Source organism: Oryctolagus cuniculus, chromosome 1 (genome assembly GCF_964237555.1).
Source record: "Oryctolagus cuniculus chromosome 1, mOryCun1.1, whole genome shotgun sequence".
Classification (NCBI taxonomy): Eukaryota; Metazoa; Chordata; class Mammalia; order Lagomorpha; family Leporidae; genus Oryctolagus; species Oryctolagus cuniculus.
In genome coordinates this window covers 221,578,313-221,639,767 of record NC_091432.1, presented here as the reverse complement: position 1 = coordinate 221,639,767, position 61,455 = coordinate 221,578,313, and the positions used below count along the sequence as shown (strand labels likewise).

The 61,455-nt window shown below is 37.8% G+C and overlaps 1 long non-coding RNA gene across 1 annotated transcript; it reads left to right on the top strand.

Moving 5' to 3' along the window:
* Positions 1-19,646: 19,646 nt before the first annotated feature.
* LOC127490284 (uncharacterized) lies at positions 19,647-44,224 on the top strand. The gene is made up of 3 exons (XR_007918172.2): positions 19,647-20,902; positions 31,704-31,832; positions 31,967-44,224. It is a non-coding gene; the product is annotated as an uncharacterized lncRNA (long non-coding RNA).
* The last annotated feature ends 17,231 nt before the right edge of the window (positions 44,225-61,455 follow it).

The window sequence follows — 61,455 nt, the reverse complement described above, 5'->3', positions numbered from 1 at the left end:
GCACTGCAGGTGGAGGCTTTAACCTGCTGCACCACAGCGCCAGCCCCAGGCACAAAAATTTTTCATAAATCGACACAGTTATTATTACTCAAATAGCAATCATAGTTTTGTACCTTCTTTTACTAGGTGATCTCGACTAGTTTCCCCATAGTCTCTAAATTCACAGGCGGCAGACAAGATAAAGTAGACAGTCAGCAATCCTTAAACACATGAAATGGAGCATTTCATATGCACAGAAGTTGTGTTTTTTTTTTTCCTAATTCATGGAGGCATTTCTGATTGCCATGAAGACAACATGCTACTGGTCTTGAGCAGGGTGCAAAGATAAATAAAGGATGCTAAATGTTGAGCCATCTTCAGACCTGAACAACAGACTGCTCCTGCCCAAAATGCAAAAGCATCTCATTGTAACATACTAGATCAAATATTGCTAAGTTCCTTTCAAGACTTAATATACTACTGTACCAATTTTTGCCTTTTATTAAGATGCAATTGCCAGCCAAAGGATTTAGCCTTTATCACTTGCTAAAAGTTTAGCTTAGCAATATCCAATTACCCAGTACTTAAAACACAGGGTTATGTATTTACAATTAATATGGATTAGATATTATTTTCCATGCATTTTGGAAGACAAGTCAATTTGGAGAGTCACACAGCTGCTCAATAATGCAAATGATGCCTATTTAAATTAGTGTATTACCTCACTTGTTTAAAGTGTGGAAAACAACATGGCATAGTTGGAAAAGCTCAGCGTAGGAGCAGAGAAATCCATTTTTTCAGTCCCAGATCTGTCAATTGCTAGCAATGTAAACTCAGGCATATAATTTAAACTTTGTGGGTTCTTGTATCTTCAAACAGGGTTCAGGGACAACAATATATGTTTCAAAGGATGTTGTAAGAATTAGAGTGACTTTATTTAGAAATACTGCACATATTGGTGGCTCTATAAATGGCGGCACATTCATTTTTATTATTCTTTTCATCATGCAGAAGACATTTATTTGTTCCTCCCACCATGCTAAAAGAGGAAATGCAATTTTGGATCAGGGCCTTGGAAGATAATTAAGTTTTGGTCTGGTGGATAAGTGGGCAACTTTATAGCCACAGAATATAATGGTCCTAATGCTCATTTTCATTCTTTCCACAAATATTTATTGAGTTGCTGTTACGTGTTGGGTATCCATTATATACCATGTGCTGTGGTAGAAATTGAACAAAAACAGATACTTTCCCATGTATCAAGGAGCGTATAGTCTAATGGAGAGAACCGTTGTGTTAATATGCAAGTATAATATGTCAGATATAATAAGTACATATTAGGAGTGTTTTAAAGAGGACAGAATTATTGCCTGGTTGTGATGTGGGTTACCTTTATTAATTAGTTTAATGTTAACATCTTGAGGCTCCTTGCCATCTTTTCAGATAAGAATTCTGAATATCAGCTCAAATAAAACAGGTGACATGATAAAGTTTTAGCATTCATTTAGTGAGAGCAGTACAAAGGAAGTTAAGGGCTTAATTTAAGGGAGAAAGGAATCTAGAAGCGTAATCTGGGTCCATATGAGGCAGAGAGCAGACTGAGAGCCTTGTAGGAGAAATCCACAGGCCACAACCACACAGAGCAAAGCTTAAGGATAGGAGTAGCCACAGGTAGCCTAACAGGTGGACAGGAAAGCAGAGAGGGGCCGGCCAGAAGGTCGCATGCCTGGAGATGAGGGACAGCAAGGAGCGGGTCAAGTGTGCTCCATATCTTTTATCAGCTTCCAAAAGTTGAGTGGTTATGTAGTGGACATATACAGATAAGAGTGTGAGATCATGAAAGGGGACAGGAGTGTGATTTTCCAGCTCATGAATTTAATTAATTTAATCCTATCTGCCTTCCCATGTCAGCTGAAAGAAAATTGGGGGAAACTTCTTAAGCCCCAGCAATGGGCTTCATTCCAATTGAGTGGATGCAAGTCAAACCAAATTGCTTCTACCTGAGGCTTAGAAAGAATAAAAAGAACATCAATAACAACAACTGCAGTAAGTCAGGACACTTGAACTTAGCCATTTCCCTTCGTTTCCAAGAGAGAGCAGAAGAGCCTATGTAAGAAATTGTACTTTGGGGAAAATGAGTCATCTACATTAAGAAATGTCTACTGATACGCTTTGAATTTCACCTCCAAAGAACTAGCAATGGAAAACAAATCCTTACTCTAAGTCATCATCTGCATCTGAAGACTATCTAACTCAGTTTCCAGCAATGCTGATCACCAAATTTCTTCTGTTAAACCCAATTCATGAAAACCTTTTACTGAAAAACATAATGATGCCATTTGTGTTGATAGTGTGAAGAGTCAGGAGGGTTAATAGGTAGTCTGGGATCCCAGTGGAATTTGGGATGTAAAATATGTGCTTCCTTCCCCAAACATTATCTTTAGCAAGAACAAACAGGACACCCCCCTCCCTTCAAAATCTCCAAATTTACCATGAGAATAGCAAGGGAGCTCTTCCTGAGCTCACAGCTTATTGAGAAAACAAGTTACCTATCCCACCCATCTGTAAGGATTTTTGTTTTAGCAGGCCAGACAGGATGGAGAATTGTATATCAGGCCTTCTGATGGGTTTTTGTCCCCACCTGGTAACTGAATGCCAATCTGTCAAATTTTGTTTTGTCTTTTTCCTTCCAAATTGTACATAAAAAAAAACAAATGCTACAGGACCTTTTGAGTTCTTTGCTCTCTTGGAAGACCCCTTCCTGCCACTCCAGCTGAAGGTCCTTGATTCTAATAAACACTTTTAAATCTCTCTGCTGTCCGTTTGGAAATTCTTCTTCCTTGTGAGACAAAGAACCAAGGTAACAATAATTTCTCCACTGCCATTTTCTTGTAACAATAGTAGTGTTAGGTTTCAGGATTTTTAATGTTCAAAGAAGGCAAGGAGGTTGGCAGTCACAGTAGAAGAGAATTTATTTTAGAGAGGACAGAAGGAGGAGTAAAGAAAGTGGGTGTTTGTCCTGCCTGGACAGTGGGCAGGGTATTTGAAATCAGGTTTCAATCCGTTTTAGCAGCAGGCACAGTCCCTTCTTAAACTGCTTGTTGGGCAAAGTTTAGGAGGCCATATGGATCCAGATACGGTGGGTGAGGAACCTACAGAAAGGCTCCGTGGTAAAGTTTACACTGCATTGTCTTGGCAGTTTGAAATGTCCCAGGTTAGGGACTTTCCTAAGCAATAAAGATTCTACTATCCTTTAGATTATCTATCTATGCCTAGTTTCATTGGGCCTGGGATTTCAGGCCCCAGAGGCCCAACAGGTTCCAACAGGTAGTACTTCCCAATATTTTGTAATGTTTATATTCTAGTATTTAAATTGCAGCAAAAGCATGTTCATGGATTTATACACTCTATTTTTTTTCTTACTCAGAGTACTATGGGTAAGAGTTAGTAAGTAACCCTCAGTCACATAACTAATAAGTAGTGGAGTCAAGGTATGTTTCTAGCCACTTGACTGAAGTTTGGTGTTTTGTTCTTTTTTTCAGGTTATTATGTCTAAACATTGAACTGCCAAAATAATATTATGAATATCTTGTGACTTAGGGCCAGAAAGTTCTGTGAACTAAAAGAACTAAAACTAATAGTTCTTAAACTACTGTTATGGAGAAGATGACATCAAACTTTTCTCAGCCAACCTGTCTATCAGTCTAATAAACTCATCATGGTTTAATAGTGTTTTAATTTACAATAATAGTAAGTTATATAACTCATTTAACTGACTAGATCATGAGTCTTTAGTGTTGGGAGCCAGCTCAAGGATGTGCTATAAATCCATTTCTTCCTTAGCCACTAGGTAAGCATATTGGAAATTAAGTGAGTGAAAAACATTGCATAACTTCAATGTAAATAATAATGAAAAGTAATATACTGCAAATTTTTGCTTCTTAATTATTACTGTTAAGTCACAATAGATCAATACCATCTTGGATATCACAGTACTTTCATTTACAGGATCAATTTATTCATTCACTACATAATATCTGCATCTTTAGCCTCATTAAAATACACCTTTAAATATTAACTAATTACTTAAGCTCTTGCTTTCACTCAATCTCATTTGAAATTCCTAAAACAAATATTGAAAATAATTTTGTACTGTTATGATGTTTTAGAATTTACCAAGTATTCTCAACTGGTTATATATGACTGTAAATTTGTGATATGTTCAACATGTCCCATGTTACAGATGAAGAAGTTAATATTCATAAAGGAGATTGGGGGGATATAAAAAATGTATTGGGCCAGCATTGTGGCACAGTAGGTTAAGCCACTGCTTATGATACTGGTATCCCATGTTGGAGTATTATTCAAGTTCCAATCCAGCTTCCTGCTAATGCACCAGGGAAAGCAGCAGAAGATGGTCCAAGTACTTGGACCCCTGCCACTCACAATGGTAGACCTCATGTGGTTCAAGCTTCTGGCTTTGCATGGCCCAACCTAAGCTGTTATGGCCATCCAGGCTGTGAATCAGCAGAAGGAAGATTCTCTCTCTCTCTCTCTCTGACTCTCTCTCTCTTTTTTTCTTGAATCAGCAGATTGAAGATCTCTCTCTCTCTCCCTCCCTCTCTCTGTTGATCTGACTTTCAAATTAACAATGAATCTTTCTTTAAAAAAAAGGAAAAATTATGTTTATTGACAATTTCATAATTCTAAGTTTAGAAGGTCTATAGTAGAAAACAAAGGCCAAAACACTCAAATCCAGGTATAATTACCTCAGCAGTTGAATCTGAAGAATTAGCATTAACATAGGATTCTTAATTCTGGGTATTTTTGGCATCAATATAGTTAGAATAACTCCAAATTAACTTTTGTAAGCATAGAAGTATCAGCAGGTCTCTTCTTGTCCTCCCACTAAGCAAAGGGCTTTAAATTATTATTATGCATGCTAATCCCTAACTTGCAGGTGGAAATATTGGCACCTAAATGCCTAAAATCACTCTGAGCCTGAAGGTCAACAGTTACACAGTGGTTTGTTTTGGTTTCCTGATGGTCATTTTACAACATGGCTTAATGATCACCATAGTATCTTCCTTCCAAAGTGAATTATAACCTGAACTTCATCTCTGTATTGTTACTTAAACATGTGGTAGTTGGAGAACAGATATTCAGCTATATGTTCCTAAGGGAGCAAAGAAAGCCCAGGGAAGTTAAGTGGCTTGCTAAGGATCAATCACACAGAAAATTTAACTACTTGGGGATCCTCTCAGATTGGTATGAACTTTGGAGGGAGCTGATTAATCTATTTTTTCTTGCTTTCTGAGTGCCTCCTCTCTCCCCTTATAATTCTGCACTCCATGACAGTCATGGGGATGGTGGAAAATGCATGGCTTCACTAGCAGCAAATGCAATCTGTAAATAAGACTGCAATTACTGGCTGAGAAGACTAAGACTCACTACTGAAGTGTTTTATCTGCTGGGTGGGCAATCCATTAAAACAGATATCTAGTGTTTTAATCACTCTGCCAAATCACCATCTGTTTTCATCCTAGCCTCCTCCCAACCCTAAACATGCCCCTATACCTCCTGCCACAGTCCTGATAAGGCTTTGGTATAGGAGTGGACAGCTTGCAAGTGGAATGTCGGGGGCCTATGCAATAACTCATCTTTTAGGCATGACAGAACAAGCTGTCGGATGCTGTGAATATGCATAGCAGGTCTTGCTGGGCAAAATCTTGGATCAGAAAAAAGGATGGCTCCCACTTGGTGGAAACAAATGCTGTCTCCTTCTCCTCACATCCTACTCAAAATAGTTAGTAAATCCTTTAGAAAGTCAGAGAAATATTTCAGAGTCTAAGAACAAGCCTCCTGACTTAGATCTGAATTCTAATACTCAGTAGATGACTCACGACCAATGATGTCACCTTAGTATCAATAGCATGAGTATCATTTAATAGGTTCCTACTATAAGTTAGCAGTATGCCAAACATTTTATATACACTATAATTTCAATTCCTAAAATAAACTTTCTGTTAGTAGCAAGCTTCTTCAAAAGATATTTTATGTCACAAATTTTATTCTCTACTTTTTATTCTTATTACAATTAATGAAGTTTTGGGTTATTTTGCTTTTAAATGCTCCTTTTTAATAAAATAACAAAAACCAACATAACAAATTATTTTCTCCAAAAATCACTCAGTAATGTGGGTTTTTTGTTACCCTAGCCTAAATTTGTTTTCTAAACAATATTTAACTGTTCTTACCTGTCTTACACCTTGATAAGTTCAGCAATTCTTCTCTAATTGTCGGTGTTCAGTCCACGTCTCTCCCTCTTTCCCTAATTTGCAGCAACTCAGTGCACACATTCATGTCTAGCAGTGCACTGGAGACATTTCATAATTGCTCAAATTCTGGCTTCAGTGAGGTCAAATTGTGAGGTTAGCTGGTCTAAGGACATAATTTTAGGCCCAATTCAAAAATAAATCTGGCCTTTGTTTCAGAACTAGTAAGAATTTCGATACAATGACAAGGGGTCACTATACCAAGCATGGGGTCCCAAGCAACTACACAGGTTGCATGTACATGAAGTCAGTTCTGATTTTCTACCCATCACAACCTAATTCTCCAGAAACTATAAACACAAGAGTGGAAAGAATGTGAAACTGGGAAACCATAGCCTCAGAACTTTGTTAAAGTTGTGCAGGTAGCTGGCTATGCGACTTTAAGCTAGTAATTTAACTTTTGATGCTTAGCATTCTCAAAAACTCAGATTGAACTAGGTGATTTCTAAAGTCTATCCAATTTTCCCTGGTCTACAACTCTTAGCCCATCAAGTCAAGTCCCTCACTCTAACTTAACTTCATGGACATTCTAAGTGTTCCTTTCTACCAGTGTCTCTAAAACTAACCAGGTCCCATAGCACCTACACCGCAATGGAGCATAGTCTTCACACCACAGAGCCTCATCACTGTGCTGGTGATCATCACTCCTCACATGTCAATGCTGAAGTCACCATTGCCCACGTCCTACCTTCCAAATGTCTACCCTGTGCCATAAGAGAGTGTCATTTTAGGGCTATTTGGGATAAAAACAAACAACCGTTTTTAGTTTCTCAACTCCATAATAGTGAGGGAATTAGTGGGAAATTTCACCTGGAGGGAAACAACTGATTCAAAGCATATATTTCTTGGTTTTTGTAGCAATGATTTCTGTATCATGAAGATAAGAAAAAGCATATCAAAATTGCTTATTTAGGTATACTGTAAAGTCATTTTTCAAACCAGAAACTCTACCCTATGAAAAATTACAGTGATACTAAAATAGCATATTTTTCTCCATCTCTAATGTTTCTCTCTTTATCATATCTATGAAAAACAAAATCTCTTCTGCTTTGATCTCACTACATTTTCTGAATTTAGGCGGAATAACCCATTTCTTCCTTTAAAACTCTTCTTGAATCTTCTAATTATCTTTTATCCCTACCACCACCAATAACAACATCACCTCCTGCCCAAGAGCTTTAATACCTTTAATTGCTCTCTGCTTTAGGGAGCATACCTCTTTACCTCCATATCTCCATATTAAAAAAAAAAAAAACTGTTTTTCCTTTGTTTTGACTTTTGTGTCTGTATGAACCAATTTGCTGAGATTTTTAAGTCTTGCTATATTCTCCTTCAAAGATGAGTTCAGATTATATTCTGGAATAAACTTCCCTGATTTCTACCAACCAATATATTAACATATAATTATTCATTGTATTCATAATTTTTCTCTTTCTTTACGATCAGTAGCGATGTACCCAGTTTTATTTCTGGTTTTAGTAAGTTGACTCTTTCTTTTTTAAGATTTTATTTATTTATTCAAGAGGTAGATTTACAGACAGAGGGAGAGATAGAGAGAAAGTCTTCCTTCCGCTGGTTCATTCCAGAAATGGCCACAATGGCCAGAGCTGCACCAATCCAAAGGCAGGAGCCAGGAGCTTCTTCCAGGTCTCCCATGTGGGTGCAGGGGCCCAAGATCTTGGGCCATCTTCTACTGCTTTCCCATACCATAGCTGAGAGTGAGATTAGAAGACAAGCACCTGGGACTCGAACTGGCACCCATATGGGATGCCAGCACTGCAGGTGGAGGATTAATCCACTGAGCCATAGTGATGGCCCCAAGTAAGTTGACTGTTTTCTCTCTTTTTTTCTCATTAGTCCTTCTGAGCTAGAGGTGGTCACTTTGTTAATTATTTTCAAAGGATCAACTTCAGTTTTGTTAATTTCTTTTATTTTTGTTTTTCCTTATTTCATTTATCTCTGCTACAATTTATTTTCTATTTTAGCTTTGAGTTTAGTTTGTTCTTTTTCTAAGTCCGTAAGCTGTAACATTATGCTGTTCTTTTGGTATTTTTAATGTAAAAATCTGTAGCTATAAATTTTCCAGTTTTATGTCATTGTTGACATCTATTTTCATATTATTGTGTTCAGAAAACATACTTTATATGGTATCATCTTTTAAAAATCTATTGTTACTTATCAATGTCCTAACATGATTTATTTAGAAATGTTCCCTATACATTTAAGAAAATATGATTGTTATTGGTTGGATTTTTCTATATGTATCTGTAAGAATTAGTTGATTTTTTAAGGATTTATTTATTTTACTTTTGAAAAGCAGAGTTACAGATAGACAGAGGCAGAGAGAGAGAGAGAGAGAGCGAGAGAGAGAGAGAGCTCTTCCACCTGCTTGTTTACTCCCCAAATGGCTGCAATGGCTAAAGCCGAGCCAATCCGAAGCCAGGAGATTCTTCCAGGTCTCCCACCCAGGTACAGGGCCCATCTTCTACTGCCTTCCCAGGGAATAGATCTAGATGGGAAGTGGAGCAGCCGGGACATGAACAGGCAACCATATGGGATGCCAGCACTGGAGGCAGCGGCTTTATCCGCTACACCACAGCACTGGCCCCTAGATTTAGTTGATTTATGTTTTGATTAATCCCTTCATTTGCTTACATGTTTTCTGTCTGTTTTTCCTATCCATTATTGAGGATGTATTGAAACCTCCAACTATTATTTTAGAACTGTATATTTTTCCATCATTCCATCCATGTTTGCCTCATGTATTTTGATGGTCTCTTAAGTAGTGTATAAATTGTTATAGTTATTAACTCTCATTTTGTGACTTAAGTATGGCCTAATGGTCGCATAGCCACTATTGCTCTCTTGTGGTTACTATTCATATGGAATACCTTTTTCTATCCCTTCACTTTCAGTTTATTTATTGATATGGATCTAGAGTGAGTCTATTCTGGGCTGTATATAGTCTTAATACATATTATTTTACCCTATGTCAATCTCTGTCTTTTGTTTGGAGAGTTTAATATATTTACACTTAAAGTTATTGCCGAGAGAAAGGATTTTTCCCATCAATTTACTTTCGGCTTCTATATATTTCTTACATAATTTATGGTCCTCATTGCTGTCTTCTTTTATGTTTAATTGACTTTTTGGGGAAATATTTCAATTTCTTTCTAATTTTCTTTTTTGTATATTCTACTTCTGTACATTAGGCATTATATATGTACACCATGTATTTTCTTTGTGGCTAGTATAGTGATTATAATTAACATCATAAAATTACAAGATTCTAATTAGAATTTATACTATGTTAACTTCAGTAACATAAAAACTGCTTCTTTATAGCTGTGCTCCCAACTTCAGCTCTTTATGGCAAAAAAAATTACAGCTTTATACACTCCGTTCCCAAAACCATAATCCAGTAATTCTTTTAAATGCATTAAGTCCCTAAATGATATAGAAAACAAAATATGGGGTTACAAATCAAAGTTTCAATAATATAGGTTTAGATTAATATTTTAAAAATTATTAATGTATTAAATCACAGAGAAAACAAAACTGAAACTACGAATCATTATTACAATAATATTAGCCTTTGTAATTCCTTGATGTTACCTTTATTTCTTCATGTTGCTTTGAATTACTGTCTACTAACTAGTGTCCTTTCATTTCAGATTATAAGACCTAAGTGTTTCTTGTACATCCAATGGTAATGAACTCCAGTTTTTCTCTGGTAAAATGTTAATTTATCCTTCACTTTTTATTTATTTGAAAGGCAAACACAGAAGGAGAGAGGGAGAGACAGCAAAAGAGGTCTTCCATCTGCTGGTTCACTCCCCAAATGGTTGCAACAGCTGGAGCTGGGCCAGTCTGAACCCAGGAACCAGGAGTCTCTTCTGGTTCTCTCACAAAAATGCAGGGGGCAAATACCTGAGCCATCCTCCACTGTTTTCCCAGGCACATTAGAAGGGAATGGATCAGAACTGGAGCAGCTGGGCTTCAAATTGGTGCCCATATGGGATGCCTGCATCCCAGTGGTGGCTTTACTTGCTATGCCACAGTGCTAGTCCCTATCCTTAACTTTTTTTTTTTAAGATGTATTTACTTTTTTAAAAATGCAGAGATTCACAGAGAGAGAAGGAGGAGGAGAGAGAAAGAGAGAGAGAGAGAGAATGAGATCTTGCATCCACTGGTTCACCGTCCAAAAGACTACAGGGGCCAGGGCTGCACCAGGCTGAAGCCAGGAGCCATGATCTTCATCTGGGTCTCCCATGTGGGTACAGGGTCCCAAGCCCTGGCCATCTTCTGCTGCTTTCCCAGGCCATTAGCAGGAAGCTGGATCTGAAATGGAACAGCCAGTCCTCTGACTGGCACCCATATGGGATGCCGGCACTGCAGGCAGGGGCTTACTCTACTATACCACAGCGCTAGCCCCTGTCCTGTACTTTTCAAAAACAGTTTTGCTAAATATAGGATTCTTGTTTGACAATGCAACATTTTATAGCTCTCTGAATCTGTTGTTCTGCTACATTCTGGTCTCCTAACTTCTAATTAGAAGCCTGCTGCCTGCTGATAAACTTAGGATGCCTTGCATGTAGCAAGTTTCTTCTCTTCTATTTTGAGGATTCTCTATGACACTGTTTAAAATTTTTTTATTTATTTATTTGAAACGCAGAGATACAGAGAAGCAGAGGAACAGAGAGAGAGAGAGAGAGATGCAGGTCTTCCATCTGCTGGTTCACTCCCCGGATGCCTGCAATGGCAGGAGCTGAGCCAATCTGAAGACAGAAGACAGCAGCTTTTTCAGGGTCTCCCATGCAGATGCAGGGGCCCAAGGACTTGGGCCATCTTCCACTGCTTTCTCAGGCCATAGCAGAGAGCTGAATCAGAAAGGAAGCAGCCAGGACTTGAACCAGCACCCATATGGGATGCCAGCCCTGCAGGTGACAGCTTTACCCGCTACACCACATGTTGGGACTGACACTCTCCTTTGAAAATTGGCTACATGGCTTGATGTTGATCTCTGTTCATCTTATATGCAGATCCTTGAACTACTTGAATGCTGATAATAACGTCTCAGATTTCGAATATTTTGAATCCCTGTCACCCATAATTTCTTTAAATGTTCTCTCTTCCCTTTTTTTTCTCTTTTTCCATTTTCTGGGGCTACCACAAAGCATATGTTTATCTCCTTGATGATGCCTATACGTTACTTTCATTGTGTTCACTTCAGTTTTTTCTGTTCTTCAAACATAATAATTCCTATTTTTCTATTTGAAAGCTCACTGATCTCTTTGTTCAAATCTGTCGTTGTATCATTCTAATAGTTTTGGTTTCATTTGCAATACTGTAATTTCCCATTCCATCCTGACTTTTGCTTCATTTTTAGGTTTTCTATCTTTTTATTGATATTTATATTTTATATATGCATGTTTTTTATTTTCTCCACATCTTAGTTACTTGAGACTTTTAATATTTATTTTTTGTTTATTTGAAAGACAGAGTAACAAACACACACATACAGAGGGAGAGAGAGAGAGAGGAGAAAGAGAGGAGAGAGATTTTTATCTGCTTGTTCAATCCCCAGATGGCTCCAATAGCTAGGTCTAGGATGAGCCAGACCAAAGCCAGAAACCAGGAACCCCATCCTGGCCTCTCACATGGCTGGCAGAGACTCTAGCACTTGAGGCATCTTTTGCTGCCTTCCAAGATACATTATCAGGAATCTGATCAGAAGCAGAGTAGCCAGGACTCAAAATGACACAAAAGTAGGGGATGCTGGCGTGGCAAGCAGCAGCTTAACCCACTGTGCCACAATACAAGCCACTTGAGCAATTTTAAAATGATTGTTTCAAAGTGTTTTTTTAATCTTTACTAGTAGATCTAATATGAGGCTTCTCAGTGGTAGTTTCTGTTCATTTATTATTTATTTACATTAGTTGGCTGTATTTTCCTATATCTTTATATACCTGTGAATTTTTTATGAAAAGTGGATGCTTGAATCTTTTAGAAACTCTAAAAATCAGATTTTTCCCCTCTCTCCAGGATTTTCTGGGGTTTTATGTTATTTACTTATTTTTATTTTATATACAGTCTCTGTACTGAGAGTCAGTGTGAGATGAAAATTCAAGATTTTCTTAAGTTTTTCTGAGCTTTCATTTTTCCCCAGAATGCCTGGTCACTTCCCAAATTTTTCAGTATAATCAATTGTGTTTTAATATCCTAGATGTTAATGTCTGGCTCTTTGTGGGGAGCAACTCGGACTAGACTAAGTTACTGGAATTAAGACTTATTCTATGCATCTGCTCTCCCACAATATGGTGCTGAGAAGGGAGAAACAGCTTCTACACAGCTGCCTCCAGTTCAACCAATAAACTGTAGGACCTACTCCTGATTGGAGGAGGGCAGCGTACTCGGCGTGTGGGTAGCAGAGTTGAGATTGGTGGAAGAGGACTATAAAGGAGGAGAGAGACAACATGCACCAAGGAACATCTATCTGAAGGAACACCTGTGCAGCCCCCGAGAGAGCCGGCCAGCGGTGTGCCGCTCCCCCGCGGAAGTGGGGAAAGTGGCTAGGGGGAAACCGCCCTTCCATGGAGGTGGAAGGGTCGGTAGCCAACCCGGGAAGAACCAGCAGCAAACCCGGGGAGGGCCGAGCAGACGAAAGAACAGCGCAGGGTCCTGTGTCATTCCTCCACGAAGAGGGGGAGCGACACTCTTAAAATTGGAAGGAAAAAAAAATTGGAAGGAAAAAAAAAGAACAGAGAAATATGATGGAGGAAGGGCAGAGTCTTCAAATTCCCTGAAATTCACATCTGCTTAATGAGAGACTTACCACAGGTGCAGGGAGGGGGGGTTAAAATGGATGCAAACTGCACAGATTTGTCTGTTCATTGGTGATCAGAACCAACAACCTGCATGTGTCCCTGATATTTGTGGAACAGGTCCCTTTTGGTGACTCTGGCTTTCTCAGACTTCATGCAGTTGCTAAAGCTGTCTGCTTTGAGGTTTTTGTAGAGGATGGATGACTGTTTCTGCAATAAGTATGGTTATCTTCTTAGTATTGTACCTATAAAATACATGAAATCAGTTCTCTTTATATTAATAAAAATGTTTATAGTGTTACAATTCAAATTAACCACAATTTTCCATCACTATCGTCACCTAGAAGCCTTCAATTAATTTCATAGCTCCCTAGTAGTTATGTTACACTGATTCTGACATTGAAACCATTGTCTATGTGAAGAGAGAGATCCTTGGGACTTCGTATTCCATCATCTTCTCGTAATACACTCGGCGCCGTTTACAATATGTAAGATATGTAAGGACATGCTTCATCTTTCCCACCAGCTTGTATCCAGTTTGGAGAAAAGAAACAGGCTTTCTGTGTGCCTTGGTTAGATTAGGGTCGTGGAAGTGTTTGTTGAGTAAATGATTCTACATTATCAGGATGGCATGTTAAACAAAAACAGCTGGGTTTGTTTTATCTCAGCTGACCTCTGACCTCTTCTCAATGTTCTTTGTTCATGTTTCTCAACTTCAGAGTCTGTCAAAGCCAAGTAAAGCCTTTTTCCCTGTGATCATTTATCTGTCCTGCTAATTTGTGTTAAGTGGTCATTTGTCAGAGCCAAGCTTTTAAGTCCATTAAAAGTCTTACAGCTTGCCTCAAAGCTGGAAACACCATAAAAGACAACATCAATCCTGTGCCTCTGCCTCGTGCTCAGAACAAGTTGATGCTTTCAGACCAGGACTCCAGAGGAGCCTCCAGGACCTTGCCCATTGGCTCTCTAGAGTGCGAGCAAAGTGGGTCCTGAGCCCCAGAATCTCTTGTAGACATAGCTGCGGAAGAAGCGAACATAAGGCTATTATTCTCAAATACTCTCATATAACACATTCGAATTTTTTAAAAAAGCAACAAGTTTGACAGGTCAGACACAGCTCACTAACCCAGGAAATTTGCTTTAAAAATACTCATTCACACATACCATCTGTAGAGACTTGCTTTGGTGAAACTCAAAAATTGCATAATTTTACAAACCTCCCATGTGATTCTGATTTTCGGGTTATAGTGGGGAAACAAGGCAATTCAACATTGTTTATGATTTCACTTTGCCTTCACAGAAATAGCTAACAATGTTATACCCATCTTAGAAATGAGAAAACTGAGGTTCCTGGGAGTATGATTACTTGCCTGGAGCAACTCAAATTCAGATCTTCTGACCCTTAGTCCAAGGCCTATCACCTGGTCATTTCTGAAGCCTGGCAAATGTAGTCACTAACACATTAGTACTAACCAGCTCACCATATGGCACTTAGCGCTTCAAAGGATAAGAAAACCAGCACAGCACATTTTAATCAGAGAGCTATATGAGCAAGAGATATCGTGAGTAACTGCTTTTTTTTTTAATTTTTTATTTTTTGACAGGTAGAGTGGACAGTGAGAGAGAGAGACAGAGAGAAAGGTCTTCCTTTTGCCGTTGGTTCACCCTCCAATGGCTGCCACGGCTGGCGCGCTGCGGCCGGCGCACCACGCTGATCCGATGGCAGGAGCCAGGTGCTTCTCCTGGTCTCCCATGGGGTGCAGCAGAGAGCTGGCCTGGAAGAGGGGCAACCGGGACAGAATCCAGCGCCCCTACCAGGACTAGAACCCGGTGTGCTGGCGCCGCAGGCGGAGGATTAGCCTAGTGAGCCGCGGCGCCGGCTGAGTAACTGCTTTTAAAAACTTTGGGATCTGGGGACTAAAGTGGATAAAGACCCACTCAGACATAGATGCAGAGACTTTCTTTCATTTCTTTTTAATGTTATTATTTGTATCACAATTTTTTTTTTCTTTCTTTCCTCTCTGCCAATGCCTTAGATCCATTAGCAGTACAAAATATGTTATATTACATAGCACTGGCTAAACAAAATGGAGAGGATGTGATGAAGTGTGTATGCATGTTTCAGGGTTGTAGATTCTAAACCATTCCTGATAGAGAACCACATTGCCCATCACTTCAGATTTGATACATCAGTGCATTCAAAGATCATCACCTCACTAAAGAGAGGAATCAGTGATGATCTGTTTAATCAGAGTGCAGACTTTTTTTGAAAAAAAAAAAAAACAGACTTTTATTAAGATTTATTTATTTATTTGAAAGTCAGTTACACAGAGAGAGGAGAGGCAGAGAGAGAGAGAGAGAGAGAGAGGTCTTCCATCCGATGGTTCACTCCCCAGATGGCTGCAACGGCTGGAGCTGCGCCGATCCAAAGCCAGGAACCAGGAGCTTCCTCTGGGTCTCCCACATGAGTGCAGGGGCCCAAGGACTTGAGCCATCCTCCACTGCTTTCCCAGACCACAGCAGTGAGCTGGATAGGAAGAGGAGCAGCTGGGACCAGAACCGGCACCCATATGGGATGCTGGCACTTCAGGCCAGGGCATCAACCCGCTGAGCCACAGCACCAGCCTCCAGAGTGCAGACTTTTTCTGGGTCATATTTTACTTATGGATTAAGCTACTCTTTCCCAGAACTAACATATTTGTATAGTAGTACATCATCTTTTGTCACTTCTTAATATAATTTCCACTAATAAGGACATTACAACAATTTTCTCTTTTCTCTTTCTTTGAAGATCTATGAATTAATGTTTTGGTATAAATAGTTGACCTAAGCCACTGACTCACCTGAAAAGGATGGAAATATTTTTGCTCACTCCATTCATGATTACAGTGTAGGTGTTAATCTCAGTAATAAATTCAAAGAAGTGATTAGAAGCATAAGGATTGGAAAAATGATCAAGAAACCTCTACAAATGGAATATCATTATACTCTCAGAAATGTATCTATGAACTATATTTATCCGGTTAAAACCTAAAAAATTTTAAAAATAATTAAATTTTAAACAATGAAAACCTATGATTATATATAAAAGTGTTTGGACCTATAAATAAGTAAATTTAAATTTTACAAGCATTTTTCAAAGTTGATGAATGTAGGAATTATTTAGAAAGGTATTTGTTTCAAAACTTCTATTAGAAAACACATAGATAGAAGACACTCTATATCTTGTAAGAGAAGGTTTAAAACATATTCCTTGAAAAATTGTAACAAAAACATTGAAAATTTCATTGGGATAAGAAAAATCAAGAAAGTTTTGAGGAAAATATTATCCTTCTAGATTTCAGGGCATATTATAAAGTAGGAATATATAAAACAATATTTAAAATAGAGGCTAGCCAGCGCTGCGGCTCACTAGGCTAATCCTCCGCCTAGCGTCATTATAAAATTATAAATAATTTGACCCTTTCTCATCTCATCACTGTACTTCTCCATCTTACTTCATGCTCCAACTCCACTATAATCATAATGTGCAAGACTTCCACATATTTAGAATTCAAAAATTATCCATGAAAGATAAATTGATCAAGGTACATATTAATACCATGGTTTTGGCCGGCGCCGCGGCTCACTAGGCTAATCCTCCGCCTAGCGGCGCCGGCACACTGGGTTCTAGTCCCGGTTGGGGCGCCGGATTCTGTCCCGGTTGCCCCTCTTCCAGGCCAGCTCTCTGCTGTGGCCAGGGAGTGCAGTGGAGGATGGCCCAAGTGCTTGGGCCCTGCACCCCATGGGAGACCAGGAGAAGTACCTGGCTCCTGCCATCGGATCAGCGCGGTGCACCGGCCGCAGCGCGCCAGCCATAGCAGCCATTGGAGGGTGAACCAACGGCAAAGGAAGACCTTTCTCTCTGTCTCTCTCTCTCACTGTCCACTCGGCCTGTCAAAAAAAAAAAAAAAAAAAAAAAAAAAAAAAAAAAAAGAGAGGGGGAGAGAGAGAGAGAGAGAGGCTAATTTAGCAATAGAACAGATTGTCCATCCTGAAACATTCATAAATATATAGAACTTCAGTGTGTGAATGGAGTGTCAGATCACTGGAGGAAGGAAGGATGATACCCCACATGGAAGTTAATAAAGTAGTTAGTTGTGTACAAAATAACAAAATTGGACTTGTGATTCACTTCCTATAGAAATATCAAGTCAAGACAGATTAAGTACTCAGGCTTGAAAATAAAATTTTCAAACATTTAGAAAGGTCACATATGATTATCTTTTGGACTATAGTCTAGTGATTTCATAAATTAGCAGTTATAAAAAGTAGCAACTACTTAAGAGAATACTAACACTTAGACTCCAATAAAATAAATAATTTTCCTTATTATCAATAGAAACCATGAAGCAAATGAAGGCATTGGGAATTTTGTAGAAGACATTTACAATATATACAGCTAATCAAGGATTAGTTGCCAGAATATTTTTTTAAAAACCCCTAATTATGAAGAGGACAAATCTAATAGATAAAAGAGTAGGACACAAGTGGACAGTTCACAGCAGAGAAAATAAATATGATCAATGTGAAATAACACACAAAGAGATATACAAGATTATGGCCAAATTTAATTGGATAAGAACTCTTTTTATTCAGAAAATAATCGATGATATTATCATTGTGGTGGTAAGTTTTGCTTTGTCCTTGACTTTACTATTTTGACCAAACCCCTCTCCATGCCACTTGCCCAAGATAGACCCATAGAGTAAGCAATAACTTACATAATCAACCTTTTATTTAAGCCATGTGAACCTTCTTTTTAGTGGAGAACAATTCTGCATATGCCCAATGGTAGTAAAAAGAAGTAAAAGACGAAGGAAACAGCATTGAGGGATGGGTAATAATAAAATTAGTGGATTCTAACACTAGGCAAAATAGATACTAAATATGTATATTTGTGGTCATAGAAGACTTCCAAATTATCAATTTTATAATTGATATCTACAATAAGAGTAAATGTTTTTTAACTTTTATTTAATAAATACAAATTTCCAAAGCACAACTTTTGGATTATCACGGCTTTTTCCCCCCATAACCACCCTCCCACCCACAACCATCTCATCTCCCGTTCCCTCTCTCATCCCATTCTTCACCAAGATTCATTTTTAATTATCTTTTTTTTACCATTTTTTTCATTTATTTAATGAATATAAATTTCCAAAGCACAGCTGTTGGATTACAATGGCTTTTCCCCCCCATAACTTCCCTCCCACCCACAATCCTCTGTCGCTCCCCGTCTTCGTGGAGGAACGACACAGGACCCTGCGTTGTTCTTTCGTCTGCTCGGCCCTCCCCGGGTTTGCTGCTGGTTCTTCCAGGGTTGGCTACTGACCCTTCCACCTCCGTGGAAGGGCGGTTCCCCCTGCCACATTCCCCACTTCCACAGGGGAGCGGCACACCGCCGGCCGGCTCTCTCAGGGGCTGCACAGGTGTTCCCCTTAGATGTTCCCCTTAGATGTTCCTCATGCATCTTGTCTCTCTCCTCCTTTATAGTCCTCTTCCACCAATCCCAACTCTGCTACCCACATGCCGAGTACGCTGCTCTCCTCCAATCAGGAGCAGGTCCTGCAGCTTGTCAAGTTGGTGAGAGGCAGCTGGGTAGAAGCTGCTGCTCCTCTCCCAGCGCCATATTGTGGGAGAGCAGATGCATAGAATAAGTCTTAATTCCAATAACTTAGTCTAGTCCGAGTTGCTCCCCACAATCCTCCCATCTCCTGCTCCCTCTCCCATTCCATTCACATCAAGATTCATTTTCAATTCTCTTTATATATAGGAGATCAATTTAGTATATATTAAGTAGATATTTCAACAGTTTGCACCCACACAGAAACATAAAGTGTACAATACTGTTTGAGTACTAGTTATAGCATTACTTCACATTGAACAACACATTAAGGACAAAGATCCTACATGGGGAGTAAGTGCACAGTGACTCCTGTTGTTGACTTAACAAATTGACACTCTTGTTTATGGTGTCAGTATTAGAATAAGAGTAAATTTAAAAAAAATTATGAGGGGCCGGCGCCGCGGCTCGCTAGGCTAATCCTCCGCCTAGCGGCGCCGGCACACCGGATTCTAGTCCCGGTCGGGGCGCCGGATTCTGTCCCGGTTGCCCCTCCTCCAGGCCAGCTCTCTGCTGTGGCCAGGGAGTGCAGTGGAGGATGGCCCAGGTCCTTGGGCCCTGCACCCCATGGGAGACCAGGAGAAGCACCTGGCTCCTGCCATTGGATCAGCGCGGTGCGCCGGCCTCGGCAGCCATTGGAGGGTGAACCAACAGCAAAAGGAAGACCTTTCTCTCTGTCTCTCTCTCTCACTGTCCACTCTGCCTGTCAAAAAAATAAAAAAATAAATAAATAAAATAAAAAAAATTATGAGGTTTAAAAAAATTATGAGGTAATAGAAAACCTAGGCTATTATTGAAGGAATACCAAATTCGCTAGGAGTGCAATGAATGATGAGAAGGGATATATGAGACAAGACCAGAAATATTGTCTGTTTCAAATTCAAAGATGACTTTTATGGGTCAAGATAAGATTTTTAAATTTTGTTGCTAATTATTACTTAAACTACTAAAGAGTTTTGAGCTGCTGTAATCTGGATTATTTTTTAAAAGGACCACTAAAGTTGCTATGTTGAAATTAGAGATTAGGATCAAGGTGAAATCATGAAGACCATTTGGGATCATTTCAGATAGTAGTGAACAAACTTTATAGAAATAGATGGATTCTGGATAATTGGAGAGTAGAACTTAGAATTTGGTGAATGCTTTGACACAGGGAAGATAAAAGACAAAAGAAAAATGAATCAAGCGTGATGTAAGATTTGAGATGTGAGCAAGTAAAATAGTGGAGTAATTTCTTGAAATTATAAATGTAGAGAAGCAGATTAGGAGAGATATTCAACAATTTCAGTTCAATTATGCTAATTTTGAGATAGCTAGCTGTTATTCAAATGTGTATACAAAAAGGCTATTGAATATCCATGAGAGTTAGAGAGTTCATGAAACATTAGCATTCGATGTAAACATTTTGAAGTTGACAGCATATAGAAGGCATTTGAAACCATAAGTAATAAAATACAATTATCTATATATTTATGTTTAAAAAATAAGAGAAGGGCAGGTATTTGGAAAAGCAGTTAAGATACTGCCTGGGAGGTCTTCATCACAGATTGGAGTGTCAGAGTCAAGTTCTGATTCTAGATTCTTGCTATTGTACACCCTGGGGAGCAGCAAGGGATGATGACTTAAAGTAAGTCCCTGCCACTCACGATGGAGACTCAGATGAAGTCTCTGCTCTGGCTTAAATCAAGTCCCATCACAATTGTTGCAGGAATTTGGGAAATGAACTAACAGATGGAAGATTTTTCTCCCTATAGCTTTCCCTATATCCTATACCACTTACAAAAATATAACTAATTAACTAACTAACTAAATAAATATATATATTTTTTTTTTAGTAGAGGAAAGGTCTTAGGTCTGAGCCTTGGGGAAATTCCAATATTTACTGAACATAACAAAGAAGAGGATCCAGTATAGAAAACTAAAAAAGAAATTAACAGTGAGTATATTTAACAAATGATAAAGAAAGCAATTTTTCAGGATCCAAAGGAAGAAAGTATATCAAGAAAAATATTCAGCTAATAGTACAAAATAGAGGCAAGTTTTTGTGAATAAAATTCGAATGGAGTGTTTGACGAAGATTGTGAAGATAGGAGGTCAGGAAGGTAAGTGTAGATGACTCTTTTGAGGAAGGCATTTTTGGTTTGTTTTGCTTTTAGGGGAATTAGAAAATATAACTAGGAATGGAGAGTATTAATGACAAAGAAATTTTGTGGTTGCTGTTGTTATAAAAAATGAAATCATATATAGCACGTCTGAATGATGAAATATATAGCCCAGGAGACAGGAAAAAATGACAGTAAGGAAATGATACCCTTGCACGTATAAAATGGGAAAGTTTGGCTTATGAAGGAAACATCAAAGACTATACTTTCAGGATAATTTTCTATAGCTTGCTATTAGACAGTAATATGTATTATAACTGAAAATGAACATTGTGTGGGTGTAGAAGCAGATATGTTAGTAGATTTGAGGAGAGAAATGTTGCCTTATATTATTCCTTGCATTTCCAGACCTCAAAGTCATAATTCCCAAATGATATCATGTAATTGACTAAAAATAAATTACTGTGAGAGTGATTATCTAATGCCACTCATAAAATCAGAGGCACATTTAGGACCAGAAACTCAGTATTTTGATGACTATTTTCCTGATGTTCAGTTCATTCATTATCCATTAAATAAAAAGTTAATGAACCACATTGGCCAGGAACCACTCCAGACACTGGGATTAAGTAGTAAATAATTTGATTTCTGTTTTCTAATTTATCTTAATCTAGAAAATGAAATAGGCATAGAGTGTATAACTAACTTACGCGTGTAAATTGCCATAGGTTCTACAAAACAAGATCCATTTTGAGTAAGTACAAAATATGAGGACTGATTAGATAGATTGAAAACATAAATAATTGATAAGCCATGACCTGAAAAATGAATAGGACTTGAATATGTTAATTGAAGTGTAGGTAACATGGGCAAGAACATCACATGAAGCAGGAGTATTATACTCAAAGATCTCCAGATATAAACAGTGTCTGGCCCTTTGACAACAAGGCAAGGGGAAGGTAGGTAGAAGTATAAGTTGGAGGAACAAGTTTGGACTGTATCACAGGGCCATAATTTAGAGCTGAGGGACTGGCACTGTGGTGTAGTGGGTAAAACTGCCACCTGCAGTGCCAGTATCCCATAAGGGTGCTGGTTCCAGTCGCTACTGCTCCACTGCTGATCCAGCTCTCTACTATGGCCTGGGAAAGCATTGGCAGGTGGCCCAAGTCTGTGGTCCTAGGAACCCACATAGGAGACCCAGAAAAAGCTCATAGTTCCTGGCTCCTGGCTTTGTATCGGACCAGCTCTGGCCGTTGCAGCCAGTTGAAGAGTGAACCAATGGATGGAAGACCTCTCTCTCTCTCTCTCTCCTCCCTCCCCCGTCCCCCACCTCTCTGTAACTCTGCCTTTCAAAAAATAAAAGTTGAGATTTTTTTTATGAAAAATGTAGGGAAGAAATTGAAGCATATTTACACCATTGTACCACTAGAGCAAATCTGAATTATGTAAGGCAAATTCTGATTGCTATATAAAAAAAGGAACTGAAGAAATTAAATACATATGTAGAGGAACTATGGAATACTATCATTATTGCACAAGTGTGAAATGATGGCTGTAAGGACTAAGCTGATATATGGAAAGATTCAGAGAAGTAAATGGATTTGAGAGATATTGAGGAATATAGCAATATAGGATATACTAACAGATGGTTGGTAAGAGAGAAAGATAATTTTAAAGGATAACTTCCAGGATTTGGGCTTCAATAAATAAGTTGATGATGATGGCCTGTTGGAAAAGTTTTGGGGATTGAAAAAGGAATGAGCTTAATCCTGGATAAAGTGTGAGATCTTCATTGAAGATGACAAATATAACAACATAACCAATGCTGGGTTCTGTGGATACAGATGTAAATATAAGCTGTGTTCTACACCCAGAATTTCATTATTTCCCAGCTCACACTCCTCTGTTTTGCCACACTGGCTTCCTCAATCTGCATCTGCCACTGCTTCTGAAATTTAAACTTCGCCTAGCGAGAGCTGGAAAGAAGAAGGACAATATTCCAAGTTGGTATCCTCTAGCTAGGCAACAGTCACTCCATAAAGAGATCAGAATGTGATGTGAAATATGCTAATAATATTTATGCAAATAATGGTTCACTGTATTAACTACAAGATCAAAGGATAACTGCAAGTAATTTGGTAATGGGCTGTAATTACCCTTCCATCTGCAGCATGGGGGATGAGAGTGGCACATGGATCAAATACTGTAACTAAATATTTTCACTTTTTATCAGTGTCTTCTCTCTAAGATTGTGTTGAATGTACCTGAAATGTCACCACAAAATAAACAAGTCATAGTGAACATCAAGTTAAAAAGTAGAGAGATAGTCCCTCCATGCTTCCAAATCTTCTTTCTCCTTCCCTTCCTTTCTTTCAGTTTGGTAATGTATGAGAGTGAAGTGGTTGTTCTAAAAGTATTAATAAATAGGATTTTTTTAAAAATTTTTTGACAGGCAGAGTGGACAGTGAGAGAGAGAGACAGAGAGAAAGGTCTTCCTTTTGCTGTTGGTTCACCCTCCAATGGCCGCCGCGGCCAGCGCGCTGTGGCCAGCGCACCGCACTGATCCGATGGCAGGAGCCAGGTACTTCTCCTGGTCTCCCATGGGGTGCAGGGCCCAAGGACTTGGGCCATCCTCCACTGCACTCCTTGGCCACAGCAGAGAGCTAGCCTGGAAGAGGGGCAACCGGGACAGAATCCGGCGCCCTGACCGGGACTAGAACCTGGTGTGCCGGCGCCACAAGGCGGAGGATTAGCCTAGTGAGCTGTAGCACCGGCCTAGTAAATAGGATTTTAATTCCAGTTCTGCCAAGGACTAAGTATGTGAATATATATAAATTCTTTTCCCTCAGTTTCCCCCTTTTTAAATAGAGATATTAACACTTTTATTGACCTCTTCAAAAAGGGAAATAGCTGCTTTTGAATTAAAATGGTTGTTTTCCTTTGTCTTTTGACATAATTTGAAACTCAGAAAAAACTCATAAGAATAGCACAAAAGATCCTTTTATCAACTGGGTAATTTAGAAGTAAGATGTAATTCACATATTACCCATTGCCCTTGTACACTTCCACCTTCCATCTTATAAACAAGGTTATTTTCCTATGTAGCAATGGGATGGTCATGATAATTAGAAAATTAAACTGATATTCTCTACTGTCTAATTCACAGAACATATGCAGTTTCTGCTAGTTGCCCAAATGACATTCTTTGTAGCAAAATTATTCAATCTGTGAATATTTGCCCTATAACGAGTGCACGCTCCTTTAGTCTCCTTAACTTTGGAAAAGTTTTTCAGTCTTCATTGGACTTCGATAACTTTGATATTTTTGAAGATTAAATCAAACTGCTTTATGGAATAGCTCCCAGTTTGTATTTATCTGATATTTCCTCGCAATTGGACTCAAATTATGCCTTTTGGGGAGCAAAATATGACAGAAGTGATTTTTTCCTTATTGCATCCTATTGAGTGATACACAATTTCAATTTGAACCATCACTAAATAATGTCAATGGTAACATTTTTACAAAGGAGATATCTACCAGATTTCCTCTTATACAGAATTATTGTTTTTCCCTTTGAAATTATCAAGGATCTGGTGCTGAGATATTTTGATGTATATAAATGTCACATTCACCTCCAAGCATTCATCCATTAGTTTAAGCATCTATTGATTTTTCTTGTCTGGTTTAATTTTTATTCTGGTTGTTGGAAATGGTACCTTTTAAATAAAATTTCATCATTTGTTTCAAATGTATTGTTTGACATTTTACTGTAGTGAGACTGTCTTATTGTATTTTTTAAATTTAAGTTACATAGTATGGGGGTGGCACGTGTTTGGCTTGTCAGTTAAAATGCCAGTTGAGATGTGGGCATCCCATATCAGAATGCCAGTGTTTGAGTTCTGGCCTTGCCCCAAGTCCTACTAATGTGCACCCCATGGGGCAGAAGCTAATGGCTGAAGTAATTGGGTCCCTGATACCTTCATGATAGTCCCAGATTGAGTTCCAAGCACCCAACTTCTGTCTCACCCAAATTCAGCCATTCTGGGCATTTGGGTAGCGAACCTCAAATGGAACCATTTTCTCTAACTCACTCATTTAGTCTCCCTCTCCCTCTCCCTCTCTCTCTCCCTCTCCCTCTCTCCCTCTTTCACATAAATAAATAAGCAAAGAAAATTTTAGAGGAAAAAATCTACACGATCTTTAAAAAGCTTGCAGATTCTATTTTATTCAGTGTTATATACTCTATCATTATTAATTAAACTATTTCAGATTTGACTAGTAGGCTCTCCTCAAAGCTAATTTTCCTTACTTTCTCAAATCCTCCTCCCAATCTGAGTCCCTCTTTACTGTAGATATAACAAGATGTCCTGAGTTCATCTTGGACTTCACCATTGGAATCAGTTTTTAAAAAAGCCCTAATTCCTTTTACTGGAGGATGGCACTTTAACACCAAGTGTTGGAACAAAAACACGCCCAATGTAGTGGGCATGATATACACTGCCCAAATCTCAGCTGCTCAGAACTCTGCCCTCAAATGGTCAAACACACAGATATCCCATCATATGAAATGTTATCTTGGCCAAGATCATGTCCCCTATTAGAGATAGCACCACAAAGATGAGCTGGTTATTAAAACCAGCTTAGCTGGGCTGCTTTGCTCTACTTCAGGAAGTCATCATTTTGATCCCAGTTTCAAAACTTTCTGTGGAGTCAGCTGAAGACTTCAATGAGTCTGCTAAAGAGCTGAACTACTCCTTTTGCCCTATCCTTCTTCATCCCCTCCTTCAACTCTCTGGTTCCCAAAACAATAACTAAGAAACATCTAGTCTCAAAATCTGTTTTCTGGAAATACAACCCTAGGAGATGCTGGGTGTTCTGTGCCAAAACCACCTCAATGGATAAAGTTAAGAAATACATGTATGTGATTACTTCTATTTGTACCTCTGTATACATTTCTATATGTTTAATAGCATAGTATGGTAGGAAGAATTATGTTCTCCCCAAAATGTCTACACCCTTGAGCCTATAAAAATACTAATTGTATGGCAAAGGAAAATTATGTTTGCCAATACAATTAAGGTTGCTAATTGGCTGACTTTGAGATAATGAGGTTAACTTGGATTATGTGGGTGGATGTAATGTAATAAAAAGGAGCATTAATGATGGAAGATGGAGGCAGAAATAACATAGAAGTAATGTGACTACTGAATATATTCAAGGTGATGCAATGTGAAGGCTTTATCACAGTTGTTGCTGTTTAAGATGGAGGAAAGGGACCACAAGTCAAAGAATATTGGTGGCATCCAGGCATTGGGAAAAGACAAGGGAAGCTACCAATGAAAGAAGCAGGTTTTAGCATCAGTAAGGTACACATTACCAAAGACTACTTTCCCTCTTCTCTCTTGACCTGGAAGGGGTCAAATACCATCAATGGGAAGAAGAAGGGATAAAAGGAGAAAGAGAATTAGTTGACCACCATCTTCTCTCAATTTGGTCAGTTAGGCTAACAGCCATATCAATTTTCAGGAGAACAAGCTCTAAATTAGCTAAAACTGACAGCTTGTAGGTGATTGAACTGGACTGGAGATTTTAATGACAGAAATAAGATTATTTCTGAAACTGAAAATGATCAAAGAATTTATTTTTTTTTTCTCAAAAAAAGTGGGAGAAAAAATATGATACCTAGCTGAAATTTCATGCAATTTGAGGGGATAGGAATGTCCATATCTTTTGCTTGAATGGGTTTTGAAGGAGAAATAAAACTGTCTTATATTTATTCTCTTGGGTTAATACCTGCCAAAAATGGTTCCCTTGTTATCAAACACAGTATTGCAAGAGTTGTAGATCTTGAATTACTAATATCTGTGAATTGCCTACTAGAAAATCCCTTAGAAGTTTCTTTTCTTTTCTTTTTAATTTTGCATGTATGTGGGCAAGTTAGATCAACTCTAAATTCTTCAACCAGCTGTAACATTATGCAGTACTAAAAGCTGCTACTCAAGTCCTTAAATGCCCTATAGGATGTTTTAAGGAGAGGGATTGAGTAAGGTGTTATTTCTGGAAATTTGAGGGCTAATTGTATGTACATTAGCCTCAAGATATTTTAGTTAAATTATTTTGTTTTCTTCACATGAAATCCACTTAAATACTTTTAAAGTTTCTGGAATTGATTTTCTTTTCCTTACTCAAATTTACTTACTTGCTAATGGCCAAGGCATTTCTAAGTGCACTGCTCCTGTCTACTCGCCTTCTCAAATACTCCAAGATCAAGTTATATTTCATAGTATGGAAAAATGGAGATTATTAAGAGGAAAAGCAATTGATATAAGAGCTCTGAAAGTCATCAAAAATATAAATGTCTTTAAACTTTTATTTTATTTTATTGAAAGTCAGAGTGACGGAAGAGATGAGGAGACAGAAAAAGAAAGAGATCTTCCATCCTCTGGTTCACTCCACAAGTAGCTGCAGTAGCCAGGGCTGGGCTCTGTCAAAGCCAAGAGCCAGGAACTCCATTCAAGCCTCTCACATGGCTTTCAGATATCTAAGCACTTGAGCCATCATCTGCTGCTTTCTCAGGTCATTAGTAGGGAGCTGGATGAGAAGCCAAGCAACCAAACTCAAATTGGTGCTCCAATATGAGAGGCCAGTGTTGCAGGTGGTGACTTAATCTGTAGCATCACAATGCAAGCCATGAATATTGAAAAAAATCTTTTTGAAGGATCTTTTTAGTAAGTCCTCTGCTTTTAGGCTTAGTTGCCTTAAATATACCTTAAAGTATAAGATCTAGTCATTGAATCAGTAAATGTTAACAGAGAATTTATTTTGAATGAGATGCTGAGCTAGAGACTTTTAGAATGTCTTTTCTATTGAAATATTCCCCACTATCATCTACATCATAATTACCATTATTAAAAGTCGATTTTGGCAGGCGCTCAATAGGCTAATCCTCTGCCTAGCGGCGGTGGCACACCGGGTTCTAGTCCCTGGTCCGGGCGCCGAATTCTGTCCCGGTCGCTCCTCTTCCAGGCCAGCTCTCTGCTGTGGCTCAGGAGTGCAGTGGAGGATGGCCCAAGTCCTTGGGCTCTGCTCCCCATGGGAGACCAGGAGAAGCACCTGGCTCCTGCCATCGGATCAGCGTGGTGTGCCGGCCGCAGCACACCAGCCATGGCGGCCATTGGAGGGTGAACCAACAGCAAAAGGAAGACCTTTCTCTCTGTCTCTCTCTCTCACTATCCACTCTGCCTGTCAAAAAAAAAAAAAAAGTAGATTTCACAAAAGATGTCATGTTCCTTGCACAGTCTGACAACTCTTATCGTTAATAACTCATTTATAGGTACAAGTATTATGCTTCAATCTTGGATTCATGGGGCATTGTTGTTAACTACCAAAAGGCACTAATACATAGCCTTGAAAAATGTGTGCATACATGTTTACATTTTTATACAAAAGCAGACATGTAAAACTAAAGGCATAAACATACACAGTTTTTCATATGGAAAGTACTACGAAGTATGGGGAAGAGACAGAGGTCAAGGTACTCCAAAAAAAAAAAAAAAAAGATATTCTGAAATACAATTTACTTTACAAGGGAATATTTGAAGAAATAGTTGGCATATGTAACTATTTTGGAAGTACAGAGGCTAATTCCCAGAATTTGGTACGTTAGACTGGCCTGCACCCATGTGAGAGACAGAAGAAATTTCTGACTCCTAGCTTCAATGTGGTCTAGTCCTGACTATTGAGGTCATTGGAGAGGGAACCAACAGATTGAAGACCTTTATCTCTGCCTCTCCATCTCTCTACCAGTCTGCCTTTCAAATAAAGAAATAAAACATTAACAAAAAAGAATTTTTGGTAAGTGGAGAAACAGGTTACAGGTCACCATGTGTGTATATTCATGAATAAACTAAGTCTTTATTGAACCAATGGCTAAATATCAAGCATTGGCCCAATATGATCAAATTTGTGCTGCACGTATATTGTGTGTTTATGTGTTACACACACAGGAGGAAAGAAATTGAGAGGGTCATTTATCTATTAATAAAAATAATATTTGAGAATAACTTTAACTTTTATACCATTTTCTTGTCAGAAATTTTTACATTTCAAAAATAATAAGCACATAGTTTTGAAGGATTATAAAAGTCATATTCATTTCAAGAAAAGGTGAAAGAACCTCCCACATGCACATGGCCTTTTGCTGTGATGGTTGTGTCTCAGCAAGCCCAGGAAGGAAGTCAAGGAATAAAGATGTCATTGATGCTCTAATTTCCAAAGAAATGAGAAGACAAAGGCCCCTCATGGTACTCTGAGGGGAGTTAATTTTTTTTTTTTTTTATGCGCAGAGAGAGGAAAAAACTTCCTCAGGCAATGCACTCTGAGTGCCTCAAGTCCTCTGAGTCAAAGAGGCAGCTGACTAATTACAGCTAATGAAGTACGCCAAGTGAAGCCAGAGGTGAGCTGTGTCAACAGCTATCCCCAGGCCTCAAATCCACTTCATCATGCTGGACTTTGGCTAAAGCTAAGGTATGCTCATCCGATCCCTGCAAAACACAGTGCATTTGGGTTCACCTATTGTAAAGAGCACACATTCACATGAATGAGACCATCACCCAGCATCTACTGACTCTCACTCCTGGATTTGGTGTCATCTGGGAGGAGTTCTTCAGAAAACATCAATGTATGAATGAAACACTTCTGTGATTCAATTGATCCATTTTTGATCTGCATATGAGCATAGTTTTAAGATCATTAGAGGAGTCTCAACAGACAGCCAACAATTGAAAACAATTAGCCCAGGACTGATGCTGTGGCCTGCAGTGCCAGCATCCCATAAGGGTGCCAGTTGGAGACCCGGCTGCTCCACTTGCAATCCATCTCTGCTATGGCCTGGGAAAGCAGTACAAGATGGCCTAAATCCTTGGACCCATGCACCCCTGTGGGAGACCCAGAAGAAGCTCCTGGCTTCTGGCTTCGGATCGGCGCAGCTCTGGCCGTTGCTGTCAATTGGGAGTGGACCATTGGATGGGAGACCTTTCTCTCTCTCTCTCTCTGCCTCTCCTCTCTGTATAACTCTGACTTTCAAATAAATAAATAAATCTTTAAAAAAAAAAACAATTAGCCTTAGAGAAAGAACCCCTGTGTTCTCCTGGTTTTAATTCATACATTTATCACATTTTCTCCCAAGCTCTGTCCAAATACATTACCTCCATCAAGGTCAATAAACCACAGTACTGTTTTATAATATGGGAGGTGTGAGCTGACTATAAAAATCACCTGGCCACTTACTAAAAATATAGATTAAAAATAAATGGCCAGCGCCACGGCTCAATAGGCTAATCCTCCACCTGTGGTGCCAGCACACCAGGTTCTAGTCCTAGTCGGGGCGCTGGATTCTGTCCCGGTCACTCCTCTTCCTGTCCAGCTCTCTTCTGTGGCCCAGGAGTGCAGTGGAGGATGGCCCAGGTCCTTGGGCCCTGCACCCGCATGGGAGACCAGGAGAAGCGCCTGCCTCCTGGCTTCGTATCAGTGTGGTGCGCCAGCCGCAGCACAGCGGCCACAGCGGTCACTGGGGGGTGAACCAACAGATAAGGAAGACCTATCTCTCTGTCTCTCTCACTATCCACTCTGCCTGTCAAAAATAAATAAATAAATAAATAAATAAATAAATAGATGAAAACACCTGAAAATTAAGTTCAGGATCATTATTTTAAACAGGCATTCCAATGTGAGCTTGTGAAACAAGTTTGAGAACTGGTGTTACATTCTTGCTAGAGGATGTAGCCAACTGTGGTAACTTTGATGCAAAGATTGACAGCTGTTCAAAAATTAGTAGCCTTACAAGTATTTGCTTAATTTTAATAATCAAAGCAGAGCAAAAGCTTATTTACTTTTTGCCTTGATCATGTCAAGGTTTATTCTCTTAGAGCCCTGCTGACCTTCTGTGCTATGTCCTGTGAAAAATATATCATCACCATTTGGTCTAAAAGAAAGGAATGGCTTGCTATTAAGGAAATTTCATAAGACTTAAATGTGAGGTGGTGGGATCCTTTCCAACACTCCCCATCTATGCCAACAGCCTACTCTGCAGGGTTTCAGGAGTGAGCGACTCTTCACTCTGTTTTTAGAGATCCTAATACCAAGCATTGACTGGCACTTTGCTCAGAACCACAGATTACCATGCCTGGCCTTAATGTCTCTTCTATCTACACTTGGATTGAGAATAGCCTGATACATTCCTAAGGAAATATTAAATTCTGCAATGTTGAATCCTTACTCCAATAGCACAAACAATTTCTCTTATCAGAGAAAAAGTTTGGGATACCCGCTATAAGTCCAACCAATTCTTATTTTCCTAGTACTTAGAGCAATTGCAAACTTGATAGTCAGCTTCAAGGGAACAAAATAGCATACAATCTACCAAAGTTCGCCAAGTGCACCATGTATAGGTAAAAAAAAAAAAAATGCTCCAAACTGGGGATTGTGTTTTGTGTCCATTTGTCACTCAGAAATCGGGCCACCAGGAGCAAATCATATCACCTCTCTGAGTCTCACATCATACATCTGTGAAATGGGGGAAGCAAAAATTTTCAAGTATTCCTCAAGAAACATAAAAGCTATTGTGAGATTAGATTAAAAATGTGATAAGACAAAATCTCCTATGAAGTTCTAAATGATTTTACATGCATAGAAGCAATGACAGTAGCTAGGCATCCCCTGAACAATCAGTATTATCCTCCCCAAATAGTACCTTTTGCAGTAATAGTAATCTGGCTCAGTAATTCCTAAAATTTCTTTATAGGAGACAAAATCTCATCCTCCCACAAATCACAGTCCGTGTTTACTGTGCAAAACTCACAGGGCATCCTCTATCATGGGGACTCGGTGGCACACAGCACTGAAAGAAGACTGGTCCTTCCACACTTACATGGTGAGTATACAGACTGGTCAGACCCAACGTGAAGGCAGCAAAGGAGCTGAGCAAAATAAGGGAGGGAGAAATGAAGAGATTCAAGGTTTTTGAGCAGAAGTGTTTTAATGGATGTCCTTTGGTACAAAATACAGGTTAATTTTGAAATTGAGAATAATCTACACATTCAAAATCTCCTGTGACCTGGAAGAAGCGCAAATATGACCCAGGAAATTCAGAGAGCCCTCCTGGAACACAGAGGACCTCTTCTCTGCGAGTGTTCGGAGGGATTGGTGCTGAGCCCAGTGCAGCAGAGCAGGGACAGGTCAGCCCTTTCATAAGGATAAGTTATTTCTCTATAAAAGTATGCTGCCTGACAGACAGGGGCAAGAAGCACTAATTCACAGGCTTTTAGTGGCTGACAGACACTTCACATTCATAACGCGCTCTCTGCTTGCAACAGCCATTAAACCAGTGGCAGGAGTTTGGGGCCTCCAAAGAGTGCAAGATGACCTTGGTCAGGGTCGGTAGGAAAGAGGAAAAAGAGGTAGCACGGAGAGATACTGATATCTGCTCTTCAACAGTGAAAACAGAATTAACATGACCCAAGACTGTTACCATTTAACTCAAAAGTTTCTCACCCATCTAGATAACCTGATCTTCAATGGTTTCACGTTACAATTTCATAGATTCTAAGAGTCAGGAAGAGAAACTAGATTAATCCCCTCTTGTACAGGGGTCCACACAGGGTGAGTTATCAGTTTTCTTAGATCTTGGTATACTTATTGTCAAACTCAGAATGGAAGGGGTGGTAAAGGAAGACTCATTTAATATATAATTTAGTACATCTGATATTTCTACAAAGTATATTTATCGTGTGATTGTAGATGCTAAAAAAGTGAAACATTGAACTTGCCTATTTAAATTACAGGCAAAAACGAAAGGCATATGTAGCTAGAATAATTCTAGTAATGATCATGCATATTAACTATTTCTATATGAGGAACTATACTAAATGCCTCATAGATTTTTTCATTTAGGGCTCACTAGCTCTATATGAGGCTGGGAGATTTGTTTTCTTATTTTGCAGAAAATATAGTAGAGGCTAAGTAAGGTCAAGACATGTGTTTATAACCCCATGGTTAGTGGGACGCCGAGCTGGTGTTCAATTTCAACCTGAACTCACTCCATAACTGCAGATGTGTTCAGGCTCTAAAGAGAAGCAGCAAAGGGCAGAAGCTATGAACATAAACTTTGGAGACCCACATTTTTAGTTTCAATATGGGTTTTGCTATTTACTAGCTATGAGGCCTTAGGCAAGATATCTCATGTCTCTTTGCCTCAGTTTTCTACTCTTTGAAATGGAGATTTCATCCAACTAACTCACCTGTAAAACATACTGACACGTATACTAAGGGCTACTGTGAAAGCAAATTAAATTAAATGTTTGAAAGATTTAGAACCGTCTGCTAGACAGTACAGACTTTATAAGCATTACATAGTATTTTTATTAAATGTAAAAACAGAAGAATTTTTTTGAAATAAAATATAGTCTAGAATCTCTTATGACTCAGAAAATATTGGAAAATCAATGAGTCAGGCAATATGATACTTGTTGAGAGAATGATGAAAAGGCCTGACACAATCCTTGATACCAAAAATAGAAGTTTATTATAAAATCAATCAATCAATAAACCCACTCTTTTTAACATTCACAAAACATTACAAGTATTTATAGTTATTTTTCAAATAAGGAAATTGACACTTTAAAGGTACACTTGCCAAAGATTATAGGAGCAATGAAGGACTGAAGAGAATTACATCTGGGTACTTATTTTGCTAATTATAAAATCTGTGTTCTCAGACACTCCCTTATCCTGCATCAGAAAAGTGGATGTGTCTGGGGATGGTGTTGTGGTAGAGCAGGTAAAGTTGTCGCTTGTGACGCTGGCATCCCATATGAGCATCAGTTTGAGTCCCGGCTGTTCCACTTCCAATCCAGTCCCCTGTTGATATACCAAGGAGGGCAGTGGAAAATGGCCCAAGTGCTTGGGTCCTGCACCCATGTGGAGATCTAGAGGAAGCTACTGGCTCATTGCTTCTGCCTGGCCTAGCACTGGCTAACGTGGCCATCTGGGGAATGAACCAGCTGATGGAAGATCTCTCTCTCTCTCTCTCTCTCTCTCTTTTCTCATTCTCTGACTCTCCCTCTCTATCTCTCTAACTCTGGCTTTCAAATAAATGGATGATACTTTAAAAATTTTTTAAGGTGGATGTGACTTATTATAACCTAAGAAAGGAACAGGAAATACTAGTAGCCAGGCTGACAAAGGGAGCCAGAATTTGGACTTAAAGGTCATAGCTCTTTTATTCACCGAATTCATAAAATATTTGAAATTACTAAAAATATAAAGAAAACTCTAGAATTGTTAAGGCTATTTTGTATCAGAACTGAACTATAGTTACATTTAGATCCAGTTACAGAAGAGATTTTCTACATTCCTTATAGCTAGCCTACCCATTCATCCTGCCTGGCATAAACTTTTTTCCAATATAAAGAGCAAGCAGCTGATCATCAGAACCACGTAAAAGGCTGAAAATTATAAATTTCACTATTTTCAAGGACAAAATTAGAGATAGATTCAATCTCCAAATAGGAAAGATAAAGTAATCAAAAGGAGAATATATTTATGACTCTGTAATTAGAAAGAATTTACAAATCAAGGCCCAAGAATCATAAGCCAAGAAAATATTGATGGATTTTCACACATCAACATTAAAATACAACTGGCATAAGATAGTATTGAGAAAGTTAACAGTCAGGTGCCAGATTCAGAAAAGATAATTGCCAAGTTAATAACTGATGATGAATTAATCAGAGTTCCTGAAAAAAAGCAAAAATGGTCTGTGAGCACCTAAAGAAAATGTGAGTAAGTTATTTGATTAACACATGAAGAACAACTTGAGAGATGACTTAGTTGGATGAAATATTCAACCTCAATACTGATCAGACTAATGCAAATTATGGCAATAATTAGACATGATTTTACACAATCTGAGTAGCAACTGTCAGAAAAACTAGCCCTGCAAGCTTTGTGATGGTAGGTCAAATTGTAACCCTTATGCACTGTTGATGGAACATAAAGTAACAAACGATGCTGGGAAAACTCACACGGCATTTATCCTGTCAGCATGACCACACTTTAAATATAGCCACTAAGCTCCTATGTAGAGGTCCCAGAGAAACTTTTACACAGGGACACAAGGTCTGTTTATTCTATTGTACATTATCCCTTTTTCACAGGTGGTTGTTAAGAGGTGGTGCAATCTAGGGTATATCAGATTTAAAAATGAAACACATGCTGAAGATTTACATTAGGCAATATTTAGATTTGCACTAGGCAATGTTTGGAAAGATTGAACTAGATCAAATATGGTGATGTTTATCCCCCAAAGTATGATGTTGAGGAAGAAATTATAAAAACATTAAAATATGGATAGCCATAATTTCAATGTCATAGACCTATACAACAAATCATGTATTTTTCTGACTTTGATATATGTAAAAAATATAAAAGTAAGGAAATATTTGAATAGAAATTTGTAGGTCTCCATCAGGAGAGGGAAATAAGTTTATGAGTATATAATGCAGGGAAAATAATAAATTACATAATGACTATGCACTATGAATATTAGAGTAGCTATGACTATTTGAGATAAAGAGAACAAATAAAGGCATTAGACACAATAATATTTTATCATTTATTGAATTTTAGTGCATGTATGACTCTACACTGTGTACAATTCATTAATTATCACATTTAATTTTCACAAAATATTATGAAGAAACATAATTCTAAAGAGAAGAAAATTGAAATGTCAGAAGGGAAAATTTTTAAAGGTTACAAGAATAATGAGGAGCTGATACAGAATTACTACTTAGGTCACTATTTTTCTGAGTCAACAGACTATTTTTATCTACTTAATTTTCCTACCTCATGACTGTTTCAAGAGACAGTTCTACATAGACGTATACAAAGAAGATAATAAACTAAAAACTAATGTTAGCCTGGAGGTTTTATGAATCATTTTAGTTTTGAATTTCCAAATACTATTCACCTTGGAGAATCTAAAGCAACACAACAAAAGCTAATCTTGGATCTGCTGTGTTCCATACATAAGGAGACAATAGGTAGGGATGAGATCCCCAACCCCTAGAATTATGTTTGGCAGACATTAGGTAGCGGGTGATTGTTTTTCAAATGAGAAAATGGCTCAATCAAGAGATAAGCTTAAATTGGGGTTGAAGTGGAATGTAAAACAGTTCAAGTTTTAAACAATAGACATGTCTAGACAAAGAAGATTAGAATCAAAAACTAAATTAAAGGTTGTGTCACAGATGGCGAAATCACAAACAATTTAATTTATTTGGTCATCTGGGTAGCCATTATAAGCAAGTGTCAAGAAAGAATCAGTGGAAAAGTTTGATGTGGTTTCAACAATGAATAAAAGTTAAAACCAGAGAAGTAAGCTGGTCGGACGCCAAGGTTGGTGCTCAGTCAGCACTGTGGACCGACACAAGAGTCTTTACTGAAGCCATTGCCCTGGTTCAGCTAGATAAAATAATTCCTGCCACCCTATTTCATACTGCTCTTCCTTGAGCATAAAGAGTTCATGTCTCCTGAATCAGTGGAAGAGCTTGCATAGTCTTCCTTCTAATAAACCACACCCTGTGGTGTGGCTATACTCCAAGGGGAGGTATTCATTTTAGTTTCATGATTGAAAACAGTGATTACAAGGAACACCTGAAGGTTATCTTCACCAATAACACTTTTATCTATATTCTCTTACTCTGGGACCTGCTTCATTTTTGCCTCTGTACTTGACCTGAGGCAAGGTACTTATATGTAGAATGAGAATTTCATCCCGCATTTAATAAGGATCAAAAAGCTATATTAATTAAAGCTGAACTTCATAACACAAATGCCCAAATTCTCCTGCAGAAAGCCAAGCTTATATTTGTGCTTACACTCATCAGCAATTACACTGCCAGTATGCAAAATTTCAGTAGGCAAATGTTGGCAGACTTAAATTAAATAAAGAAGAATCCTTATTTCAGAATAACCAGAGGCATCTTATGTCACCAGGAAGAATCTAGATAAAAATAGAATGCCTAGGTACTAAGAGTTGAGGCAGGCATTTATTTTCTTTAAAGATGTTTTATTTATTTATTTGAAAGGTAGAGTGATAGACATACAGAGAGAGAGAGGTCTTCCTTCCGTTGGTTCACCCCCCAAGTGGCCGCTACGGCTGGCACTGCACCGATCCGAAGCCAGGAGCCAGGTGCCTCCTCCTGGTCTCCCATGCAGGTTCAGGGGCCCAAGCACTTGGGTCATCCTCCACTGCCTCCCCAGGCCACAGCAGAGAGCTGGACTGGAAGAGGAGCAACCAGGACTAGAACCCAGTGCCCATGGGGGATGCTGGCACCACAGGCAGAGGATTAGCCAAGTGAGCCACGGCGCCTGGACCGAGGCAGGCATTTATCACAACCATTAAAACATCAGTTGAGATGTCCACATCCCGTAAGTGACTATTTGAGTTTCAGTCCTGGCTCTGGCTTTTGTTCCCAGCTTTCTGCCTATGCTTGACCTTGGGATGGTCCAAGATATTGGATCCCTGCCAACCATGTAAGAAATCTGGATTCAGTTCCTGGCTCCCAAGTTTGACTCTAGGCTAGCCCAAGCTGTTGCAGGCATTTTTGAAGTAGAACATTATACCAAGTAGCTCAAGTTGGTGGCCAGAGACAAGAATTAGAGTCATTCGTCCTGCTTAGTAGACTAGGTCCCCCACTTTTCTTGTCATTTCCTTTATATGAGCCTTTTGACCATTTTACCACAAATTTTAAGTGACCTATAACCCAATCACTTGAGTTTGTGTGTGTGTGTGTGTGTGTGTGTACTGCTATCTATTTGCCCCACTAACTCAACATTACCACCCCGAGCCCTACTAGACTCTTCATTCCTGTCCTGGGTGAACCTGAGATGAAGAACTGCTTGCTTAACTCATTGTGCCCTCCGTTCCCAGCATCTGTAAGCAAAAATCTGAGTTTGTTTTCTGTTGTGGAGATTTATTGAATTTTTGACTTCCATGGGGAGAACCAGTGATTACCTTAGTCAAGGCTTTCCCTGATATACTATGGACAACAGAGATATTGGGCTCCTAGCACTAGAGTAGAAGTCCTGCAGGCATACACTATACACAGGTCAGACAAGAGCCACAAGAGCCTCTGCCAAAATAAGCAAGCTTCCCATGGGAAGGACCCTTGGCCACAGGCCATCCAACAAAAAGGAGTATCTTGCAAAAGGAAAGCTATAAATGTTTACATTCAGCCTCCCTTAAGCCGCCATTAAGGCAAGGTACTAGATACCGTGGTTCTGGAACCCCAGTGTATCTGGGGCTCCCAAAACATACACACACACATGTACACACACACACACAAGTTCAAATTCAGCTGGGTAAAGTCTGGGACAATAAATACTAACATGGTAATTCTCTTTCTGAAACTCCCAGTAATGATTCAGTGACTCCCTGCCTGCCTGCCTGCCTTCCTCCTCCTCTTCTTGCTCTTCCTCTTCCCCTTCTTGTCCTTCTCCTTCCCCTCCTCCTCCTCTTCCTTCTTCTTTTCTTCTTCTTCTTCTCTTCTTCTTCTCCTTCTCCTCCTCCTCCTACTCCTCCTCCTTCTTCTTCTTCTCTCTCTCTCTCTCTCTCTCTCCCTCTCCCTCCCTTCTTCCCTCCCTCCCTCCCTCCTCTTTGAAAGGGAAAGAGAAAGAGAGACCCTGACTCTTCCATTTGCCAGCTCACTCCCCAGACAGCCAAAATCTCTGAGATGAAGCTAGGGGCCAGAATCTCCTTGTGGTCTGCCACATATGTGGCAGGGACTCAAATCCTTGGGCCATCATCTGCTGCATTTGAAGCCTATTAACAGTGAGCTGAATCCCAAGTAGAGTAGTCACAATTCAAGCACACTCAGATATAGGATGCAGGCATCCCATGCGGAGACTTCACCCACTGCACCATAACATCTACTCCAAATTAGCTGATTTTCAGTTAGCGAGTTATTCTTCTCACTCTGCTTCAACTCCTATATGTTAAATGGGAATAATGAAAGTTGTCTTTTATGTCTCATAGAAATCTTATGGGTAAATTAGATTACACACACCACACACACACACACACACACACACATATACATTTGGAAATTGTGATACAAATAATTTGGAAAATGTGATACAAACTGCTAATTATTAGTGACTATCTATGGCCAGGAAAGATACACTTTAATTAATAATTTCAAACTATAGAAAATTTTATTTTCTTTCATGTATGGATACAATAGTAGAAGGAAAAGTGTGAACATTCAAAATTTAGGAAATACTTATTCAAGATGGAATTGAAAACGATTTGCAACAGAGAAATTCAAAACAGGAGACATTCTTAAATTCAATAAAATATATAAAGAAACACTGGTTATACCCACAAAGTAATGAGGTGGCTTCCTGGGAGAAATGAGACTATGCAGTGAGAAAGAAAAAGTGGAACACAAAGAACATAAGAATAACTGGACAGGGGCCAGTACTGTGGTGTATCGGGTAAAGCTGCCACCTGCGATGGGTGCCAGCATCCCATATGGGTGCTGGTTTGAGTCCTGGCTATTCCACTTCCAATCCAGCTCTTTGCTATGGCCTGGGAAAACAGTAGAATATGGCCCAAGTGCTTGGGTCCCTGTGTCTGTGGTGGAGTCCCAAAAGAGGTTCTTTGCTCGTGGATTTGGATTGGCCTAGCTCTAGCCATTGTGGCCAGTTGGGGAGTGAACCAGTGGGTGGAAGACCTTTCTCTCTGTCTTTCATTCTCTCTGTCTGTAACTTTACTTCTCAACTAAATAAATAAATCTTCAAAAATAAATGATTATAGAGAACTTAACCCTCTTTAAGTTTCTTTAAATATTTCAATGTAATATTTGTGTCTTTATTCTTATTCAACTATTTACATATGTACAGTTTCACCAAGAATTACTGATTTAATATTATTTCCAGATCTCCTCTTATTGCCTTTTCTTTCCTGGACTTGAAGTCCCTCATTAAAGTCTTTAAAATATGCTCAAGGTTTTAAAAACAAATCAACAGATGATTTCTTTAGAGTGGTACATCCTCCTGAAATATTAAATGCATTATTAGGAGCTTATGAAGGATATTAGGACCATAAGAAAGAAGTCTTGAGAATTCACAGGCAGTCAAAGTGTGGCTGGAAACATAACCAAACTCTTAACAACAGAGAGCAGTTGTAGATTTTAGTGATTTAGATGGCTTGGTATAATGAGATAAACCTGAACTTCAGAGTAAAAATATCTGGATTTCAATCCTCTCACTATCATTTATTAACTGTGGGGAATACTCAGAATGTAGTATCATGGCCAAGGGGCATATTTGATCTTATTTAAAAGAAGAAAATTGTCTGCTTTCTAAGGTTACAGAGAAGAAAAATGAAAACAAAAGGAGAGCGTATATATGTAAGGACTTCATAAGCAATAAAACATGATACAAATTTAATACAGTTTTGCTGTTCTTACAAACACAGAACTAAATACTCTATTCTAAAATTATTTGAATTCAGTAAAAGTGTGTGATATTCTAACAAATTGAATCCCCTATAGTCATAATAGCTATTATTTATTGAATTCTTATTATTTGCAAAGCAGCATGCCATGTGCTTTACAACCCTATCCAATTTGATTCCTGAAATACAGTCAATTTCACTAGCAGTTAACTGTGGATGTGGAATTAAATACTGGCCTACCCAGGCCTGCAAGTAAAATATCCTCATTATCTTTATTTTGTCTTGTTCCTCAGAGCCTCTTCGTATACAAGTGCTTAGGTCAATCTTTGCTTCCAAGCACTGAAAAACACTGAATATTACAGATTAACTATCCTACATATAAGAGTTCTTCAATCCTTTCCCTAATCTTTATAAGAAAAGAATGTTATAATATCCCACATCTTGGACTTGTCCCAAGATGGCAGAATAGTGAGGGCGCGCACCGATTGTCCGGGAAAATTTAGTTTAATGAAAGTGGAGTTACGGTAGCCTCAGAAAAAGGATCAGGAAAAAATTGCAGAGGAAACTCTTCCAGATCTAGTGGCTGTGACTCAGAGGACCTACTGGGAGAGCAGGGTCGCCCACCGCATGGAAGCCGAACCGCGGGAGCCTCAGAGTCTGCGCGCCAGTGCGGGAAGGGGAGTGGATGTGACACAGACACCAGCGGGAGAGGAGGGACGCCCAGGGCTTCGAGTCCACACATCGGCGCTGGAAGGTGAGGTGAGCTCAGTAACCGGAGACATTGGCTGGGAAACAGCGGACAGAATTTTAGAGGGAAGTGGGCTTTGAAGCGGGAGAGTTCACCAGACTAACTACAGGAGAGAAGGAAAAAAAAAAAAAAAAAGGTGGGGGCGTACTGATACAGACAAGTTTCTCTCTCCACCAACCTTGCAAAGGCAAGCAAGAGACAAAGAGCAAGCCCCGCTTGGGATATACATAATAAAGGGGGAGTATTAAGGCTACAATTCAATAGCCTAGGCAACCCAGTGGGAGTCTGCAGGAGAAACCGAGCCTGCACAGACTCTTTGGGTAGAAGCCAGAGAGTGGAAGCTAAATACCATCAATGCTGCTCAGCCTTCCAGTATTACCTACCTCCTGAATAAAAAATAAAATAAAATAAATAAATGAATAAATAAATAAATAAAGAGGGATTTACCATGCATAACCTAAGGGTGTCACCTTTGCACACCCATAACCCTGAAGAACCAAGCAGAGCTCTCAGGCAACACCCATCTCAAGCCTCCAAGGCTCCTCCAACAGCAGGCAGTCCACTTAACACAGACATAGTATAAAAAAAAAAAAAACTCACGGTGAGGGAAAAAGAATTAACCATGCCAAGCAATAAACACAGAAATCGAGGGAACAAGATCAACAATGACACTATGACGCCTCCAAATAAACAAAACACCCAAGCCAAGATTATGAAGATGATGAGATAGAAGAATGCAAGATACGGATTTCAAAAAATTTATGATAAGAACATTTAGAAGTTTTCAAAAGCAAATCCTTAAACTACAGAAATCCTTATTGGACAGGATTGAAAATCTCTCTCGTGAAAATGAAATTTTAAGGAAGAATCAAAATGAAATGCAGAAACTAGTAGAAGAGGAAAGTGTGATAGTGAAATCAAAATGAAATGAAGAGCTCAATAGATCAAATGACAAACACATTAGAGAGCCTTATAAACAGAATGGGTGAAGCAGAAGAGAGAATATCGGACTTAAAAGACAGAGAACAGGAAAGGATACAGTCAAACCAAAGAAAAAAAGAGGAAATCAGAAATCTAAAAAATATTGTTGGGAATCTACAGGATACTATTGAAAAAACCAACATTCGGGTTCTAGGAGTTCCTGAAGGCAGGGAGAGAGAGAAAGGATTAGATGGCCTTTTTAGTGAGATACTAGCAGAGAACTTTCCGGGTCTGGAGAAGGACAGAGACATCCTAGTACAGGAAGCTCATAGAACCCCCAGTAATCATGACCAAAAGAGATCCTCACCATGACACGTTGTAATTAAACTCACCACAGTGAAACATAAAGAAAAGATCCTAAAATATGCAAGAGAGAAACGTCAGATTACTCTCAGAGGTTCTCCAATCAGACTCACAGCAGATTTCTCATCAGAAACACTACAGGCTAGGAGGGAATGGCGAGACATAGCACAGGTGCTAAGAGAGAAAAATTGCCAGCCCAGAATATTATATCCTGCTAAGCTCTCATTTGTGAATGAAGGTGAAATAAAGACCTTTCATAGCAAACAGAAATTGAAAGACTTTGTGGCCACTCGTCAGGCCCTGCAAAAGATGTGCTACACTCAGAAACACAGAAACACGGCCATCAATATGAAAGAAGGTAAAGGAAGAACACCTACCAGTAAAAGAGCATGGGAAGCTCAAAGCATATACTAGAAAATATCTCCGGGAAAATGGCAGAGCAAAGTCACTATGTATCAATAGTCACATTAAATGTTAATGGTCTTAACTCTTCAGTTAAAAGACACCGATGGGCTGATTGACTTAAGGAACAACACCCAACTATTTGTTGCCTACAAGAAACACATCTCTCTAACAAAGATGCATGCAGACTGAAAGTGAAAGGTTGGAAAAAGATATTCCATGCCAACAAAAACCAAAAAAGCAGGTGTAGCCATATTAATATCAGACAAAACAAACTTTAATACAAAAACTGTTAAGAGAGACAAAGAGGGACACTATATAATGATTAAGGGTTCAATTCAACAGGAAGACGTAACTATTATAAATGTGTATGCACCTAATTACAGGGCACTGGTCTATTTAAAAGATATGTTAAGGGACTTAAAGGGAGACTTAGACTCCAATACAATAGTACTGGGGGACTTCAATACTCCACTCTCAGAGATAGATAGATCATCCGGACAGAAGATCAACAAGGAAACAGCAGATTTAATCGACACTATTGCCCAAATGGATCTAACAGATATCTACAGAGCTTTTCATCCTACACTTAAAGAATTTACAGTCTTCTCAGCAGTACATGGAACCTTCTCTAGGACTGACCACATACTAGGCCATAAAGCAAGTCTCAGCAAATTCAAAAGAATTAGAATCATACCATGCAGCTTCTCAGAACATAGTGGAATGAAGCTGGAAATTAGCAACTCAGGAAACCCCAGAAAGTATGCAAACACATGGAGACTGAACAACATGCTCCTGAATGAACACTGGGTCATTCAAGAAATCAAAAGAGAAATCATAAACTTTCTGGAAGTAAATGAGGATAACAACACAACATATCAAAACTTATGGGATACGGCAAAAGCAGTATTGAGAGGCAAGTTTATAGCAATAGGGGCCTATATCAAGAAATTGGAAAGGCACCAAATAAATGAGCTTTCAGCACATCTCAAGGACCTAGAAAAACTGCAGGAAACCAGACCCAAATCTAGTAGGAGAAGAGAAATAATTAAAATCAGAGAAGAAATTAACAGGATTGAATCCAAAAAAAAAAATTACAAAAAATCAGCCAAGCGAAGAGCTGGTTTTTTGAAAAAATAAACAAAATTGACACCCCATTGGCCCAATGAACTAAAAAAAGAAGAGAAAAGACCCAAATTAATAACATCAGAGATGAAAAAGGAAACATAACAACAGACACCACAGAAATAAAAAGAATCATCAGAAATTACTACAAGGACCTGTATGCCAGCAAAAAAGAAAATCTATCAGAAATGGATAGATTCCTGGACCCATGCAATCTACCTAAATTGAACCAGGAAGACATCGAAAACCTAAACAGACCCATAACTGAGACAGAAATTGAAACAGTAATAAAGGCCCTCCCAACAAAGAAAAGCCCAGGACCAGATGGATTCACTGCTGAATTCTACCAGACATTTAAAGAAGAACTAATTCCATTTCTTCTCAAACTATTCAGAACAATCGAAAAAGAGGGAATCCTCCCAAATTCTTTCTATGAAGCCAGCATCACCTTAATCCCTAAGCCAGAGAAAGATGCAGCACTGAAAGAAAATTATAGACCAATATCCCTGATGAACATAGACGCAAAAATCCTCAATTAAATTCTCGCCAATAGAATACAACAACACATCAGGAAAATCATCCACCCAGACCAAGTGGGATTTATCCCTGGTACGCAGGGATGGTTTAATGTGTGCAAAACAATCAATGTGATACACCACATTAACAGACTCCAGAAGAAAAACCATATGATTATCTCAATAGATGCAGAGAAAGCATTCGATAAAATTCAACACCCTTTCATGATGAAAACTCTAAGCAAATTGGGTATAGAAGGAACATTCCTCAATACAATCAAAGCAATTTATGAAAAACCCACGGCCAGCATCCTATTGAATGGGGAAAAGTTGGAAGCATTTCCACTGAGATCTGGCACCAGACAGGGATGCCCACTCTCACCACTGCTATTTAACATAGTTCTAGATGTTTTAGCCAGAGCCATCAGACAAGAAAAAGAAATTAAAGGAATACAAATTTAGAAGGAAGAAGTCAAACTATCCCTCTTTGCAGACGATATGATTCTATACTTAGAGGGTCCAAAGAACTCTACTAAGAGACTATTAGAACTCATAGAGGAGTTTGGCAAAGTAGCAGGGTATAAAATCATTGCACAAAAATCAACAGCCTTTGTATACACAGACAATGCCATGGCTGAGGAAGAACTTCTAAGATCAATCCCATTCACAATAGCTACAAAAACAATCAAATACCTTGGAATAAACTTAACCAAGAATGTTAAAGATCTATACGATGAGAATTACAAAATCTTAAAGAAAGAAATAGAAGAGGATACCAAAAAATGGAAAAATCTTGCATGCTCATGGATTGGAAGAATCAACATCATCAAAATGTCCATTCTCCCAAAAGCAATTTATAGATTCAATGCAATTCCAATCAGGATACCAAAGACATTCTTCTCAGATCTAGAAAAAATGATGCTGAAATTCATATGGAGGCACAAGAGACCTCGAATAGCTAAAGCAATCTTGTACAACAAAAACAAAGCTGGAGGCATCACAAGACCAGATTTCAGGACATACTACAGGGCAGTTGAAATCAAAACAGCATGGTACTGGTACAGAAACAGATGGATAGACCAATGGAACAGAATTGAAACACCAGAAATCAACCCAAACATCTACAGCCAACTTAATTTGATCAAGGATCTAAAACCAATTCCTGGAGCAAGGACAGTCTATTCAATAAATGATGCTGGGAAAACTGGATTTCCACATGCAGAAGCATGAAGCAAGACCCCTACCTTACACCTTACACAAAAATCCACTCCACATGGATTAAAGACCTAAATCTACGACCTGCTACCATCAAGTTATTAGAGAACATGGAGAAACCCTTCAAGATATTGGCACAGGCAAAAAGTTTCTGGAAAAGACCCGGGAGGCACAGGCAGTCAAAGCCAAAATCAACTATTGGGATTGCATCAAATTGAGAAGTTTCTGTACTGCAAAAGAAACAGTCAGGAGAGTGAAGAGACAACCAACAGAATGGGAAAAAATATTTGCAAACTATGCAACAGATAAAGGGTTAATAACCAGAATCTACAAAGAGATCAAGAAACTCCACAAAAACAAAACCAACAACCCACTTAAGAGATGGGCCAAGGACCTCAATAGACATTTTTCAAAAGAGGAAATCCAGATGGCCAACAGGCACATGAAAAAATGTTCAAGGTCATTAGCAATCAGGGAAATGCAAATCAAAACCACAATGAGGTTTCACCTCACCCCGGTTAGAATGGCTCACATGCAGAAATCTACCAACAACAGATGCTGGCAAGGATGTGGGGAAAAAGGGACACTAACCCACTGTTGGTGGGAATGCAAACTGGACAAGCCACTATGGAAGTCAGTCTGGAGATTCCTCAGAAACCTGAATATAACCCTACCGTTCGACCCAGCCATCCCACTCCTTGGAATTTACCCAAAGGAATTTAAATTGGCAAACAAAAAAGCGGTCTGCACCCTAATGTTTATTGCAGCTCAATTCACGATAGCCAAGACCTGGAACCAACCTAAATGCCCATCAACGGTAGATTGGATAAAGAAATTATGGGATATATACTCTTTAGAATACTATACCGCAGTAAGAAACAATGAAATCCAGTCATTTGCAACAAAATGGAGGAATCTGGAACACATCATGCTGAGTGAAATAAGCCATTCCCATAGGGACAAATACCATATGTTCTCCCTGATCGGTGACAACTGACTGAACACCAAAAAGGAAACCTGTTGAAGTGAAATGCACACTATGAGAAACGGTGACTTGATCAGCATAGCCCTGACTGTTAATGAACAACTTAATACATTATCCCTCTTAGTACTTTTTTTGTCTGTTCTACTTAATATGACTGGGTTAATTCTATAATTAATACACAGTTATTCTTAAGTGTTGAAATTTAACTGAAATGTGATCCCTGTTAAACATAAGAGTGGGAATAAGAGAGGGAAGAGATGTACAATTTGGGACATGCTCAAGCTGACTTGCCCCAAATGGTAGAGTTAGAAACATACCAGGGGACTCCAATTCAATCCCATCAAGGTGGCATGTACCAATGCCATCTCACTAGTCCAAGTGATCAATTTCAGTTCACAATTGATCATAATGAAAGGACTAAGAGTCAAAGGGAGCACATAAACATAAACCTGCTAATACTAACCGATAGAATAAATAAAGGAGAGAGTGATCCAACATGGGAAGCGAGATACTCAGCAGACTCATAGAATGGCGGATGTCCTAATCAGTACTCTGGCCTCAGAATCAGCCCTTAAGGCATTTGGATCTGCCTGAAAAGCCCATGAGAGTATTTCAAGCATGGAAAGCCAAGACACTCCGGAAGAAAAAAAAAAAACAAACAAACAAACAAACAAAAAAAACCTAAATGAGGGCTCTCTGTGAGTGAGATCCCAGTGGAAAGAACAGGTCTTCAAAGAAGGAGGTACCTTTCTCTGAAGGGAGGAGAGAACCTCCATTTTGACTATGACCTTGTCTAAACAAGATAAGAATCGGAGAACTCAGAGGGCTTCCATAGCCATGGAAACTCATGACTGGAGCATAGGGAGATTACTGATGCCATAAACAAGAGTGTCGATTTGTGAAGTCAACAACAGGAGTCACTGTGCACTTACTCCTCATGTAGGATCTCTGTCCTTAATGTGCTGTACATTGAGGCTTAATGCTGTAACGAGTACTCAAACAGTATACTTCACTTTGTGTTTCTATGGGGGTGCAAACTGTTGAAATCTTTACTTAATGTATACTAAACAGAACTTCTGAAAAAAAAAAAAAAAAGAAATTATCAATTCCCAACTTGACTCTCACTGGGATTAAACATGACAATAGGTCTGATCTGATTTCATCATCATTTAAAGAGTCATCTATTATTTTTCACTTTATGTTTCTGTGTGGGAGCAAACTGTTGAAATCTTTACTTAATGTATGCTAAACTGATCTTCTGTATATAAAGAGAATCGAAAATGAATCTTGATGTGAATGGAAGGGGAGAGGGAGTGGGAAAGGGGAGGGTTGTGGGTGGGAGGGACGTTATGGGGGGGAAGCCATTGTAATCCATTAGCCGTACTTTGGAAATCCATATTCATTAAATAAAAGTTAAAAAAAAAATCCCACATCTTATCTAGCAACCCAGCATTAGCTGGGCTAATTAACCTAATTTTCCTCCTTTCTTAAACATATGGATTTTTGTCCATATTATCCATTATTTATCTTAATTTCCTAGAAAAGACCTCAATTGATATTTCTTGATCAACATATATATGTATAAAATATTTTAATGTAGATAATTATTTTAACTTCCATTTTCTAGATGAGAAATGGTAATGCTGATTTATGAATGTGTATTTATCTCATTCAACTTACTCAACTGCCCCATTTGACAACTACAAGCCTAGTGTCCCAGATGACTACTGTTTTATTAACTACAACTTTGTATTTCCAAGATGTTCTCCTTACTTAAAAGCAAGTTCTGTGTCTCATTCAGTTTATAATGATGGGCCTCGAGGGCCAAAAGTTTGTTCCAGATCATCCAGTGAGGTCAGGGGATCAATATATGATTAACATCAAAAAATTTCATTTCATTCTCCTTAGCTAAAAAGACAGAATTTGATGACTCATAGGCCACCAGCCCCAGAAGATAGTTGGAAGCTAAAATTACAACCAATTTAGTTTTGGGTCTAAATGGCATTATTTTTTATGATTCATGAGTTAGGGCAGGCTCCATTCTACAAAATATGATGAGAGTTCTCACTGCACAATAGTAAAAACGTGGGTTCTGTATCAAGGAGACAGAATAATAGGAACAAAGAAAAGTTGATGGTTTTACATCAGATTACTCCAGTTTACATATTTTTCTATAAGGGTTAAAACAAAGGAAACTTACGCTTGTTCAAGGAGACTGGAATCTCCTGTCTTCAGGGAAAACATAAGCTTTCTTAAAGTTTTGATTCAATTGTGTGGCATTTAACACAAATGACTGCATTTTAGGTTGGTCTGGTCAGTTGCGGCCTAGTGCTGGAACTCAGTTGAATGCAATTGTCTTCCATAAGTTTTTTATAACAAGACTAAATAAAAAGAGTCATAGAAAAAGTGAGGAAATAAAATGGTTAAAGGGAAGTAGATGATCTTACTGATTTCCCATTTGTCTAAGCCCTGGTATGGAATAAAAAGGAAAAAAAGGTATTAAATCTATTAAATTTCAGGTAATCTTAATATTAAGAAAAAATTATTGTTTTCCATATTTATTCAAATGAAATCTCAACATTCAAAAATATGAAGACTAATTAGCACAGCCTAATTCTCACCTAGTTTCTTGGACTTAAGGTCTTCAGCTGTTTGAATTAAGATTTTTTAATTGATTATTATCACATTTGATACTACTAAATGGTAGCAGAAACACTGTTGTTCACAGTAATGGTAAAGGCAACAGTGCTAAGAAAGTCAGAATTGAATTTGAAATCTGGCTTTGCTATTAGCCAGCTATAAAATTTTGGTATATTCAATTAACTTTTGAGGACTTTAATTACTTTAAGTGTATGATGATCTGGTGGAGTAGGATAGCTGTTAATATTAAATGGCTTACGGCATTACACTTTTGTTCATGGTGACTTTTGCAAGGTATATGCTCAAAATGTAACTATTTGCATCATTTTCATTAAATTTGGGTCAATAAGTCGTTAAAAACTTGGATGCTAATGATTTGATCTACCACAATATTTTCAGTTTAATAATGGATACATTTTTCCTCTGGATTTATTTAATTCATTAAATATAGAGGTATAGGTTGCATAGTAAGTTCCATGCATAACACCAAATACTAGGAAGGCATACACAATTAAAATACACTTCCGTCCTCAAACCTCATTGAAGTTATACATCACTGATGACATTTAGCAACAAAATGTGACAAGAAAAAATAATATAAAATAAAATCACAGACTCAAGAACATATTCCTTAAATACAAAATTTCCTTTTTTGTGAAATGCAATTTAATTCCACAAAGGAGACTTCTAATTTCAAAACGCAAATGTAAAGATATCAGATGTTATTATGAGTGTTTTCACCAAATACACCTGGACAAATAAACGACCAAGTACTTTCATTGGAATCAGCACAGATCAGAGCTTGAGATTTTGTTAGACAGGCTCAGAGGGGATAGAGGACATAAAGAAGAGAGAGAGAGAGAGAGAGAGAGAGAGAGAGAGAGAGAGAGAGACCTGAGATCTACTTACCTGGTACATAAGCTCTGTAGTCATAATTGGTAGGTACACATATATAGGAATGCTGACAAATAGTTGGAGACAATGTGGACAAGCATGAGAATGAAAAACTCCTGAATGCTATTAGGAGCCCTCTCACATATTTGCATATCAAATCCACTGGAACTCTACTAGATTCTCAGAGTAAATATAAAAAAGAGCCTATCATGGCTCTGGGATAGGCATGAGAAATTAATCATTAGGTAGTACACTCAGGGCTTTCTTCATAAAACCTGTCTCCTCTGTGGTAGAAAAGATTTTGTGAGAGGTTTGTGGAGGCATTTGTCCCATTCAGTCCCATTAGCCTCTCTGTCAAGGCTACATGGAAAATTATTAGGAATGCCTCTTCCAGTATAGGGAACATGGGGATGTGGAAGGACGAAAAGGTTGTATCAGTTGACAAATACTCGCAAAGATCACATCCCCAAATCTCAGGCCCAGTAAAATATTGAATTTTACAAGTAGATTATGTCCATGCCTTGAAACTGCTCAAGCAAGACTTCAGAGTAATAACAATGTATTAAGACAGAAATGGCAACAAGCATAGATGCTCTCTACAATATAGAGAATTCCAAAATCATGAGGGGAAACAAAAGCAAGAATAATAGAAGAGTTTAAAGCCTCTGACATGTATAGCTAGATAAAAATCTTAATCAGGTCCTAACTCAAGTAAGTTATCATAAACCATAACATCAAAAGCTTATGTAGCATAATTTGTTTTAACTTGGTACAGGTTTGGATTTAAAAAATAAAATTAAAGACATCTTTAAAGCCAAGAAAAAACACAATCTAAAGAGACAAGCAAGAATTAGCCATCTTCTTCTATGTACCACATGGTGCAATTATCAGACAGGGAATTTAAAAGAAGTGTAATTAACATGGTAAGGATTCTAATGGAAAAATAAAGCAGACAAGCTATAGGAACATACAGGTCATGTGATCAGAAATATGGAAACTAAGAAAAATATAAAGACTATGAATGAAAAAACAGAAATATTAGTGAAAAATGTCTTTGATGGGTTCATCAGTAAATTCAACACAGCAGATAAAAACAATCAATGAGATTGACGAAACTCCTCAAACCAAATTTCAAAGAGAAAAGAATGAAAACAACAAAAACAGAATAGAATATTGAAGAACTGTGGGGAAACTGGGTTACTATAAAGGAAGACATAGAGAACAAAGCAGAAGATATATTTAGTCTTCAAATGATCCAACATATGTATCTTAGGACTTTCTGAAGGTGTGAAAAGAGAGAATGGATTAGAAGGCCTTTCTGTCAAATAACTGCAGAAAACTTCCCTAAGTTGGATAAAGAAAGGGATGCCTAAGTACATAAGAAGACACATAGAATTCCTAATAGACATGGTCAGAAAATATCTTCACCATGACACATTGTAGTCAAACTTTCCACAGTAAAACATAAAGAAAAAATTGTAAAATATGCACAAGAAAAGTACCAGATGATTTTCAGAAGCTCTCCAATTGTACTAACAGCTGATTTCTCATTAGAAACCCTACAGGCCAGGGGAAAATGGAGAGACATAGTCCAAGTTCTAAAAGAAAACAAAACAACAAAAAAAAAAACTGTCAACTCAGAATACCATACCCAGCAAAGTTCTCATTTATAAATGAAGGTTAAAAAAAGATCTTCAATTACAAACAGAAATTTAAAGAATTTGTCAGTAACCATCCAGCCTTACAAATGATGCTTAAGAGTGTGTTGCACACAGAAACACAGAGAGATAGTCATCGTCGTGAAAGCAGAAAATCTCCCAGTAAAGATGCAACAGAAATCCAAAGTAAACGATAGAGACATTTTTGGAAAAATGGCAGGGCCAAGTTATTACTTATCAATAGTAATATTTAATGTAGATGGCCTAAATTCTCCAATTAAAAGATACAGATTGGCTGAATGTATTACAAAACAAGACGCAATGGGCTCAGCATTGTGGCTCAGCAGGTTAATGCCCTGGCCTGAAGTGCCAGCATCCCATATGGGCACCAGTTCTAATCCCAACTGCTCCTCTTCCAATCCAGCTCACTGCTATGGCCTGAGATAGCAGTGGAAGATGGTCCAAGTGCTTGGGCTCCTGCAGCCATATGGGAGACTCCTGGCTCCCGGCTTTGGATCGGCGCAGTTCCAGCCATTGCAGCCATCTGGGGAGTGAACCAGTGGATGGAAGGCCTCTCTCTCTGTCTCTACCTCTCTCTGTAACTCTGCCTTTAAAAAAAAGACCCATCTATTTGTTGCCTACGAGAAACACACTTCACCAACAAAGATACATGCAGACTGAAAGTGAAAGGATGGAAAAGTTGTTCTCTCTAACAGAAAGCAAAAACAAGCAGGTGCAGCCCTAATAATATCACATAAAATGGACTTTAACACAAAAACTGTTAAAAGAGACAAAGAAGGACATTATATAATGATTAAGAGATCAATTAAAACAGAAGATGTGGCTATAATAAATGTAAATACACCCAATGCCAGGACACCTAGCCATTTTAAACAAATGTTAGTGAATCTAAAGGGAAACATACACTCAAATACATTAATAATAGGGGACATCAACACCTACATTAATCAATGGACAGATCAACTAGACAGAAAATCAACAAAGAAACAACAGAGCTAATTGACTATGAACCAAATAGACTCAACTTATAACTACAGAACATTTCATTCTACAGTTGCAGAATACAGATTCTTTTTATCAGTGCATGAACATTCTCAAGGATAGACTACACACTAGGCCATAAAACAAGTCTCAAATTGCTTTTAAATTAAACCATACCACTCATCTTATCTGTCCACAATTGAATGAAACTGGAAATTAACAAATTAAGAATCTCTAGAATATATGCAAGCACACGGAGACTAAGCATGCTCCTGAATGAAAAATGGTCCATAGAAGAAATCAAAAGAAGTCAAAAATTGTTGAAAACAAATAAAGATGACAATACAATGCATCAAATCTTATATGATATAGTAAAAGCAGTGTTAAGAGCAAAGTTAATATTAATTGGTGCATACATCAAGAAATTTGAAAGGCATCAAATAAATGAGATATCAATGCACCTCAAAGACCTAGAAAAACAACAATAAAACAAACCCAAAATTAGTAGGAAGATAGAAATAATATTAGAGAAGAACTAAACAAAATTGAAACAAAAAATGCAAAAGATCAGTGAAATAAAGAGCTAGCTAGCTTCTGAAAAAGTAAACAAAATTGATATATCAATTGTCCCAACTAAACAAAAAAAATAAGGGAGAAGATCCAAATTAATAAAACCAGAGATAAAAAATAAGATGAAACAATGTATAAAACAGAAATGAAATCATTGGGAATTACTACACAAAGCTATATACCAAAAAATTGGAAAATATAGAAGAAATGGATAGATTTCTGGATATATACAATTTACCAAAACAGAGTTGTGAAGACATAGAGAATCTAAACAGAACAATAACCAAGACAGATTGAATTAAAAAGGAGAGAACAATCCAACATGGGAAGCAGGATACACAGCAGACTCATAGAATGGCAGATGTCCTAAACAGCACTCTGGCCTCAGAATCAGCCCTGAAGGCATTCGGATCTGGCTAAAAAGCCTATGACAGTATTTCAGGCATGGAAATCAAGACACTCTGGCAAAAAAAAAATTACCTAAATGTAAGGTCTCTGTGAGATGGCAGAGGAAAGAACCAGCCATCTAAGAATGAGGTAACTTTCTCTGAAGGGAGGAGAGAACTTCCACTTTGACTATGACCTTGTCTAAATAAGATCGATGTCCGCAAACTCAAAAGGCTTCCCTAGCCTTGGCAGCTCATGACAAGAGCCTCAGGTGATTACTGACACCATAAATAAGAGTGTCAATTGTTAAATCAGCAACAGGAATCACTGTGCACTTACTCCCCATGTAGAATCTCTGTCCTTAATGTATTATACTATGTGAATTAATGGTATAACTAGTACTCAAACAGTACTTTATACTTTGTGTTTGTGTGTAGGTGCAAACTGTTGAAATGTTTACTTAGTATATACTATATTGATCTTCTGTATATAAAGATAATTGAAAATGAATCTTGATGAAGAATGGGATGGGGGAGAGAGTGGGAGATGGAATGGTTGCAGGTGGGAGGGAGGTTATGGGGGAAAAAAGCTGCTATAATCCCAAAATTGTACTTTGGAAATTTATATTTATCAAATAAAAGTTAAAAAAAATACCCTTCCAACAAAATAAAACCCAGGACCAGATGGCTTCACTGCTGAATTAACCAAATCTTTAAAGAACTAATTCCAATTTTTCTCAAGCTATTCAAGTTAACTGAATGGGAAGAAATCTTCCCAAATTCCTTCTATGAGTTAAGCATTGCCTTAATTCCAACCCAAGAAAAAGTTTCAACAAAGAAGGAGAACCGTGTATCAATAAAACTGATGAAGATAGATACAAAAATCCTCAACATAATACTAGCCAATTGAATCCAACAACACCTCAGAAAGATCATCCACCCAGACCAACTGGGCTTTATCCCTGGTATGCAGGGAATGTTCAACAGTCACAAATCAATAAATATGGTACATCACATTAACAAACTGAAGAACAAAACCATATGATTACCTCAATAGATGCAGAGAAATCATTCGATAAAATACAACATCCTTTCATGATAAAAACTTTAACTAAAGTGGTTATAGAAGGAACACTCATCAATACAATCAAGCAATTTATGACAAACCCATAGCCAGCATCATACTTAATTGGGAAAAGTTGGAAGCATTTGCTCTAATATAGAAAACCAGTCAATAATACCAATTGTCACCACTGCTGTTCAATATAGAATGAGAAGTTATAGCCAGAGCCATTAGGCAAGAAAAAGAAATCAGAGATGCAAGCTGTAAAGAAAAAAGTCAAGTTATCACTATTTGCAGATCATAATGATTGTACATAAAGAGGATACAAAAGACTTCACTAACAAATTCACTATTGGAACTCATAAAATAGTTTGGTAAAGTTCCAGGATATAAAATCCATACTCAAAAATCAATAGCCTTTGTATATACAGACAATACTTTGGCCGAGAAAGAACTTTAAAGATTAATCCCATTCACAATAGCTACAAAAATTTAAATGCTTTGAAATAAGTTTAACCAAGGAGGTAAAAGATCTTTATAATGAAAATTAAGAAACATTAAAGAAAGAAATAGAAGAAAACACAAAAAATGGAAACATCATCCATGTTCATTTATTGGAACAATTAATATTATCAAATGAATATACTGTCCAGAGCAATTTACAGACTCAATGAATGCAATTCCAATCAAAATACCAACAGCATTCTTCTCAGATCTAGAAAACCCAATGCTAAAATTCATATGGAAACACAAGAGACCCCAGATAGCTATAAGTATGTTAAACAACAAAACAAAGCCAGACATTTATAATACCAGATTTCATGACATACTACAGGACAATTATAATCAATACAGCCTGGTATTGGCACAAAAAAGAGACACATAGACAAATGGAACAGAATAGAAACACCAGAAATCAATCCAGTTAGAATGGTTCTCCTATAAAAAAAATAAATGCTGGCGAGGTTATTGCGGAAAAAGGTACCTTCATCCACTGTTGATGGGAATGTAAACTAGTAGAGCCAGTGTGGAATACTGTATACCTCAGAAAGCTTAAAAATAGATCTACCATATGTCCCAGCAGCCCTACTTCTGAGGATTTACCTAAGAATTTAACCTCATGTTTATTGAAGCTTAATTCACAATAGCTAAGATAGTAAATCAACCCAGATATCAACAAAGCAATTGTTACATATACATACATACACACACACACACACACACACACACATATACATTCAACAATAAAAAAGGAATGAAATCCTGTCTTTTGCAACAAAAAGGATGCAACTGGAAACCATTATGCTTAGTGAAATAAGCCAGTCCAAAATAAAACAAATATCATATGTTTTCTCTGATCTATGGTAACTGAGTACCAAAAATGTAATGTATAGGAGTAAAATTGACATTTTGAGATTCAATGATTGTTTACAGCCCTTGTCTCTACGGTAGAGGAACAGTGTTTTATTTTTAATATTATTTGCTGAACTCTTTACTTAGTAAAGTATTAATTTTATGTGTAAAAAACCCTAAAAATAGATCATTATAAAAATTAAAAGAAAGAATAAGAAAGGAAGGAGAAGGAAGGGTGAGAGCATGGAAGGGAGTGAGGGTAGGATAAGAAGTATGTATCATCATGTTCCTAAGTCTATATACATGAAATACATGAAACTTGTTCACCTTAAAAACAATTTTTTAAATGAGTAAATAAAAGCACACAAGGAAATCTTAATGTCTACAAAACTTTCAAAAATAATTATAGACATCAAACTGCAGATCTAAGAAACATAGAGAGAGCAATACAAAATTAATAATCCAAAAATCCACCCCTCAGCATTTATTTCATTATCAACCAGGAGAAAATCAAAGGCAAAGATCAAACTCTTAAGGAAGTCATAGGGAAAATAACACCATAGGTATACAGTGATGAGGATTATAGAATATCGCTTATCAGAACTCATACATGTAAAAAGAAAGTAGAGTGAAATACTTAAAGTGCTTCAAGAAAAAAAAACTTGCAGTTGAATATCAACTAAACACTCTTTTATAACTGAAGGAGAAATACATCATTAGATAATGAAGACTGAGGGAATTCATTGTCACAAGAACCTTAAGTTAAATTTCTTCCAAGAAATGAAAATCACATAGGCCTGACTCTTTAATTTAGATAAAGAAAGGAAGATCATCAGAGAAAGAGTAAGAGAAAATAAAATCATCTAGAGTCAGAAATTAAGGAAGCACAAATTAGCCAACAAGTAACATTATCATAATATTGTGCAAATGTCAAGAGAACACAGGTACTAACTGAAAAATCCCCCAAAATTCAAAGTTGAAACACCCTGAACAACAAAATGAGTAAAGTAATATTGGATTATAATGCCAAATATGAAAAAAATTATTACCATACTGATAAATAAATGATTGATTAATAAATGAATGAATAATACAAATCAAATCTCCTATGTAGAATAACTTGAAATAATTAATGCATTCCGCATACATAATGATAGTGCGTAACTGCCAACTCCTCAGCCGTAAACTACACACGATGTCTTTCTTACAGGAAAACAGTATTCATCTGTGGGAATTCAAGCTTTACAATGAATAAAGTCCTCCGGAAAGATTATTAGCACCAGTAGTGATAAATTATCCTGGAGACACATATTCTTGATATGATATGATGTGACAGCTGCTTTACCCCTGTGATTGCCCACCTCCCCCAATGCCAGAATTCTGATTTAATTATGAATAGCCATTTCATTTAATCTTGAAAACAATGGATAAACCCTAATTCAGAGACATTCTATAAAATACAAGAGCAGTACTCAAAATTTCCAAGGTCAGAAACAAAATTGGAGGAATAGTCATTACCAAGATGTGACCAAATGATATTATGATTAAATGCACAATGGTATTCTGAATTAGATCAGAGAATGCACACACAAAAGGAAATAATAGTTAAAAACTAAGGTAATATGACTAAATTATAGCCTCTATTTAATTAAGAGAAGCACAATAAGTTATGATTCCCTACACATTACTATGACTAAAATGAAAAAGAGTGATAATACTAAGTATTATTGAGGATGTGAAGCAATTGTAGGCTTTATACACCAATAAGGGGACATAAAATAGTACAACAATCTTAGAAGCAATTTTATGGTTTCTTAAAAGTGAAACCCATGCCTACTATGAGACCTAAGTATTTAATTTCCTCATATTTAGATGTTTCAATTGTGATGTTCAAAATCTTGGAAACAATCTAAATATCCCTTCATGGGTGAGTGAATATACAAACTGGAATATTCTTATGACAGAATGTTTCACTGCAGTACAAAAGAACAATAAACGTATGTGTAACAAAATTTATAAATCTCAAAACCTTTAGGTTAATAAAAGAATACAAACAGACAAAATAATTCACTTACACAAATCCCAGAAGGTGTGAATTATCAACAATGATCGAAATTAGATTATCTCCTAGGAATGGTAGTAGAAGGACAGATAGACTTCAAAGAGTACAAGAAAATGTTTGAAAGTGATAGCAATATTTACTATGTTCTTTCGATTGTGTTGGTGGTTTCATAGGTGCATACACATATGCAACACATATGCAAAGCACTGTATTTGCAGCTTGTTGTATATCAACTAGTCTTCAAAATTGGATTTATAATGAGAAATTTTCTAAAATGTTCTCCATACTCCATAGTCAATCCATTATTCCTAAGACCACAGGCAATAGATAATCATATTTTCAAAGGTATTATAATTAACCTTTAAATGAAATGCTAAATGGGAATCATATAAATAAGATAGGTTAAGTAGAGTTTCTCTTCCTAAAGTGAGATCGCATGGCCTAGAAGTGCCATATTATTACTGTCTCTTACTTTCCCTCCCAGGTCTAGAACTCCTGCGTATCTCTACATAACCTGATCTGTCATAAAATAACAATCCAACTCTGTGCTTTTTTTACACTGGGGTTTTTAAGTCCAATTATGCCAATCAATGGCTATAATTACCTCAGTACTAACAGTAGCTCCTGACCCACTTGGATAAGTCATTTTATTTATCTGGATCTCAATCTCCCCATTAAAAAATTAGATGGATGAAATTTATTAAATATAATTAGGTAGTTAGTACTAGCTCTAACCAATATAAATACAGAAGAGAAAAGAATTACAAACTGGTTGAATATCCATTATGTGAAATATTTGGGGCAAAACTATTTTCGATTCCAGATTTTTTTTGGATTTTTGAATATTTGCATGCATGTAATGAGATGTCTTGGGAATGAGAACCAAGTCTATACATAAAATATATTTTTAATGGACATCTGATACATACAGCTTGAATGTAATGTTATATCATGTTTTAAAATAATTTTACGCATAAAGTTTCACAGTGTAGAATTTTTCACTTTTGGAGTCACGTTGGCACTTGGAAAGTTTTGGATTTTGTAGTATTTTGAGTTTAAGATTTTCAGGTTAGGTATGCTCAACCTCCTCACAGTTCAATGTGGGAAGTGCAAATCCATCTAGATATTTCAGAGGGGGACTTCATACAGGGAAGTAAATCCTTACAAAAATATTGGAAGGGCAGGATTGGAAAAGGTTAAGGAAGATGCTGACACCACTCAGGAATCCGGGATGTATAAGAATCCCAAATAATTTCTGTCAAGCACATCAGCTGCTAGTAATAAAGTAAGTAATTTATAGGTGAATGAGTGTGAGCCACTGACAAAATGTCACATCTTCCTTCTACTGAAGCCCAGCATCACCTAGGAAGATAACAACCTCTTTTCCCCAGTCCAAATACCTTGTCAGGGTTCTCACTTGTAAAAATCTAAACTGGAATGGACAGATACAGACATCCAGGAACTGTCAGCCCTCCATCTGCAAATACATAAGATAAGGCCTAATATGGTAAGATGCTAACAGATAATCCTGTGTAGGCAGTATTACATATGATTAAGGAAAAAAGAAAAGGATATAATGAACAATCACTAAATATTTGTTCATGACTGATTGATTATGTTCAATGTAGACTGAAATTACTAGAATAGATCTTATTGAAGAAATGGAATCAGACCAGTCCATAATTATGTGTGAAGATATTCATAAAATAAAAATGAAGTAGAAACCTCTGTGTATCACCTGGCTTTTGCTGTGTAACAAGACACTACAAATTCTGGGCTTTAAATAAATATTACTTCATTTCAAAACTCAGTTGGTCAAAACTTTAGTTCAGGTTTATCTGAGAAGTTCTTCTGTTCCCCGCTGAGCTTACATCAGTACCTGCGGTGAGCAGCTACGTACCTGAGGGCTGGTTATCTAAGATGTATTTAGTTGTGATGATTCAACTCTGCACCTTAGGGTCTGTTTCCCATCAGCATGCAAGACCACTTGTTCTACTGACAACTTGTCAAGTTTCCAAAAGAGAGAGTAAAAACTCACAAGAACTCATGGTTGTGGGACTTGCACCATGTAATTGTGTGGAAAATTATTGGTAAAAATAGGCTGTAAATCCAATTTGTATTCAATAAGTAGAGAAACTACGTGATATTCTGAAGTGTATAGCTTTAGAAAAAAGAATCATAACCATTTTTAATTTGTTAATCTTACAGTTTGCTTAAGATATATAGACAAGAATATTTTTTGAAGACAGGGGGATCAGGGGATTTGGAGATCAGCTATGTGAAGATAGTCACTAATGTTTAGGTTTATAGAATCCTGTACTCAGAATGTTAGATGTAAAAAGAAGCAAAGCCAATCTTTGTCAATGGCTTTGTTTTACAGATAAATATTTATCAAAGAAATGTTAAGCAAAATTCTCAAGATCTTATATCCACCAGGAATATTCAAATGGGAACGAAACTCTGTATGTCTATTAGTACAGTGAGTTCCTTGAATATCAAGAGAAAAATTATTTTGATTTATTTAGAGTACAGAGTAGAATTATAAGACATATGGATAGGAGTCTGTTTGTTAATGTGTATGTGTGAACATGTATATTCTAAAGGTATGCATGCACATTTTACACACATACATATATATATAGTATGGTAAGAAAGTCTAATAGTACATTTTTATACAGGCCTGTGGCCAATTTTAATTTGGCTTACCTCCTAATTTCTCTTATACCATAAGCAGGAGTCATTCCCAGATTAGCTTCACAAATACATTGTTTAGCACATGTCATCTGCTTCTGAAACTTTTGGCTACATAGAACATGTACCCTGGAATGTAAGTAAGTAGCTTCTGAGATCAGCCTAGAATAGATGTAGCTCCTACTCTTGTTCAGGAAAAACAAAGAAATAATTAGCCATAATTCTTTTAAAAAAAGATTCATTTTATTTATTATTTGAAAGTCAGAGTTACACAGAGAGTGGAGAGGCAGAGAGAGAGAGATCTTCCATCCAATGGTTGACTCCTCAATTGGTCGCAGTGGCTGGAGCTGCGCTGATCAGAAGCCAGGAGCCAGGAGCTTCTTCCAGGTCTCCCACGTGGGTGCAGGGGCCCAAGGACTTGGGCCATTTTCCACTGCT